A 69,334-nucleotide genomic window follows, 5' to 3' on the forward strand; every position below is an offset into this window, starting at 1 on the left:
TCTTGGCCTTGGAATGGGCCATCACTGAGCAGTTTTGTGACTGCTTTGTATGGTGCTAGGTTTCGAGTGTGGACAGACAACACTCCCCTGACTTACCTGTTGACAAGTGCTAAGCTGGATGCTACACGGCAGAGATGGGTGGCCGCCTTGGCGAGCTATGAATTCAGCATTCAGTACCGATCAGGGAGAAGCAATGTAGGTGCGGATGCGTTGTCCCGGCGTCTGCCGCCATCGGAAATTGCTGAGAGTCCTATAGATGGAGTGAGAGCTATTTGCAATGGAAGTTATCAAGAGTCAGAGGCCCGCGAGAGTCTTCATGGTTGTATTGCAGAAACTCCGGCCTGCCTCCGGAGAGTGTGCCATCTGCCTCAGTGAACTAGTTTGTGTTGGACCAATCTCCGTTGCCCATGCTTAGTGCCGCTGACTGGCAAAAAGCCCAACTGCAAGATACTGACATTCGTGACTCACGACTTGCAGAAAGAGAGGGGCGAAACCCTGCTGCAATTATTCCATCTACCCCCGAGGGTAGATTACTGTTGAGGGAATGAAGCAAACTAAAACTGATACAGGGAGTGCTGCACCGGATCACAGTAGATCCTTTATAAAATCAACGAACACAACAAAAGAGGACAGAGCCCTGGCCATGAGGGCCCTGCATGATGACTTTGGATATTTGGGAATGGAGAGAACCCTAGAACTTATTCGTAGTAGGTTCTACTGGCCCCAGATGGACAACGATGTAGGCGAGACATGCGCTCTGTGTGTTCAGAGGAAAACTCTGCCCACTAGAGCTGCAGATCTGCAGAGTATCACCAGCAGCAAACCTTTGGAGCTGCTGTGCATTGATTTCTTGTCTTTAGAAGTGGACAGGAGGAAGGTTGGGAACATTTTAGTCGTGACTGACCATTTTACACGGTATGCACAGGCATATCCCACACGTGACAAGAGGGCCGCCGCTGGCACTCCAGTGTTGTGGGAGAAAGACTATTGGGGCGAATACCACGACTGCCTCCCAGCTGGCCCGGCAAGAGCAGACAGTTCAACCCGTGGAAAGGGTGCCTCAGGGAGCAATGCAGTGGAGGTATCTGCCTGTCAGTCTGCATTGGAGCGGGTCTGAAATCAAATCTAAAACCACTAATTAAACTCTGCTCTGCTTACCAGTGGCTGGACACGCCTCAGCAGCCCCGGAAAGGAATCGGCCAGGAAGAGGATTGGGTTTAGCACTGAAGCAGCGCAGATCTGCCCATGGCCAGTACAGCGATGGATTGCACTGAGCTTTCAGCCTAGGCTAGAGACTGTAACATGCAACACGCAAAAGAAAAGGGAAAGTCCATGTGAGCTGAGGAGGAGCACGTGAGGGTCATCACCTTGCACCAGTACGTGTGAGCAGCACAGCCGGAGCTGTCAGTGACACCCGCTTTCAGGACACACAAGTCCCGCACCACCCCGCTGCTCCTGGGATAGGGGGACAAAGCCGGCTCCGCAGAGCCACTCCCCAGTATCCACTGGTAAGTGGGGGGTGCAGACCACAGTTCTCCCCTTGGCTGCTCCGGAGACGGCTCAGCTGTGCACGGCTCCTTAGCCGGCTAGAAATACGGCTTCGATCTAGCCCCACATGAATAAATCGCAGCTTGCTGTAAAAGCAGCTAACTGTCCTGACCCACAAAGGCTTGAGTTAAAGTGACAAAACCAGAGGGAGCTAGAATTTCTTTTAGACCTTTGTTTATTCAGGTTTATCCCTAGCCTCTGTTTGCCAGAAGCTGGGAATGGGCGATGGGATGGATCACTTGATGATTCCCTGTTCTGTTCATCTGGGGCACCTGGCATTGGCCACTGTCTGAAGACAGGATACTGGGCTAGATGGACCTTTGGTCTGACCTAGTATGGCCGTTCTTATGTTAACTAGATTTGAATGGAGATTTTCTTTCTCCCCTTTTCTGCAAGAGCTGGATTTTCCCAACTCTCCACAAGCTTCCCCATCTGGGCACTGGGGACAGCTGCTACGTCCCGCTGCCCTTGGTGCATCTCATGCCCCGGTGGCATGATCATTCATTAGGCTGCTATTAATGTGTGGGGTGTTCACGATCCTTTGGGATAAAAAGGGCTAGGGACAAATGCAGACTGTTTTATTCCTAGCGATGGAGGTGGAGCTGCTCTGTGATAACCGAGGAACACTCCAGCGGTGACCTGGTTATTGGGATGTTTGCTGTATGATTATGCAGGGTTAGTTGACCAGGGGGAGTTGTCCAGAAAAACAAGCCGGAAGTGAAATAATAGCCCACACCCCAGTAAATGTTGCAGGATTGTTCTGAGACAATACGTGAACGGTTAGCTTTGAAGACTCTGCCTGCCGGCTCCAGCCAGTTCCAGAACTAGTTTGGACAAGCAGGTCTCTCACTCTCAGGCTTGTCTACGCAGGGGGGTTAGCGCGCACTAACTAGCGTGCAATACGCAATAATAGCACGCACAGGAGACACTTGAACCCTTTTCACTGTGTACACGTGGGCAGGGCTCGGTGTGCACTGAGCACATGGCATTTTGGGTGGGTATCCCATAGTCCTTTGCTTTGCTGCTGAGCTGTGTGCATGCTGGGATTTCCCTGGCTCTGCATTGTGGGATGCCTAGCAGAAGCCAGTGGAATTCTAGGGTTTGGGGTCAAACTCCCCAAATCCCAGGATTCTGCTGTCTCCATCCCATGCTTCCTCTCTTGGTGGGCTAGCACCTCTTTGGAACTGCTGTCAGCCAGCCAGGGCGTCAGAGAGCTCTACACCGTTGTGCCGGCAGCTGCCGATGCGCAGAAGCTGTTTGTACTTTATATGGGCACTTGGCACCGGGTGGCTTCAGTTTTGGACTTCACCACAGAGCCAATGATGTGGCTACAACGGTGGCTTCTCCAGCTGCAGCAGCAGGCAGCGGAGGAGGAGGAGGACAACAGGATGTTGCGTCCATAGTTACACATTCCTTGTCTGGGTGAGGACATGCCAGGGTATGGGTCAGTGGTTCTCAGCCCGCAGGCCGCTTGCAACCCAATCAGCACACAGCTGTGGTCCATATGACGTCCTCAGGGCCATACAGGTAGTATATATATTGTGTGGATGCGGCCATGTAACACGTAGCGAGCTGCATATGCACCCACAATGGTAAATAGGTAGGCTGAGACCCACCAGACTCTAGGAATATGAGGGAGGCTCATTCAGTGGCATGCCCAGGCGGAGGGGCTGGACGGTGGTGTGAGCTGTACTGGAGAGGAAGCGTGGACTGAAGGTAAAGGCACTGGCCTGGCCCTCAGGAGAGCTGGGTTTTATTGCCAGGCTTTCTGCACGATGCTGGGTAACTCACCCTGTGATTCAGCAACCTGGCTGTAAGATGGGGGTGATTCCATCTTGTCCATTAGCTACAGACACTGGACTGGGACTCAGCCACCCTGGCTCTAGGCCCAGCTCTGTGACTTACCCACTAGGTGACCGTGGGCAAATCACTCCCTCTCTCTGTGCCTCAGTTTCCCATCTGTAAAGTGGGGATAATGATACCTCCTTTGTAAAATGTGTGGAGATCTCTGGAGGGAAAGGTGCTAGATCTGAGGGAGGGGTGGGACTCCGGGTCTGGGGATCACAGAGCAAGCCATGCCTCGGAATGGAAACCTACTGGGCAGCTCTGTTGAAGGGCTAATTTACCAAAGGGCTCCAATACAGTGTTTCAGAGGGGAAGCCAGAGGGGGGCCAGCTCCAGGGTGCAAAGCAGAGAGTGGGGTGCTCGGATGCCGGGGCCATCCACAGGGCTGGCTGGTGGCTATTTTAGGTCCTGGACGAGGCCTGGTGTGGCTGCAGGGAGGTCAGCACGGCAGCTTCCCAGGGCGGCGCGGGGAACCCACAAATCCGGAGCGGCTTGCTTGCTCTCATTCGGTTTGTTGCAGGGGTGGTGTGATGGGAATGGCCCTTTGCTGGCATCTGGCCAGGATTTACCAGATTCATCCAAACGCTAAATAGAAAAGCCCAGCCTGGCGGGCAGGAAGAGCGGGATTGGCTGAATGGGAATCCGGCTCCTAGCACTCTATCCACATGATTCCTTCCTTGACGTGTGGCTTGCATCAGCTCCTATGTTGTCTCAGCACTAACTCCATAGTGTCAGTGTTTGGGGGCAGGAGGAACTGCTTAGTTCGGTGCTGTATTGAGCGAGAGCCCCAGTGATTGCAGGAGGCTGCGCTTTTATTACTAGTGCCAGGCACCCTGCCTGGAGGGCTGGAGAACCGAGTGCTATGCCCTAGATGATGCCTTTGGGGTTTCCTTTGATATTGCAGTAAATCTCCTGGGCTGTTGCTGATCAGTGTCGCTCCTTTGACGGGATCTGGTGGCAGGTTCTGGCCTTAAGCTCTGGGACTTCAGCTCACCCCAGGGGCAGATACGGCCCCAGATGTAATTACGCTGGGGGGAAAAATCAGTCCTGGAGCGTTTCAAAGGGAGAATGTCCAGGCGTGCAACGATTGTAACAATTCTTATAAACTCCTCGAGGTATTTCTTAGCCATGGTGGGGGCAGGGGATGCCAATCTCAGGCACTAACTAGGGCTGGACCTAGCCAGTAAACGGGTGAGAGGCTCTAAAAGTGACCCCGTGGCTGCGGTGAGCTGCGGCGAGGGCTGTCCCAGGCAAAGTCCAGTTTGAGCAATGAGTGGAGTGTTGCTGGCATTTTTAGAAACCCGCCGTCTGCCACTTCATCCCACTCCAAGCTCACACCCCCCGCTCCTGCAAATAGATGGTAAAAACCCGCTCCCCGCCAGGCTACTGTTCAGCACAGAGAGCATTCTTAGCCTGGTCTCTTGGGCTGTCACGCAGCCGGAGGTGGCAGCAGAATACAGCTGCGCTCTTTGACGTGCTGTCAGCAGCTGCAGTGGCTCCGGGGAGCCGCACCAGCAGTGCATTCTGCAGCCTGCACCGGCACTGAAGTAGTTAAATCTACCTCTGCGTCAGGGCTCAGACAAAGAGCTTGTCACAGGCTCAGGACAAGTAGAGAAAACTTATACGTGCAACATCCCCTTAAGACTGGCTCTGCCAGCCACATCCTTCTGCCCCTTCCCTAGAAGTGAGTTCTGCTGGAGGGTGGGGACTTTCCCCGTTCTGTTGCTGAGGGGACCCTACCACCTGGCAGCTCCAGCCCATGGAGGCTCACAAAGGTTTGGGTTAGTGGGAGCAGGAGTCCACCAGCTAACCCGCCCTGACATTAGCTTTGGAGCTGGGTGCACACCAGGAAATAAACAGGGGAGCACAAGGCCCCCTTGTCTGTCAAAATCATCCGTCCCGCCAGGTGACGATGTGCCCAGCGCTGAGCCGGGGCAGTGCTCACACAGCTGCTGCCCCAGAGAGCCCAGCCAAACCCACTGTTCTCCTGACAGAACAAGGAGCAATGGTCTCAAGTTGCAGTGGGGGAGGTCTAGGGTGGATATTAGGAAATACTATTTCACTAGGAGGGTGGTGAAGCACTGGAATGGGTTCCCTAGGGAGGTGGTGGAGTCTCCTTCCTTGGAGGTTTTTAAGGCCCGGCTTGACAAAGCCCTGGCTGGGATGATTTAGTTGGGAATTGGTCCTGCTTTGAGCAGGGGGTTGGAGTTGGACTAGATGACCTCTTGAGGTCCCTTCTAACCCTGATATTCTATGATTCTATGACGATGGGGTGTCGGGGTGCATAAGAGATGCAAACATGGTGAGACAAAGGTCCTGCTCCCATTGAAACACAGAGCGCTTTGGCCAGTACCCCCCCCCCATCCCCCCAAGGAGGACAGGGCAGGGCGGGTGCACTGAGCACAAACAGCCATTCAGGCTCGGAGCGAGCTAGCAGCTATGGGCAGAGGAGGCTGGAGCAGGCCATGGGGCAGCTGCTCCCCAGGTCCTTTGGGGGGAAGGGAGGATGGCAGTGAGAAGCAGGTGGGGTGTGTTAGGGCAGAGGTGGGCTGGGAGGGGAGAGAGAGACACTGCATGTCCCAGTGAAAGCAGAAGAGGGAGGCAGAGTGCAAGGCAGAAGAAGGCTGGAAAACTGGGAATGAGGGATAAAAGCAAGCACCTTTCCTCAGGGCCGGCTCTAGGATTTTTGCCGCCCCAAGCAAAAACAATTTTGGCTGCCCCCCCCTTTTTTTAATTACCCCACCCCCGACCCCGCCTCAACTCCGCCCCTTCCCCAAATCCCCAGCCCTGCCTCCTCCCCCCAGGCTCTCAAGCCTGGGAGGGAGGGGGAGCAGCGGCGCGCGAGCAGCAGCAGCGGACATGAGCTAGGGCGGCCGGGGTACATTTTTAGGGGCGGCATTCTGGCGCCGGCCATGCCACCCCTAAAAATGTGCTGCCCCAAGCACCAGCTTGTTTTGCTGGTGCCTAGAGCCGGCCCTGCCTTTCCTACTCACAGAGAGCCAGCACCGTGCTCCGCATTCCTCCCAGGGGCTTTGACTGAATGCCATTGTACCATGGAGCTGACATTATTTGCAAGTGATGTCCCGTGCCTTGTCGTCAGCCCCCAGCTCTGCACACAGCAGGACAGGAATGACGCAGCGATTCACGGACTTGAATTCATGCTGGTTTTTGCTATAAACTATCCTGCCTCAGCAACAGACAGGTACAATCCCAGGATTTTACAGGCGCCATATGAATGGTTTAGAGAGAGTAGAATGGGCATTTCTGTTTGCCCTCTGGCACACTATGCATGCAAGGGGACATTCAGTGACATGGCTGGGCAGCTGATAGACAACTGATACCAGGCAATACTTTCCCATGCAACTCACAAGCGACCAGTGGAACTCATTGTCACATGAGGTCATTGAGGCCAAGACCTGAGCAAGCTTCAGGGCATGAGCTGACCTGCGCAGGGTTCGGAAGAGGCTGGCCCTGTGACAGACTAGCCCAGAACTGCCTGCTGCAGGGTTTTCTGCACCTTACTTTGAAGCGGCTGGTGCTAGCCACTGTCAGAGCAAGAGGGCCGGCGCGGTTAAGTCCAACTGGCAGTTCCTCTGTTCCTAAGTGTGATTTTAGCCCTTCAAACTCTAAATTCCTGCAGGTCCGTATCAGGCCGAGCCCCTCCCCCCTCCCCATCCTTGTTCTGCTCTCCCTCTGTCTCTCTCACACACAGTGTTTGCTGTCAAAGACCTCGTGGCTGGTGACAGTGCTTTTCTCTTTATTAACTGTGTACACAGCGATCATTGGGTGCAGTGACCCGTGTGAGTGCCGGCCTGCCCACACTCTGCTTTTCCCCCATAAACTAGCCGCACTGGTCATTATTTTTCCAGAGGCTGTCAGCCATGTGATGATCACATTGCCCAAATACACCGTGATGGGGGGGTAATGAGGCGTGGGGCAATCCCTGCGTCCCGAATGATAAACAGCCGCCGCTTTGCGCCCTTCATTGTTATGTTGCTTCTGGATTTTGTGTCTGAATCTCTGTTTCGCTCCGCCCACCCCATTCACTCCCTTGCTGTTGACTTACTTCTCTCCCTGGGTGTCCTCTTGCCCCCATATGCTTTTCCATTTCTTTGTCTGTCCCTTGCCCAGCCTGTCTGTCTCTTTTCCCTGCCGTTTGATCACACTGATTTTGTGGTCCCTGCAGAGGGAGCTGTGGGTTTGCACTGAGATTGATAAGGCATGATACCAATCTCAGTGTAAAATCCTAATGGCGACAAGCCCCTGTAGGTTTTAACCTTTATGTGTTGGTCAAGGTTAACCCAGTGTTGCTATAGCTATAAATGTTCATCCTGAGTCCCGTGGAAGTGTGAGCTGGACCCATACTCAGCTGGGGGAAATGATGGTCTAATTGTTTACTGAAAACATCACCAGTTTGTTTTGTTTTTGTTTCCCAATACAGCTGGCTCGCTCTGGAATAGGATGAGTTTGTGCCATACACATTTATCATATTATTATTTGTAGCACCGAGGAGCCCTAGTTGTGCCCTCCATTGTGCTAGGAGCTGTACAAACAGAACAGAAAGACGGGCCCTGCCCTGTTCAATAGGGCAGGGTGCCCAGGCATCAGCTCGTGACTTGGGCAGCTGGCTGAGAGTAGCGATTTCTGCACTGCGTTCTCTTTTAGCCGGGAGTCTGAGGTTGACAATACTTCTTGGTCCCTTTCTCTTCATGGTGATGTGAGACGGAATAGAAGCTACTGCTGCTCTGTGTCCCAGCTGCTGGGCCAGATGCTGCTCTGAGTTCCAACGGACCAGTATCACCCTGTTGTAACAATAACACAATGATTCCTGTGGTGCTTTTTAGCCAGTCATGAGCCAAGATTTTCCTGTAACGACTGTGGCCAGATGGCTGTCAGTCAAACCAAATAAAGCTAAGGGCGTCTTTCTTAAAACTGCAAGGCCCAGTTCCTCAAAGGTGTTTCAGCACTAGAGGGAGGCCTCCAAGTACCGTTGAGGCTTTGGGGCTAAGCCCTTTGGCCTGTCATCTACTATAAGGCACCACCTGGGTTGAGAGCTTTCAAGGCTTCCGCACCATAGATGGTAAATAATGTTTTCCCAGCGGTCGTCTGCATGCCAAATGTGTGTGTGCAAATATTCTGTATGTGCAGCCGTCAGATTAGTTTCACACACCCATAGCTAGGGAGGTATAATTGCTGAACTGGCAAGGATGCAGCTTTGAAAACCAAACAACTGAGTTGTCCTTCCGAGCATGTTGGGCATGATTCAGCATCTTCTGCTGAAGACACAAAAGCTCATCTCTATAGTCTACCAGGCATTTTATTCCAAGGCCGTCAAATTAGAATTGATGAACTAATCCTCCTGCAAGCAGTTCCATGAGCCCCTTGTCACTCAGGGATGTAGATGTCCTCCCCTGGAAAGAAAATGACAAAATCATTTGGAATGCGACAGCTGTAACAGGAAGCGCTGATTAGTCTGAGAGGGCACCAGCCTTGGCACACGCCGCCGCTGAGCTTGGAGCACGCAGAGTGATGGCTGAACCAGCTGTGGTGGACAGAGACTGGAGAGAAGGTAAAAGTGGTTGGTGGCTGGGTGGTAGGGACAAGCAGGGATGCTGTAAAGTCTCTGCTACAGATGGGAGACTGGTTGGCCCTGGGCCCGGGAGCATGTTGCTGACGGACGTAAGCATGAGGCAAAGTGGGGATGGTATCTGAGCAGAGAGAGTGAGTGGCACTGGGAGGATTTGTGACCGGTGTTTAGCTTAGCCTTTGCTCACTGGCAGGTTGGTCTGGTCGGGGCAGCATCTCTATTCCAATCACTTTGCCAGTTGCTGATCCTTTGCTATGGCGATGGTGCTGCTAAGTGCATCTTTGGTGGCTGGGGTGGTGGCAGACATGAGCTACGTGAGGCCAGAAACCACCCACAGGAAGAGGTTGGGGCTGGTTCTTTGACATCAACTCCAAAGCTACAAGGTGGTGTGACGTGACAAGGTAACGAGTGGCTGTGGGGTGGGAGAGAAGGGGGAGTATCATTTCAGCAGGACAAGCATAGTGCTAGCACCAGCTACCAGCCAGGAGACCACCCCATAGGGCAGCTCTTCCTAGACAGCATCAGGTGTTTTCCCTTGTGCAAGACTCATATCTCCTGCCTTGCTGCTTTCAATTGGCATGAGAAACATTGGTCCTGCTCAGCTCAGTTAAAACAGCCACTCTCTTTTGTGGCTGGAAAACTCCGCTTGCTCAAAATGACAGTCACTTTCAAAAATGGGGCATAAGAACTCTAGGTCAGGGAAGCGTTGCTCAGCCTCTGCTGATGTCAGGGCAGGCCACCCCAGACAGAGTCGCTCTCCTGTCTGGCCAGTAAGAGGGGGGTGAGTGGAGAAGAGGGCCAGGGCCCCTGGACAGTCACAGCGTCAGAATACAAATAGCTCCCACTCTGTGACGCCCAGGCAGAGAGCACTGAACTCCGCCCACCGAGAGCTACTGGGGAAAAGAAACAGACAGACCAGCCCTGATAATAGACACGGGGATGGTGGGGCGGGGAGTGAGTCAGCCCAGGTCACCCAGCTGGCAACAGCAGAGCTGGGGCTAGAGCCCAGGTCCCCTGAGTCCCAGTCCCTGGCCAGTAGGTGACACTTCCTTGGGGCTCCCATTGGGTTTGGGTTGTTTACAGGACCCACCAGGGCGGCAGGAGCAGCACGGCTGTGAGCACACAGGAAAGGTTGAGTTTGGGAAGTTCCATAGGGGCAGCTGGAGGGGGAAAAAAACACCCACCCCCCAACCCCACATGCTTGTGGCGTCCCATTCTTGCCAAGCCTGGTCCTATGCCAGCAAAGGGCTCCCCCAAGCATGCCTGGCTGCCCCCAGCGGGCCATGGGTGACCAGAGGTGTGGCTCACCCCTCCAAGGTGCCAATGAGCCTCATGGGGGAAGCTCCAAACAGCACTGGGCCAAGCCCCCGCGTTTGCTAGGGCAGGGCTAACTGCATGGTTTTGTGTCACTGCCCAGGCAGGGCCAGGCCCAGCAGTTTCCAGCGGCCTTGTTGGGGCTCGGTTAACCTGTGCATTGCTGCTCACTTCCTTGCTTGAAACCTCACCCACCCCGAAGCAGCCGGCAAGTGAGCGTGTGTGACAGACTCACTGGGCTGCTGGGTGCATGCACGTGACTGAGACTCATCCCTGGGGGGGAGGTGACCAGCCCCCTGCCTAGGCTGCTGGACACACCGTGAGTGGACCCCAGGGTTTCCCCACTCAGGCCACTCTTCCACTCGCTCTCTGCACAGCTTGTCCCCTCGCCACTAATTATGGGCTCAGCTGGATGCAAACTTCCCTGACCACTTTGCTAGCAGGATCCCTGTGTCCTGGGAGTGAGCCGGCGCTGCCTCCCAGCAATGCTCCCGCCCTACCCCAGCTCTGGCCCTAGGGGCTCACAGGGAATATTTGTAAGGAAAGAGGTGCTGGGGCTCAGGCAATTTTTTGACGTTTGTAACGGATGTGGCAAATCCAGAGGTGCGGGGGCTCTGAGCTGCCAAGCCCAGAGGTGCGATAGCTCAGCCCTGGCATGAATTAAGCCCTGTACTCAGCTCATCATTTGCTCAGCACAGCCCACGGGCCTCACCCCCCTATAAAAAACACAGACACTAGCCCTGCCCCACAATGCTCACAGGCCAGAGGTGAGGCCCAAACAGACTGAGCCTGAGTGGTGCTGGGCGTGGCCAGCCAAAGGGCACTTCCTCCAGACACAAGCTGCTCTTTGTTTCTATGTTGCATAGCCCCAAGCACGATAGGCCCAATCCTGCTCACAAGCTGGAGGTGCTGCCAGGAAGCAAACACCAGCCCCTAAAAGTGACTGGTCTTGAAGTTTGCCAGAAATGGAGGGAAGGGGCCTTTGAGAGGCTGTGCTTTTTGCTGGAGGGGGGGTCCCCCCCCATTCCTATTCCAGGGCACGAAGGGCTGGGAGTGGGCACTAAGGAAGGGGCTATGATGGTGGACATACTTAGATCCGCCACACTTTAGAGCAAGGTCCCACTTTCTTCTATGCGCACAGCTCCTGGCATGGTCAAGCGTTGCTCCAGGAGGGGGCCTGTAGGCCCTGCCTTGTCACTACAAAGTGCAACAGCAGAGCGTTACCTCCTTGGCAAAGCTGCCCAGTAGGCTTGTAGAGCCTCCAGGGTTACCGTGTCAGAGAACACTTTTCCCTCGGTGCTTTCCCTGCTAACAACCAATGGGAGAGCTGTGTGACATGTACTAGTTCTTCCTGCAGGGCCAGTGCAGCTGCTGCCCTCTACCCGGAAGCAGTGAGGAGACAGGTGGTTTGAAGGGAGAGATGCCTCACGCGATTTGTTTTTTAACTATCAGCGCCCATTGGGCAGGGCTACCTTGGGAAACAAACATTGCTCACCTGCAGTCACCTCTTAGTGACGCTAGGGACCCATGTATTTGAACCTCTAACATGGTGCTCCTCCTTGGCATGTTAATTAACATCTGCTGTAATTTCATCTTTCCTTTTATTGACCCAACTTCTGTTAGAGGCAGGCATTTTAGCTCTTCTGGGGAAATTACTCAGTGACCATTCAGGTCTTTCCCACACCTAAACCAAGCTTTGGAGCTCTAGTGAGCACACGCTGTATCTCCCCCCCCAGCAGTTGGTGCAATAAGAGATGTTACTTCACCCCCCTTGGCTCTCTACGCCCCTGGGAGCGACACTGCTACAGCCGCACTGCAAACTTGAATTGCCTTGGCAGCCTAGACCCTGACTTCTGTCTGACTCCAGCCCAGCAGACAAGCTCCAACTGCAGGGGTAGGAAAGCGATCAGCAAGCTTGCGAGAGGCCTGCACGTACAGGGTAACTAACCCATCTCCTGAGCGGAGAACTGCCACCATTTCTCCTGACAGCACAAGGGCTCAGCCAGACCCCGTTAAGGGCAGGAGTCTGCCAGTGATGGGCACTTTGCACTGAAGTATTAACAGCTGATAGATCAGAGGAAGAGGGTTAGCGTACTGTAAGTCTTGCTGGGCTGAGAGCAGATGGAGGGCTGGCCCCTTCCCCTGGGTCCTCTGCATGGCCCTTCTCCCCAGGGAATGGCTGTAGCAAGAGTTTGTTGGGAAGAGACTCAGTGCATCAGGCCCTGCTCAGACAGGCCACATGTGTCCGCTCAGTTAAGCTGCATCAGAATCTTTCCCCCTCTACCAGCACCTTCTGCAATCAAGCCTTAAATCTATGCAAGATGACCATACAGACAGCAACCTAGCCCCCACTCATGGCTTAGCATCAGGAACTCCAGCCCCTGCAAACCCACTCTCCCCACCACACCTCCCTCCAGCTTGTGTGGTTCTTGGGGCCCTTGCCAGCAGTTTGGTGAGCTGTGCCTTTTAGAAACACCCTCAGCTTGCGTAGGAAGTGTATCCCAAGGTAGGAGTGCTTGCAGTGTAGAGTTTTAAGTTCAGCTGAATGATTCCTGTAACATCCCATCTATGGACAAGCTTCATCATTGCAATTCAGCCTCTAGCCCAGTACTGCCTATTAATTGCCCCAGGGCAGTGGCTAGATGCAGGTTGTATTTGACTTTGCATGCTCTGGCTAAGTCAGCTCCTCCCTTTAAGGGGCAAAAGGGCACAAGCTATGGAAGTTGGGGGGGGGGGGGGGAAGATTGGAGGGAAGAGATTCTTGCCACCCAACAAGCAAGGAAGGCTATTGTGACCATCTGCTTCCCCCAGCTCACTTGAGTAGAGGTGTTCTCCCATCAGTGCTGCAGCAGAAATGAAGTCTGCAAGCAGCTGAGAGGAGTTAGGTTTGAAAGAGCCTGGTGTTTCTGCCTGCATCTCTGCTAGGAGCATGCCCTGCTGAGCAGACGGGTAGGGGAGAAGCCATAAGCCCCTTACTCCAGAACTTGACACTTGGAAGTTCCACTTCCTGCTTCAGTCAATCAATCCATACTTCTCCAGCAGGAGAGACCTGCCTGCTGCTCACTCAGTTTCATTAAGAACCAAACATGAGTCCAGGACCCTTATCTATGCAGTTAGAATGTTTATTTTAGTACAGCCAGTAGTTTTACAAGTAGAACAAAATGTAAGTCAGTCACAGGGAAGGGTGGAGGTCTTTCTAGGGGCAGAGACTATGGACTGTCTCAGGGAAGCAGTATGAGACCAGCCTCTGTACCCCAACAATGCAATGCTATTAAGAGGACAAAGCTAGCAACCCTCACAATAAGGGCATGGTGCTGCGGAGCAGGAGATGCTACGTGCAGAACAGGCAGTGAGCTTCCATGCTTAAGGAAGTACTTCAAGGGGAAGTGGAGTTTAAGGGAAACCAGGGTGAGGGTCTGCGATATCCTGTCAGGTGTTTGCACAGTAGGGGCAAGACCAGAAAGCAGACCAGGTCCCACCCTCACTCTTTTTATACCCCTAACAGACAGTCCCGAGGAAGTCCTACCAGGACTTTGAAAGATCAGAGATAGGAGTCTCCCAAATAAAGGGATTGGAGGTCTGTTCCCATTCCCTTGGAGGAGACATTAAGGCCATAAAGCTTAGGGCCTGCATCAGAGAGTGGTATTCCCACTCAAACCTCACCAGGAAGAGCATCAGAGGTGCTCTAGCAAGTAGGGACTTGAATACAAGATAGACAGCCTTAAATACATTGGAGAGTCATGTGCATATAGCTGGACATACAGTGTGCAAAGTAACAGACTCCGATCCCAAAGCCAACTATGACTAGACTATTCTGACTGTAAACATTAAGCTCTATTTGAGCAGTAGTGAGATGTATTGCATTAGATCACCATACAGCCTCTACTTCAGGCCTCTGCCTCCACCTTCTCAGCCTCCGCCGGTACCTCCACCTTCTCAGTAGAGTCTCCAGCAGGAGCAAAGGGTCCCACAATCCACGTGAGGGGAGCGTTCTGCACCACATATTCCAGCAGCTCATCCAGGGACTCCTGGGCTTTGGTCACCTTCTCCCGGGTCTGGGTCAGGATACCCTCAGACAGCTCCTGGAAGGACTGGACATTGGAGAAGGAAGTCTGGAGCTCTCCCATGTTCTCATAGGCTTGCTGAACCTTCTCCTGGAGAGCGGCAGGGAGACCCTGGATGTTGGGCAGGAGGCTATGGCAGGCAGTCTGCACCTGCAGGATGAGGTTATGGGAAGTGGCTAGAGCCTGGGACGCCATCTCCTGGAGAGAGAGAGGAGGGAGTGATTAGGTGCACGTGAAGCTCACTCCTGTCAGGATGTGCTATACAGCATTGTCACACTGCATCTTAGCAAGAGGACAAGGATACTGTGACACTCTGCACCCCACATTCACCATAGTAATATGATTATTAGAGTATGAGACCAGCCTCTGTACCCCAACAAATCACCATAGTAATTAGATTATTATCCTGTAGAGGGAGAGGAGGGAGCAATTAGGTGCACGTGAACCTCACTCCTGTCATGACATGCTGTAGACACAAGGTGCAGTGCAACACTGCAAGAGAACAAGGATACCTCTGGCTGTGGTGAGCCATTGTCCTCACTGCCTCCTGACTGGCCCTTGCGCCACTCCAGCCACATCTTCTGCAGTTCCTCCTGCCCATCATGGGCCTTCTGATCCACGGCCTGCTTGGCATGTTCCATCTAGGAGAGGGAACATACGATTCCACAGCCACAAGTCACTTACAGAGCTAATAGTAGTGAGGGGAGGAACTGCTTGTGCACAGGACTCAATTCACCGTCCACTACTACAGTGGGGCTGCTCAGGCCAGGCAGACACTGTTGGTATATAGGCCTGTTAGCCTGGGATAGAATTTTGGGTTTGACTTTGATAGTCTGTTCTATACTAATGTGTGAACAAAGGACAAAGACACTGTGTTGCTTTTGCCTGGCCAGATGGGTTTGTTAGTATAATGGGAACAAGAACAGTTAGAGTGTTCCACTCCCACCATACCCTGTAATATGAGCATGCACTGAAAGGTTACCTGGCTCCTATTTTAAGGAAAGGTCAAGCAACCAGTTAGGTGGGGCAAAGGGAGGGGGGGGGGGGGAAGAAGGGAGAAAACGTGGTAGGGGCATATAAAAACTCTAAAAGCCAAAGAAAAGCCTGGCCTTGGGTAAGGAGCGAGGTTGTGCTCTGGCCATGGGATACAAAAGAAGTCTGGGGTCTTCATCCCACCTATGACCAAAATGGAATGTGACCATAACGTGCAAGAGGTGTGACTAGAGGTGTCCACTACAGGTCTATTTAGGCCTGCTAAGAAGGAGGGAATGGGGACAAAAAAGGCTCTGCAGCATCAAAGCTGGGAAGGGAACATGGGGTAAGGCTGTGGTATGAGAGCTGGGAATGGGACACTGGGGAACAGACTGCCAGTGTGTAGCACTATAAATACGCTTGCTTGGAAGTAATCCCAATAAACATTGCATTGCCCGCACTTAGACCAAAAGCAGAAGTCCAATGTGACAAGAACCAGGGGTGAAGGAAAAGCCTTCTCAGACACACAGCAAGCTATGTAGCTAGCAAGACCGAGGGCTTTACCCAAAGCAGACTGGGGGGGGAGGGGAGGGGGAGAAGGTGTTTAAGTGTTCCTACCAGGTCAATGGTTTGCTGGAGCTGGGAGACGGCCTCCAGGGTGCGCTGCCTGGCTTGTCTCATCTTGCCCAGGGCGTGCTGGTAGGCTCGCTGGCGCAGCGTGCTCGAAAGGGAACCCAGACGCACGTAGTAACTCTGCTGCTCTGCAGGAGCCTCTCCTGGCCCCTCCAGGGATACTGCAAGTTTAGCTGGAAAGGAACAGAAGGACCAGGATCTAGTCAGCAGGGAGCAGACATGCATAGGATGCTTTCAGCCCTGGTGCCAGCCAGCCACTCCTGTACTATTTTAGTTTGGGCTGTACTAGAGCAGAGAGCTGGAGAAAGCTCGGCCTTCAGACTTTATTGGAGTCCAAACACCTGCCATAGGGGAAGTTAACTGAAGGTAACTAGAACTCCTACAATTGATGGAGTCAGTCCAGTCTAGAAGTGTTCCCAATTCAGGTTTACACTGAGCTCTCGCATAGCACTATCTACAGCAATCTCCTATCCAGGGCCAGCTCCAGGCATCAGCACAGGAAGTAGGTTCCATTGGCCGCCCCAAGCAAGGGGCGTCACTCCGGGTCTTCGGCAGCAGGTCCCTCAATCCCTCTTGGAGGGAAGGACCCACTGCCGAATTGCCGCCAAAGAATGAAGCAGGGCAGCAGAGCTGCCGCCAATCACAGCTCACCCCCTCCCTCCTTCACTGCTTGGGGTGGCAAAAAAAGCTGGAGCTGGCCCTGCTCCTATCCAACATCTCATCTGGACACAGTGACCTGGCCTGCATTGCCTCTCAACTGAGAAGCTGTACTGTCTATATGAGCAAGAGGCAAGCCTCACCAAGCTACAAAACACAACCATGCGTAATTTCAGCAACAGCCTACCACAAGCAGAAGTCCCTACAGTGCCATCAAGCAGGAGATCTCACAAGCACCACATGAACTGATCTGGGATATCTGCAGGAATGCCTAAGACTCCAGAATGGGCAGGGAGGGGTGTCACAGTTGACCACTCTGCTCTCTGGCTTGATGGACCCACCTACAGCAAGATTAAAGCTAGTTTGTGCAGGAGCTCACTCAAGGCTGGCCCTAGGCAGAATCTGAAAGCCACCACTTGGGTTTTGAGCAGATGATACACCTCCAGCCTTACTTTTAAGGGAGAGAGCTATGCTTAGCATTAGTATTACTAATCTACATCAGGGGGACCACAAAAGCAGCCCCCCCATGTTACAAGTGCAAGTTATGTTATTTAATGCACTGAACTCTTGTATCACAGCAATGGGTACAGTATGAGCACCGCCATTGATCTGTGGAATGGGGAGATGAAGCTTCTTGTTATCCAAATTACCCTTAGGACTAGATCAAAAACCTATGTAGGGGTATCTGAGCCAGGGGTCACATTTCTTTAAGTTTATGAAGAGTATAGGAGCATTCTAACCAAGTTCCTCATCTGTCATTGGGAGGTAGTGATCCACCAACGACTCCGACGTCTCAAGTACCAAGTCAACACCGCTCAGAATAGTCTGCCCCATGCTGGAGCCCACCACTGTGCTCACGCTGCTGGTCACGGCGGATTTGGTCACCTCCACGCTCTCCTGGACAGCCCCTTCGGCCACACCCACCATGCTGGTCACTGCATCCTTCACTCCAGTGTCCGTGCTGCAGACAGCATCCTTGGCACCGGTCAGTGTTGATGATACTAGCTCTTCGGCATCAGAGGCCACCTGAAGGCAGAGGAAAAAGGTCAGTTTATGTCTGCTCAAAAAGCTATAGACACTTACACTTGGGCACCAAATTGGGGAGGAGAAATCTCCCCCCCCATCCCCAGAAATAACTCTGGCATTGGCCAGCCTGAAACTCCACTTCTCAGCTCATTTCTTTCTCTGCCTGACAGAGGCATCTGTTGGCTGATGCAATGCTGCTAGTGGAGACAGCTGGGAACAGCTTGCTTCTGCAATCCAGCAGCTGTGGTCCGTCAGAGCCTTCCTCGGCTAGGGCAGTACCAGGTCTCAAACCCCTGCACACCACAGCCCTTCCCCTCCACAGGGAGCCCTGAAACCAAGGTTAGAGTTACCTTGTCATCTGGCTGTTGGAGGACAGGCAGCTTCTCCTCCAGTTTGTCCAGGCTCTCGCAGGCATAGTCACTGGCTGTTGAGATTAACAGTTCTAGGATTAGTTACCAAAAGCCTTTCCATTTCAGTAGGATGTGTACATCCGGGGGAGTTCCCAAGTTCATTGTACCCTCTATACATGCGAGGTCACCGCCTTTTCCTCTTTGAGAGGGCAGAGAGGTGAACTAGTCCGAGGTTAGAGTAAGTTTGTGTCAGAGCCAGACCTCAGGAAGTGGTCCTTGCTCCTATTTGTGAGCAGAGCACTAGACCACGTTGCCCATGTGAAGAGTGATTTACCTCCACTGGGAAAGACCCTCAGGTGGGTGAGACTTTGGGAAAAGGAACCTCTCCTCCAGACAGTTCATTCCAGCACCTCGCTGTTCTAGCTGCCAAGCCAGCACTGCTCCACATGGGGCTGTTTGCACCCCCATGGAGTTATGCTGCTGGCCAGGGGTGGGTTGTTGGAGAAAGCCTTTTTGCTGGCAATGCTCAGCCTTACCCCACAGGAAGCTTTGTGGGAGTTACATTGTGTGGAATAAAACAGAAGTCAGCCGGTACAGTACCAGAGACAGAGCTGGGATTGTGAGAATGGGGTCAGTGGACTGAGGCAGATATAGGGAGTGGTGTAGGAGGCTCCAGCCAAGCACTGCTTGACACTAAGCTTTGTGGGACACCTCTCTGGTGGCTGGTACCAGAGGATCTAGCAGAGGGGCTGGAACAGTGTTTATAGTGCGGGTGCTGAGAGCCATTGAACTGTAAACCCTGCATATGATGGATGCACTTCAAGCCAGGGGATGCGACAGCACCCCACACACACACACACTTATGGGGCCTGGTGGAGTTGTTTCTGCACAATTAATTAAGGGAGATGCAGACATGTTTGTTTCTTGTGCATTGTGACCAGCACTGAGTAGGAAGGCTACATGGTATGTTTATGTTGGGAGCTCTTCAGGGCAGGGACACCTTGAGCCGGGACAGCAGGATTTCAAGTGAAGCCAGTAACGTGAACGGAGTTCCATCTCCGTGTGGACATGCTGAGCATAAGGGGCATAGGAGGCCATTCCATTGCTGCCTCTGGGTTGTGCCTGAAGGAGGAGCCAATAACAGTATCATAAGGCTGTGTATGAAGCCGATTACAAGCCCAAGACATGGAACTGCTTTGGCCTGGTGGTGTCGGACTGTGCTACCCCCAGCAATCAGGCAGCTTCATTCACGCTTCTTTGTATTTGGCGTATACAACAGCAGATCCCATGTGACTGAATAGTGCCAACTTCCCTCACGGACTACGGTTCAGAGGGGTGTTTGGTACTCATGTGCTGTGCGGATGGGTGCTGCAGAATACCCAAGATGAATTTAGTGGGGGGTACCTGATGAAGCAGGGAGCCCTTCTCCCAGGATGAAGGAGTGTTATGCACTTACGCAGGAGAGGAAGGCCCCATTTCTCACTCTGGGGAGGACAGTTCATTCTTGGGACTCACTTGGCAATTCACTCCCCATCCCCTGCATATGGGAGCATCTCCCCTGCCCCCCCTTCACTCACCCTGAGGCGCCTGCTGGTCCAGGATGGGCTGGGCCCCACTGATTGTGGCAGAGGTGATGGTCCTCACTCCAGTCTCTGCCACGTCACAGATGGATCTGATGACGGGGTGGGTCTCTTTGATGGACGTGTAAGTGGTGGAGACCATGTCGTAAGCCGCACTGACCATGGGCAGGCTGGCCACTCTGCTCACCAAGTTCTAACAGGTGGACGAAAGGAGAGGCATGACCACCATTGCTTGCTGGTTAGCGTGCAGGACTATTGGTACTCAGCTACCTTTCCTCTCCAACACCCCCTTCAGATTTGAAGGTCTGTAGCCTCCTGGGCAAAGGAGGCCAGACACAGTAACACCAGAGCATTAAGTCTCTCAGCCACTGCTTGGAGAGCCCTTTAATGGTGTAGTGACTTCCTAGGATGGGGCAGGCCTCAGTGCAACCAGGCTCAGTCATGTTGAGGGGCAGCACTGTGTTCCCATCACAGACAGAGTGATGGTTAGCTACTACTGTGGGTCACATTAGCTATCTGGATTTACCAGCCAAGTTGGAACCTGGACTTCTCAGGAGGGCTGATGGTGCTTCTTGTTCTGCTACATAGGTCTAGGCATAGGCTGGTTTGCCACCACCATATGCCTGGGGCTAGAGCCACTACAGCAGTCACTATAGGATTACAACTGGCTAAAAGAGCAGATAGAACCATGCTCTCACTGGCCAGATTTCCAGCACTCACCTGTTGCTCCTGCTCCCCACTTTTTGAGGGAGCATCCTTAATGTCATTCTCGTTAGAAGACATGGTGAAGCCAAATGCTGCGGGGGGGGGGGGGGGGAGAAGAATGAGAGGTTAGCCTACCAACAAGAGAGAGGCAAGCAGTGCTCAGACTAACAGCTTAAATGCAGACAGTGCTTCTGATCATTCCTAGATTGCCCAAGGCAGAGTCCTCCTGCAAGAGCTATTGGAGAGATCTTACCAGTTGCCTTTTCAGCCACTCTAGTTTACTCCAAGAGACTAGAGCCAGCCAACCAAGGCAGCAGCTCAGTCATGCCACTTTCCTGCTATAGCAGGGTGGCCAAACCCACAGGTAGTGGCACAGGCAGGTCTGTGAAGGCTGTGTAGGTTAGAGTGACAACAGCAGGGTCACTCACTGCAGTTGCTGGATCAGATTCCTGCAGCACACAATCAGCAAGAAACCCACAATTCCTTCCCCCAGCAGGTGCTAATAAACTGTCCAGCATCATTAAAAAAAGGTTGAAATGAGATTATATGGCCAACCAAGCTCACCTACCAACCATCAGGCAGCTAGGAGAGCAAGTGATAGGATTTCATTCTTACACTGCATACAGAAATATGGTCAAAATGGGGACCAAAAGCAGTTTGTCTTGTTTATAGCATTTCCCCTCATGTGGGGTTCACAGAGAAAGACAGGTTTAGCGCTGGAAGACAAGCTTGAAGGGAGGAGTTCCCCCAAGTACAGGAGATACCAGCTACTAAACTTGAAAACAAGCCTAATGGAAGGTAAACATTCACCTGCAGACAGGCCACAACCCTGTGACCATCACCACAGGACCATTTCTAAGGGGTTAAGGTAGGGTTACCATACGTCCGGATTTTCCTGGACATGTCCGGCTTTTGGGGGCTCAAATCCCCGTCCGGGAGGAAATCCCCAAAAGCCGGGCATGTCCGGGAAAATCGGGAGGGCTGGGTGGTGCTCGGCCGGGGCCGGCGGTGCGGGGCCGGGGGCATGGTGCCGGGCCGGGAACCAGGGGCGCAGTGCAGGGCCAGGCGCGGGGAGCTGGGGGCGCGGTGCCGGGCCGGGGTCCGGGCTGGGAGCCGGGTCGGCCGGGCCCGCGGGGAGCCGGGCCGGCGGGGAGCCGGGTCGGCCGGGCCCACGGGGAGCCGGGTCGGCCGGGCCCGCGGGGATAGGGTTACCATACGTCCTCTTTTTCCCCGGACATGTCCGGCTTTTCGGCAGTCAAACCCCCGTCCGGGGGGAATTGCCAAAAAGCGGAACATGTCCGGGAAAATGGCGGCTCTGTTTAAGAGCCCGGCTGCCTGAACGCTACCGGCTTCGGGCAGCCCCGTGCCTGGAGACCCTGCGCCGCTGGAGCCCGGGAGGGGAAGTGCCCGGCTGGGGGCGCAGGGTCTGGAGGCACGGGGCTGCCCGAAGCCGGTAGCGCTTGGGCAGCCCAGCTCTTAAACAGAGCGGGGGCGGCTGGAGCCTCCAGCCCCCGGGGCTCTGTGTAACTGACCCAGTGTCAGTTACACAGAGCCAAAGAGGAGAAAAGCCTCCAGCCCCCGGGGCTCTGTGTAACTGACACTATGTCAGTTACACAGAGCCAAAGAGGAGAAAAGCCTCCAGCCCCCGGGGCTGTGTGTAACTGACACAGGGTCAGTTACACAGAGCCCCAGCCGCTGGAGGCTCTGTTTAAGAACCGGGCTGCCCGAGAGCTACCGGCTTCGGGCAGCCCCCTTGCCTCCGGACCCTGCGCCCCCAGCCGGGCACTTCCCCTCCCGGGCTCCGGCGGCGCAGGGTCCGGAGGCACGGGGGCTGCCCAAAGCCGGTAGCGCTGGGGCAGCCCGGCTCTTAAACAGAGCCTAAGAGGAGCAGAGCCTCCAGCTGCGGGGGCTCTGCTCCTCTTCGGCTCTGTGTAACTTATACAGTGTAAGTTACGCAGAGCCGCCGGAGCCCCGGAGGGGAAGTGCCCGGCCGGGGGCACAGGGTTCGGAGGCATGGGGGCTGCCCAAAGCCCGAGCGCTACCGGCTTCACGGTTTGCTGGGCAGCCTCCAGACCCTGCGCCCCCGGCTGGGCGCTTCCCCTCCCGGGCACCAGCTGCGCTGGGGAAGCGCCGGCTGGGGGCGCAGGGTCTGGGGGCTGCCTGGGAAACCGTGATGCTGGTAGCACTGGGGCAGCCCTTTCCCCCTGGCTGGGAGTGGGAGGGAGGAGGGGGCGGAGTTAGGGTGGGGGAAGGGGCGGAGTTGGGGCGGGGCTAGGGGTGGGGAAATGGGCGGGGCCATGGCCCGTGGAGGGTCCTCTTTTTTTATTTATGAGATATGGTAACCCTAGGCGGGGAGCCGGGTCGGCCGGGCCCGCGGGGAGCCGGGCCCGGGGGTGCGCCGGGCCCGGGGGTGCGCCGGGCCGGGGGTGCGCCGGGCCGCCGGGGGCCGGCAGTGCTGGGCCGGGGCGGCACCCCAGGGCCCGAGCCGACCCAGGCTGGAGCCGCCGGGGGGGGCTAGCCTGGGCTGCGCCTCCTCCCCCCCACACTCCCCTTACCTGCTTCAGGCTTCCCGCGAATCAAATGTTCGCAGGAAGCAGGGGAGGGGGCGGAGACTTTGGGGAGGGGGCGGGGTTGGGGAGGGGGTATGGGCGGGGCTGGGGGCGGGGCCGGGGGCCATGGAGTGTCCTCCATTTGGAGGTACAGAATATGGTAACCCTAGTTAAGGACTCCCATCCTCACAGTGTGAGCTCCCCTAGCTAGAGGCACCAGAGTTATTGACCGGAAATTAGAGATTAAGACCACTTGATACAGAGATTTAAAGCCCCATCATAATTTCACCTAAAGAAGCAAGTTTGTCTTTTCTATGATCATATTCCACTTGTTTCTCATTAGCCCTGCCTTACTAAGATCATTGGTTAATTGATTCAGCTTCCCAAGGCAGGTAATTCCCATCTGCAGATGATTAATCAAGATCTCAAAGCCATAAACCTTAAGAGTTTTTGGTTGTTGTTGGAGGAGTTGTTTGGGTTTTTTTTTTTTTTGGGGGGGGGGGGGGGGGGAAGGGGAAGTTTCACCCAGGAAGGGTGACTAGGCAGTATTAGGACTAGCCTGACACTCTGTATTGAAAAGTCTCATGACTTCCACTTCCTTCCTCTTCACTAATCCAGGTTTCACAGATCACAAGACAAACTCAAGAGCCTTCTTCTCTAAGCATCTCCCTTCTAGGCCTGTACTAAAAAGTCTGAAGTTGGTTTCTTAGTAGTGCAGATACCATACACTGAAATAGGTTAAATTAAAACCACACATTTCACAGCTCAAAAAAAAAAAAAAATCTTCACCAAACACTTCAGAACAGGCCAAATGACCCCTCTGCCCAACAGACAGGTAAACAAAGCTATTTCAATAAAAACCACAGCCTACCTCAGCAAGGTTCACCAGTCAGTTCTCAGATCCTGCAATGGTACAGAATACAAGTGCTGCTCAGCCTTTATATACCAGTGCTGATGTCATCAGAGGGCAGGCCTAAACAGACAGCACCAGAAAGAAATCAGAACTCTCCACCCTGACCAATGAGTTGCTTTGTAGGAAATGCCTTTTCCCCTTCAGTCATCTTAACAAAAACAACAGGCATTAATGGAGCCCTGATATTATAGTTTCATAGGTTCCAAGGCAGAAGGGACTGTTGTGATCATCTAGTCTGATCTCCTGTGCAGCACAGGCCAGAGACCTGCCCCACAATAATTCCCAGTGCAGAGCTTTTAGAAACACATCCCACCTTGATTTAAAAATGGTCTGTGATGGAGAATCCACCATGACCCTTTGGTTAATTGTTCCAATGCCTAATTACCGTCAGTATTAAAAATGTATGCCTTATTTCCAATCTGAATTTGTCTAGCCTTTGGATGGTGTTATACCTTTGACTGCTAGATTTGAAGAGCCTATTCTGAAATATTTGTTCCCTGTGTAGGTACGTCCAAACTGGATCAAGTCATCCCTTGGCCTTCTCTTTGTTAAGATAAATAAATTGCCCTCTTTGCGTTTATCACTATAAGGCAGGTTTTCTAATCATTCTCTGGCTCTTCTCAGACCCCTCCTCAATTTATTAACATCCTTCTTGAATTGTGGACACCAGAACTGGACATAGCATTCCAGCAGTGCCAAATAGAGAAAAAATAAGCTCTCTACTCCTACTCGAGATTCCCCTGTTTATGCATCCCAGGATCACATGAGCTCTTTTTGCCATAACATCACACTGGGAGCTCATGTTCAGTTGATTATCCCCCAAATCTTTTTCAGAGTCACTGTTTCACCCAGGATGGCCTACATTCTTTGTTCCTAGGCATATACATTTAGCCATGTTAAAATGCATATTGTTTGCTTGTACCAAGTGACCTGTCCTCTTGATTAGTTACCACTTCCCCAATTTTTTTGTCATGTGCAAATTTTATCAGTGATGATTTTATTTTATTTTTCTTCCAGGTCATTGATAAAAGTGTTAAAATAATATAGGGCCAAGAACTGATCCCCATGGGACCCCACTAGAAATACATCAACTCCATGGTGATTCCCTGTTTACAATTACATTCTGAGACCTATCAGTTAGCCAGTTTTAAATCATATGCCATCAGCTGGCTCATTTGAACAGGGATATTAAAATAAATGAGATTTCTCTGGCGTGCGGGCAGCAGGGCTCTCAGGGGAATAGTGAGAGCCATAATTTTAGATGTTACAATGCCTCTCAGGGAATGCTTAGGGCTCATAATTCCTGCCCAGAAGAGCTGACCACTTCATCACAGCAGGACTTGGCTCCTAGAGGGCAGCGTAGCTAAAAGATGGCACTTGGACAAAGTAATCAGCCCATTTCAGGTCTCCCAAGCTCCCATAGGAGGCCCCAGAATATGCTTCCTAGAGGCTGTAGCCCCATTCCACACTAGGGTGCTGACCCTGTTGTTCAGTGCAATTGGGCATTTTGTGTGGTTGTTTGCTTCACTGTCTATTTTGGGAAAGGCTGGGATGTTTTCCTTGGTCCAGGACCAGCCAAGATGCCTCCTTACTTAATTTCTGGCTATCCTCATGGATTCCATTTATAATTGTAGCCTATATTTTCACTAGCCTCAGCTTGTCTAGGAATACTCTTAAATGTGTTCTACAGGTCTCTCTGCTACTCCTTGGCAGGTTGGCTACATTCTGGTACTGCAGTTGCTGTGACAATTTTCCCTTTGGTTAAAATTGAGAGTTACACAAGTGCCTTGTGTCACAGGGGCCAGGAAGCACCTATGCAGACTTCCTGAGGAGAAACATCTGCATAGCACATAAAAGGGTCTTATTTTCTTGTAGATGTGGTGTCTTTTCCATTTTCTCACAGGTGAGTGGTGGGAACAGGAGAGACATTTTCACAAAATGTTATGTAAGTGTTTCACTAGTTAATTGCATGGGATTTTGCAAGCCACAACTTGGGGTTAATTGAATTTTTTTTTCAGTCAGAACTGAATTTCAATGAAACCCTGGCAATTGAACCAGGGCTGCTTAAGTACAAGGTGCTACATCTTGAGCTAAAGAAGGCCATAGCATATATTCACAAGTGGTTTAGACTAAGAGAGGCCTGACTGATTTGTTGTTGTGTTTTGAAGCCCAGGAAGTTCTAGAAACACTGCAACCTTAATAGCTTTCTTTTTCAGATTACAAGAATTCTTCATGTGGAACCACACTGACCACAGCAAAGACACCAAATATTTGAGCTAGGGAAATACTGTATGTAGCTTTGGTCAGAGTGACAATTGTGTGGGGGTGGGGGGGAAGAGAAGGAAGAAGAGTTCCCTTAAATTCCTTTGGGTCATTTCTCAAGTGTCTTTTCTACCTGTGTTAACATACTGGGCTAAGTTCTGCTTCTTTGAAATCCATGCAGGCAGGTTGAGTGCAGTAGATGGCAGGAGAAACCAAAGGGAGGATCTAGTTATCTGAGCATTGTCTTCAAGCTGGTCTGGTTCCCAAGTAGGTGGTGAGTGTTACGGGTGAGACTACAGTCACCTTTCAGGGGAGCATTTTACACCAGTACTTGTAGCAAGGAGGATGCTTTAGCATCATCCTGCCTGAGACCAAGTTCCCCCAACCCTGCCCGACTAGAAACACTTATCAGTGCCAAACTAGCTTCTCTCATGAAGGCTTTAAGCATCTCCTTTGTTAGAGCATAAAGCCAATGAGAGGGTGAGTGGCAGGACTCAGGGAAGGTAACATAGGACTGGTCAGGCTAAGAAATGGGGAAGGGAAGGCAGAGTGGCAAGCCCCAGAAATCTGAGTGATCCAGGGCAGAGCATCATTCCCATAGCCAGGGTCTGAACAATACTCCAGACCTGCATGGTCTTCAGAGGGGTGGAACGGCAGAACAGCATCCATGGGAGACCTTTTCCTGGCATTATTAGCCCTCAGATCCTGTCCTAGGGAGTTGGGAAGGCCCAGGACAGCAAGTCAGCAAAGGAACTGAAGTCAGGCTGCCCTACTCAGAGAGAGCTGGTCTCCAGAACCTGGCTCAGTCAGAGGGTACATTTGAGGTGGGATAGCAAGACAGGGAGCCACGTAGAGAGATCTGCAGATGAACACAAGGACGAGACCTTTGTTGAAAGCAGCTTGTGTTTATTGTGGAAGAGGCTAGTTGTGTTAACATACAGAAGTGTTTAGTCACCAGCAGAGACCTTTTATATCCACCAGCCCATATGCAGTTCCATTAACAAGGCTTGTTACAGTTACCTTAGAGAAACCCAGCACAGGAATGAGAGGTGGGAGGAACACCCATAATAACTGAACTAGCAGCACTGGTTAAATGCTGTTTGGAGGAAGGCAAGGTGGAGCCCTCATACTGGACAAATGATCCCTTAGAACCTCTAGGTGGACTGGAGTCAGCCCCTGTAGCCAGCATGTGCTCAACACCCCAGGATTCCTATGTAGTGGGGTTCCCATCTCTGACGACCCTTCTCCAGCCTGGAAGTTGGACCTACTGAGCTGGTTCTCCCATCCTGCAAACCCATCAACAGCTGTTAGAAGCCAAGTCACCATGAGTCACAGCTGGAAGCCCTCAGAAGGCATAAGGCCCATTTAATAGGTGGGTGTTCTAGACAGTTGGGTACTCATGAGAAGTTATCCCGTCAGTCACTAACTAGTGAGGAGGTGAGAAAGCCAAGGTATTAGAATAGCAGACCCAGTGCAGCTAGGATCATCAAGGTGATGAGATTTGCCTCCATTCCATGAGAGTTGCTGCAATAACTGAAGAGTGCGACATGCTGTTCACCACAAACATCTGCAGCATGGGGGCGGAGGAGGCATGGGTATGAAACCGTCAGACTGTGACCTTCTCCTCTGCTGGTTCCCCCACTGGCTCTGTGGAGTCTCCAGCAGGAACAAAGGGTCCCACAATCCACGTGAGGGGAGCGTTCTGCACCACATATTCCAGCAGCTCATCCAGGGACTCCTGGGCTTTGGTCACCTTCTCCCGGGTCTGGGTCAGGATACCCTCAGACAGCTCCTGGAAGGACTGGACATTGGAGAAGGAAGTCTGGAGCTCTCCCATGTTCTCATAGGCTTGCTGAACCTTCTCCTGGAGAGCGGCAGGGAGACCCTGGATGTTGGGCAGGAGGCTATGGCAGGCAGTCTGCACCTGCAGGATGAGGTTATGGGAAGTGGCTAGAGCCTGGGACGCCATCTCCTGGAGAGAGAGAGAGGAGGGAGTGATTAGATGCATGTGAAGCTCGCTCCTGTCAGGATGTGACATACAGCATTGTCACACTGCATCTTAGCAAGAAGACAAGGCTACTGTGACACTCTGCACCCCACATTCACCATAGTAATATGATTATGTGGCATTTTGTACAAAGTATGCCTTGTAAGGTATCACTCTGAAAGTCTCAATCTGTTGAACATTAATATCTCAGACTGTATATGCTATGTATGTGTTACTGGAAGAGGTTGTGAAGTTGAAGACCCCCACAAGCAGCCTTTGAGGTACAACAATGAAGAAGCTATAGAGGGCTGATTGTCTTGGCTGATGGCCTATCAGCCAAGACAATGGCCCATGGAAGAGCTTAGCCTTCCTGGGAATGTTTCAGCTAGCCTATGAGTAATGGCTGCTATTACTCAGCAAGGCATGCAAGGGCATGTGACCAGACCACATGACACCGAACTCCATTTTGGTACCTGTATTTTTCCCTACAAACTGGGCTGGCAACTTGGTGGGAACCCTTTGTTCCAAGCTATGTGGAGAGACATCTCTTGGCCTTGCTCCCCACACAAGAGGACTTCTGGAAATCCCTGAGAGGCAGATTGGAGGAAGTGCTGGTCCCAGGCTAAAGGGATTTCTAGCCTACATATGGAAACTTGGTGGACTGCTCATATAAACTAGGGTGAGAAATTACTAATTCAAACCATATCTGGTATATATTAGGCTTAGTTTGTGTTTATTTGCTAAGTAATCTGCTTGCTAGACTTTAAGCAATTATAAGTGATATCTTTCTGTAGTTAAACAAACTTGTTTTATCTTAACAGTGTATCTTAAAGTGAAGTGTTTGGGAATCCTATCTCTAAATAGAGGCTGTTGCACATCTTCCCCACATCAAGGGGGGAAGCAAACAGATCCCTGTGCAGCATAAGATGGTATAATTCTAAGTTTTTGCTCTAGTAGGGGTGCACAGCAGGGGAGCTGGGAAATTGGCTGGGGGGGGGGGGGGGCTCCTGTTTGTCCATGAGTGGCTTAGGTAAAGCACTCAGGTAACTCAGTTGGGTGTGTGGAGCCACCTGCTGTTGTGGTGGGTGATTCACAGCCAGCCTCTCCAAGGACTGTTATCAGCAGAGCAACATGAAAGGCCAACCCAGCTGAGTTGCTGGGGGTGTGTGTGTGTGGGGGGAAATCAGTGGTTCCAACGGCTCCTAGATCACACCCCCAGGAGTACAACCCATCAGATACCTCTGGCTGTGGTGAGCGGTCATCCTCATTGCCTCCCAGCTGGCCCTTGTGCCACTCTAGCCACATCTGCTGCAGCTTCTCCTGCCCATCATGAACCTTCTGACTCACGGCCTGCTTGGCATGTTCCATCTAGAGGACACAAGGGTTCAGTCATTGTGCAGGACAGCAGAGAACAAGAGCTACTCCCAGTATTGCTCCCAGTGTCTTGTGTACAGGGGAGCAGCAGAAGCTGAGTGAAGCAGACAGTGCCACACCTGTGATACTACTAGGCTAGAGACCCTCCACCTGGAAGGGAGCAGTTGACTTCTGCAGCCACTGAAGACCAGTGTCACCTGCATCTATGGGAGTGGGTGTACCATACCATGCACCCAGCACTACATGGCACTCAGCTGGGCTTTGAACTATAGTTGTGTGCAGACACTACATGACCCCCACCTGCTCACAGTGATTCAGGGACATGCAGAGCTTGGCAAGCCCCAATCTGAGCTTCAGTGATTAAGGCAGCTACAGGGGAAAGCACAATAAGACAAAAGGCCCTACCAGATCGATGGTTTGCTGGAGCTGGGAGAGGGCCTCCAGGGTGTGCTGCCTGGCTTGTCTCATCTTGCCCAGGGCGTGCTGGTAGGCTCGCTGGCGGAGTTTGGTAGACAGGGAGCCCAGACGCACAAAGTAACTCTTCTGCTCTCCAGACCCCTCCATAGGGGTTGCCAGCTCAGCTGGAATATAGCAAGGGAGAAATGGCCAGTTGTGATGAGACCTGAACTACAGAGTCAGACCCCAGTGTGTGGAATCCTGTTCCAGGCTATGGAGGCCTAGCTACAGGCACTGATGTGTCAAACAAGGTAAGGATCACTACAATGAGGGATTAGGCAGAGACATGGACACCAGTACATGGACATTCATTCCCAGCCCTCCCTCCCGGATGAGGCTAGAGATTCCCCTCCACCCACCAATACCATATTTTATGTAAAGAAAGGATCTATGGTAAACTGTTTCCAGCTGCCAACATTTGCTGCAGGATGTCCACTAGCTGCCACCTAATGGGCAGAAAATAAGTCAGATTCTCAAGTTGCAAGAGACAGCAGGCCCATGTGATCAAGGTGGGTTGCATGGCCCTTGTTCCCCCACAGAGCGTGAGAGAGCAGAGGAGTAGGATACAGAGGTTAACAAAGCCCCATTCTGCTATTGGGCCATGGAGAGCCAGCACCAGTATTCTCACCGAGCTCCTCCTCTGTCATGGGGAGGTAGTGGTCCATCAATTGCTCAGATTTCCCTAGCACTGTGTTCATGCTGCTGGTCACTGCAGATTTGGTCATCTCCATGCTCTCCTGGACAGCCTCTTTGGCCACACCCACCATGCTGGTCACTGCATCTTTTGCCTCACCAGCCATGCTGCAGACTGTATCCCTGGCCCCTGCCACTGCAGCACGCATGCAGTCTTGGGCATCTGAAGCCACCTAGAGGCAGGTGTCAAAGGAGAGGTCATGGCACTCTTACACTAGAGCTAAGAGATGGGTTTGGGGGGGTGGGAGGGAAGAAGAGGAGGGAAGCATAGCAAGGGAAGCCTGGAAGTGCGGTGGGATCTCTCCCTCCAAGTGGTTAATGCTCATCTGTGGAAGCTTTCTAACATACTAACCAGCATTCACCCCCCCATTGAGCTGACTGTGGCCTCCTTGTGGAGGTGTTACAGCTGTGGGAAGCGCCAGACAGAACCTGGATTTCAAGAAAGTGTTTGTTGCTACTTAGCAGCATCAATGGAGTAGATATGGCAGTAATTGTGATCTGCCCAAAAACCATAATGCGTGTTGTGTTTTTTGTAACCAAGATGAAGGGTTCTTACCTTCTGCACAGTCTGTTGCAGCACTGGCAGCTTCCCCTCCAGGGTGTCTAGTCCCTTACAGGCATATTCATTTGCTGCTGCAACTAGAAGAGGATCAGAGTGGTTTCCCCTCAACTCCTTCCTATGTGCTCAATCACAGCAAGCATTTGGGCAGGGGGACCCCCTGCCCCAATGTCCCTTTGTTGTAAATAGCCTCCCATGTGTCGTGTGGGGCTCAGGAAGAGGTTATGCAACTTGGCCAACAAAGTCACATGAGAACCAGGATTAGAACTCAGGTCCCGGCTGCCAGTTCTGGGTTCAGAGCACTAGCCCCAAGATCCCTCAGGAGAGGAAGACAGCCCCCTGAAGCAACCAGAACCTCTTGGAGATTAATGTTCTGTTGCACTCTAGCTCATCAGGGATTTCAATAGGCTCCTGCAAGCATCACTCCAGCATTTTGTAGACTGGTTAGTGCCCCATTGGCTTTATGGCCATGGAGAGATCAGGGTTGGAAGCCTGACACTGCTCGCTCTCAGCTGGCTTCTCAGTCCTAGGACAGGGGGAAACCATGCCCTGCCCCACAGCAATCCCTGCAGAGCAGTGCTAGTCCCCATGGAGAGCTACCTGCCCAGTGTCTTGTCCCAGGACCTGTGTCCAGCTTCAAGGATACCAGGAAAGGGGCACTGTCTACAAACACTCATTTGCCAGGACATTAGAGTGAACTGAGACAGAATCTGTCAGGTACCCACCCCAGGCTGTTCATACAGGAGTGTTCCTGTCTCCCCTCCCTTACTCACTCTGTGACTCCAGCTGGTCCAGGATGGGCTGTGCCCCGGTGATGGCAGCAGAGGTGATGGCCCTCACCCCAGTCTCTGCCACATCACAGACAGCTTTCATGGCTGGGTGGGTCTCTTTGGTGGCCGCGTAGCTGTCAGAGGCCATCTCACAGGCAGATCTGACCAAGGGAAGGTCAGCCACCCTGCCCACTACAGTCTGAGGGAGGAAACGGAGTCAGTTGGGGAACATCCACTGTCTGGACCGAATGACGCCTCAGTCGGTTACCCTCTTGGGATTGTTAACTCTGTACCCAGCTAGCCACAGAGCTGGGTGCTGAAGGGTTCAGTGCTCCCCCATCCCAGGCCATTTCTGCTCCCCCACACCATAACCCCAGCTGGCTCAACAAGAATAGCTAGCAACATCAACAGAATGATCCTTGCTTTCTTTGGCACACGTACAGCATGGCAGAGCTCTGCTTCCAGCAGCATAGGGGGCTATATTTATCTATTATATCCTGGCTGGGATGCCACAGCTAAGCGCTAACCCCATCACTGCTGCTGCCAGGATTAATACAGCTAGTTCTGGGCTTCCTTTCACAAGAACTAGTTGATGGAAAGAGTCCTGCCTGAGAAGGGCCCCTGCACGAATCCCATTGTGCTCCAGGGTGATCATCTGCAATCAGTGCAGCAGTGAGTAGTGCTGGGTTGCTCTAGAACTGTTCTAGGTAGCACTTGCCAGAGCCAGTTTGGAAGAAAAGCAAACAAAAACCTTCTCTGCAAAGCAGAGAGTGCCACACAGTTAAAATCAGAAACTCCAAGATGTTTTGAAACAAAATTTGGGAAATTGACCTTTTCAGTTATAGCAACTGCAAGAGCGACAAGAACATCGATTTCACTTAGCTGCTCTGTGGAGTGGGAGCCTCCAAGACCTCAGAGACCCTGCTCCAGACAGGCTGCCCAGGACTCGGCCAGGCTCCCCCTCAGAGACTGGCAGGTTTCCATGGGAAGCCTGCCTGCATTTCATCAAAAGTTTTGTTGACTCCGCAATAGATTTGCTAAAACATTTCACTCCAGCAAAATCAGCATTTTCTGCCACAATGAAGTTCGGACACCAGCTCCCCAGCATGGACCTACCTGTTGCTCCTGTCCCTGGGGCTCAGGGCAGACAGCCTGGATTTCAGTCGTGTTACCAGACATGTGGAAGGGAGTTGTCACTGCAAGAACCAGGAGGAACCGTTAAGGGATCAGCAGGCCTCAGGCTTCCAGCTGCACCAGATTGCAGCCTCACACTCATGTCTAACAGCTGCTGCAGTCCCTTGGCCAGTCAGTGCCTACCATAGTAGGGCACCCATGTGCTTCCCCAGGAAGGGAAACCACACTGCAGGACCAGGTAATGCAGGAGTGCCAGAAAGCCGTGGCCCTTTGCAGCTCTCTTTTCTGGCTTGTCCTAGCTACACTGATTGCTGGGACCAAGGAAACCTGTCCCAGGCCCTGGAGACCTCAGTGAGTAGGATACAGGGCCAGGCAGAGGCAGGGGAAATTCCTCCTGCCAGCAGGAGTCGGAGCCATGACAAGGAGCTGCAGCCAGGCTGCAGGGTCAGGGCAGTAACTGCACTAAGGGAAGAGTCAGCTTCTCCCTCTCCCCCATGCACTCCACCCCGCCAGGAGCCAAGCCCCAGCAGAGCTGTAGGAAGGGGCTGGCAGTGCCCCTGCAGCAACACAGGCTAGACTGAGAGGAGGGGAGAACAGAACAGCCCTAGGTGTTTCTAATGTCTGGCCCCACTCCCTTCCCACAAGCAGACAGAGCTCCTCTGGGCACCACCTCCTTGGATATGGGGGTGGGGCAGGAGAGGAGATGTCTACCACACCCCAACCATGGACATGCCCCAGGTCAGGCTGGATTCTCTTTGACAAGCATGGTGCCCCGGATGGATGGAGAGTTAGCATCAGGGTGTGCAAGGAGACGAGCTCCAGCAGCCCCCAGAACAGCAGCACTGTGTGGCCGTGGCCAGCCAGGGCCAAGCTGCACAGGAGGCCTAGCTGGACAGACCGGCTCCTAAGAGAAGACATTTCCCCTGGAGGGAGCAGAGCTCTTCCTTCCTGAGACAGGCTCTTGGCTGTTCCTTATCATGAGTTCAGTGGGAGCTTAGAACAGCAGCCATGGCCAGGAGTGATTTTGTTCTCTTTAACAGACAGTCTCTGTGCCCCATCCCCCTTCCCTTTCTGCCAATAGTAATCCAGGTCAGAGCTAGACACACATGCAAGTGCTGCCTATTGAAGTGGAGAGTGGGCCAGTCATCTAACATCACGACTTCCCACACTAACAGTGCTCAAGAACTGAAAGGGGTTCAAACTCTCCAGCTCTCGCAATTGAAAGCCAAACACAGCAAGGCAAGCACAGCTTTAAGGTCCATTCCAATGACAGACAAGCTCAAACAAAACAATCCCCCCAGAACTCAACACTTCAGACCCTGGAGCCCCAAAAACCACAGTGTAACTCCAGCTCTCAGCCCATCTCTCACCAAGCCTGCACTCTGAAGCTCCCTGGGCAGTACACAAACCAGCCCCTGCACAGCTTTTATAGCCCAGTGATGATGTCAGCAGAGGGCAGGGGCCACTTGACAGACAGCTCAGCAAAGCAATCAGGAAGGTGCGCTCTCTACCCTGACCACTGAGGTCTGGAAAGGGGTGGAGCCTGGAAAATAGCAGTGTTACGATTGACATAGGGGGTTGTTTGCCTAGATAGAGTCCCAGCTGTTCCAGATGGGAGCCTTGACCACTGCAATGATATATGAGACCGGGGAAACCGTTTCCACGGCTCTGAGTTCTCCTTGGTTCATGTAGAGGGTGGTGGGATGCCCGTGGAGTGTTGAGGGGACATTTCCTAGGGTAGGCCACATCCAGCACCTGACTGCCTGTGGGCCGGCCCTGCCAGTGTGCAGCTCTGCTGACCTTAGGAAAGGAGCGCGGGCTTCAGGGCAACTCCACCACATGGGCTCCAGGTCACAGCAGCACAGAGCTAGTGTAGGATTGGGACCACAGGGTTTTCCCCTGGGACGGTATGTATATATCACTAGGGACCTCCTTACACATTGCATGTGGACACTTCTCCTCAGGCAGCCCTCCAGCTTCCGGTGCCTGCCGAGCAGCGCAATACACCTGTGCATTCAGCCGAGACAGGACTCAGGCTGCTCCTGGAGTGGGCAGGGGGGCTAAAATCTTTAGCATCCCCCCGGCATAGACACGGTGATATGCCTGCATCAGGCCCACCAAGCTGCCAATGAATATAGCCCTCACTTTGGAAGTGCCCATCAGCCAGGGAATTCCACACCGGCTCATTGGCATGTTTCGATCCAGGCGTTCAGGTCAGCGGGCAGCAGGGTGGTTGCTGCAGCTGTTTGCTTCCCCATCCACTTTGGCAGAGGCTGGGTGCGTTCTCTGTCCCAGGGCTGGCTCATGCTGTGTGGTATTTCTCCAGGGCAGACCACCTCTTTGTGTAGCGTTCAGCAAACTGGGGCTCCGGTCCCGGGGGAGGCCTTTGGCCCTTACCCCAGTACCATTCATGCACAATAAATCAGACTAACAACTCCATCAGGTATCATTACCTGAGTTTTGCTTTCTCCTGGGAGCCTGTTAAATGTTTGACAATCTCTCTGCCATGGTTTGGTGGCTGGCTCGTGTGTGAGTTGATGCCGTCATGAGCACTGTCCCAGCAACAGGCATTTCCTCAGCAGACTCTCCTGGGTGCCTTTTACCTTTGCTGTTGATAGCATTTCCCATCTCCACTAACTGCACTCAGTCTAATATAGGTGTCAGTTCAATACATGGAACCCACAGGCTCAGGGGGTATCAGGGTAGCATTTGGGGAGATGCTGGGGGTGACAGCCACAGGGCAGGACTAAGTGTGGAGACAAGCTCTGGGAACAGTTTGGGTGGGGAGGCGGGTCATGCTCGGCTCTGCCCTCTTCCTGTTATAGGATTACCATACGTCCTCTTTTTCCCGGACATGTCCGGCTTTTCGGCACTCAAACCCCCGTCCGGGGGGAATTGCCAAAAAGCCGAACATGTCCGGGAAAATGGCGGCTCTGCTCCTCCCCCGACTCTTCGGCTCTGTTTAAGAGCCGAGCTGCCCGAGCGCTACGAGCTTCGGGCAGCCCCCATACCTCCGGACCCTGCGCCGCCAGAGCCCGGGAGGGGAAGTGCCCGGCCGGGGGCGCAGGGTCTGGGGGCTGCCTGGCAAACCGTGAAGCCAGTAGTGCTCGGGCAGCCCTTTCCGCGTGGCTGGGAGTAGGACGGAGGAGGGGGCGGAGTTAGGGCGGGGAAGGGGTGGAGTTGAGGGCGGGGCTGGGTGGGGAAATGGGCGGAGCCAGGGCCCATAGAGGGTCCTCTTTTTTTATTTATTAGATATGGTAACCCTACCTGTTATCATTCCTGGCCTAGTTACTTCAGTGCCAGGGCCCTTCCCAGCCGGAGTGACAGCAGATCACACCATGAATAACTTCTTCCCATAACCTCCCCACTGCCCTTCACACATGGAGTAAAATCAAAGCAGGGAGTGCAAATGCCTGGAGCAGCTGGGGAGGGTGACAGAGGCCTGGGGCTGAGGCTGGTGCTCACGTCACTCCTTTAAAGCAAGCCTAGATCATACCCATGTTTCTTTTCCACAGAGGGATGTGAGCAGGCCTCTATCCAGAGGCACGATCCTCCGCTTCAGTGGCTGCAAGTGCCAGAGTGGGGCAGTATTAGGCCCTGATCCTACAGTGAGCCCTGCACAAACCAGCCCCTGCATTTACTCAGACCCCCATTAGCTTCACCAGGCAGTTGGGAGAAGTAGTTGAGTTCCAGAGGGCTCTGCACAGGTGCAAGGATCCCCAGCACACAGAGACCACTGCGTACTCAGGGCATAGAAACCACCTTTCCAACCATAGCCCCCCAGCACATGTACATGCAGGCAGCAGAACAAGCCCAAACATGTTCAGAGCACAGTGCAAGTCTTCCTTTGGGGTATCTGCAGCTACAATCGCTAGTTATCCAGGGGGTACCACCCAGGAAAGAGAGCCAGCTGGAAGCATCTCTTTCCTTTTCCCATTCAGACCATTGGGGCGTAGCTAGTGTGATCTCTATGCTCATACCTTGGATCTTCTAACAGGCCATTGGATTAAACACTTGAGCCCGTTGGTGTATCATGCTGGGGCCTGTTGAAATAACTCACTGCTCCTTGTGCCATAAACACTGCATCTGTTGGCTTGGTCAATTACTGCATTTGCTTTGTATAACTTAAGACTGGTCCAGCAACAGTTTCTATGGGGTATCTTAGGTCTGACCCTGGCTCGGGGATGTGTTAGAACCACTCCTCTATGCAAGGATTAGCTGTAGGGGCTGTGCTGGGGAAATGCAGGCTACGATGTTCTTCATGGTGTAAAGAAAATCCACAGTTGAAGCTAATATCTGCTGATGTGAAATCCACTCATTGACCTCACACATTTTATTAGACTTGGACTAAATAGCAAAGGGCTTGAACCCAGAAGACAGATTAGCTGAACAGAACAGCTAAAGTCTGTAGTTAGTTACTCTTCCATAGCCTTAAAAGGAGCAGGTTAGGACCTCTACTCACCCAAGCAGGGCTCCACCTGGCTAGTGCTTTTACTTACTTTTCCCCCCTGAGTGTTGGAGGGGCCTTTGTTAATCCAGAGCACAGCAGGATTTGTAACACACCTCTAGTTACCCAGGCAGATTAGCCTCAGTGATTGCTCCCTGGCAGTTAGACTTTGAAGGGCTTGATATCCCCAGCCCATTGGAGTAGAAGGCAGGCCCTGTCCAATGAGATCAGGAGTAAGCAGCTCACATGGCTGGCTACATCACTACTTTGGTTACTCTTCTCCATCATTGAGAGCAATGGTCATGGTACTGCTGAACCTGAGAGACATTTCCTTGCCTGAAGCTTTTTAATAGCTCAAGCTCTAGCTAGATAAGCAACAGTGATGGAGCTGCCTAGATGACACTCCACAAGTGACTTCAAGTATAGACACAAGCTCTCAGGGAAATGCATTAAAAGCCCAGCACTGGTCATATTATGTATCTCCCACAACCCTGAGCCATGTGCCTGTACTGTTATTGGCCTGGCTAGGTTTACACCAGGCAGTAGGAAAGGTTAGACAGGTTCTTGGCTAATGGCATGGAGAAAGGAGGCAGTCTTGCTGAAGCCTGGACATCAGCGATCCTATCTGCTGCTCTATTTTTTGCAACTTATCTCCCTGTGTGTGTTTTGTTAAATCCCAGTTGTCTGGAGTTGTCAAATCACCAACTCTTTTTCTAGACACTCCCAACCTGGTCAGCTGTCATGAGATGGTCCTGGCCATTGTGATGCTTCTGATCTAGGTTGAAGTAGCTGCTGTACTTGGTCTTATTGCACTGGACTAGAGGCAAGGCCTGGCAGTCTCACACCACTGTAGGTTATCCTTTTAACTTCGCTTATTATCAATAGTAGGTTCTCTGTTCTCCACACACCCCATTTCCTCTCAAGGCCATAGTGCCCCAACACCCTGGGTCTTTCCCTCTGTTAGTTGGTCTCAGAGGCTGTAATGTTGCCTTGCTACCCACTGGAAGCCAGACGAGTGTTCCCAATGGGCTGTTGCCTCAGACTTTAAGGTCAGAAGGACCATTATGATCATCTAGTCTGACCTCCTACACACCACAGAATCTCACCCACCCACTCCTATTTGAGAAAAGTCTCAATGGAAGAGTGTCAAATGGAGGCAACTGAAGAGATGCCTTCACCCAGGAGATGTGCTCAGACATTCTGGAGCCCTGCCAGAGAAAAGGTGTGTGTGTGTGGGGGTGGGGGAGTGGGGCGCATGCATGGCAGATGGGGTCACCTGTACTGTACATGTTTGTATAGCACATGAGCTGGGGAGGGATCACATTAAGCAGACAGCAATTTGAATGCAGTTGAGGTTTATTGTGAAGTTAAACCCTAATTTTATACAATACAAAGAGCTAGGAAAAAAAACCCAAGCTCAGCAGCACTTCATATGTACAGAGGAAGACAGCTGTATGTCAGTTACAATCCATGTCCTCAGAGAAGCAGACTAACCCTGTAAGGGGTGCAGTCCTGCATGATTAGCGATGCCACCCTATAACTGGTAATAAACTGTTCCGGGGAAGTGTGCCTGGGAAAATGACATTCAGGTTCTTTAATTCTGCAGAAGGAAGAGTTGAAATCAGTCCACCATCTGCCAAAGGAGGACCACGGCCTCAGCGAGGAGACCCCACACTAGCTATGCAGGGAATTCAGCTAGATTCCTTCCAGCAACAGGGGGAATGGAACCCTTCAGGCCTCCACCTTCTTTCCTTCCTTCACCATCTCATCAGGACATACTCCCACTGGAGACTCCGCAGCGAAGGGTCCCACAATCCAGTCCAGGGGAATGTTCTGCATCACATATTCCAGCAGCTCATCCAGGGACTCCTGGGCCTTGGTCACCTTCTCCTGACTCTGGGCAAGGGCACTGCTGGACAGATCCTGGAAACAGCTGGTACTGGAGAAGGAAGCCTGGAGCGCTTCTATACTGCTCGAGACCTGCTGGGCCTTGTCCTGGATAGTGCTGGGAAGGCCCTGAATGCTGCCCAGGAGAGTAAGGCAGGTGGTTTTCAGTTGCTCAGTGAGGCTCTGGGACATGGAAAGAGCCTGAGCTTCAACCTGCTGGAGGGAGAAAGCAAGACAGACTGGAGTATCTGCAAGTCACCCTTACAGATGGGGTGAGTTTGCTGGAGCAAGGCTGTCAGGGCAAGAAGAAGAAGGAGGAGGAGAATACCTCTGCTGAGTCTGGGTTCTCCTGCCCTTCAAACTTCCCCCTGCAGCACTGGAGCCACATTTGGTACAGACGGTCCTGGCCATTGTGAAGCTTCTGATTTACAGCCTGCTTGGCATGGTTGATCTGCAGGAGGAGAGTGCAGTTAGCTGGGAACAGCAGGAGGCGGCTGGCCATGGAACCTCCCCCACAGCGAGCTCTGGGTAGCAGGCAGGCAGCACTACTGCAGCAACACTGCTGGGCCTAGGAACAAACAGTGCCAACGGCACTGAGCACAGGAGGCTGCAGAGACCGTAACCCATAGCAGCTACAGGGAAGGGGAGAGAGATCATGTTCCTACCAGGTCAATGGTTTGCTGGAGCTGGGAGAGGGCCTCCAGGGTGCGCTGCCTGGCTTGTCTCATCTTGCCCAGGGCGTGCTGGTAGGCTCGCTGGCGCAGCGTGCTCGAAAGGGAACCCAGACGCACAAAGTAACTCTGCTGCTCTGCAGGAGTCTCTCCCGGCCCCTCCACGGGAGGTGTTGCAAGCTCAGCTGGAAGGGGGAAAAGAGGGTCAGCTGGCAGCAGTGGTGCAAGTAAGCCAGTACAGTCAGGTACGCCGTACCATTAAGACATTTATTGCTGGTATGCCATACCAGAAAGACATTTAGCATCTGCTGAACACCGCAGGGCTCTCCCGGGAATCACAGCAGCAAAAGGAGCAGAACGCCAGCAGCTCCTCCGGTGTGGCTGTACCGCCCCCAGCTGCCCCACCATCCCTTCCATGCAGCTGCATCTCCTGTCTAGGGTCTGTACAGCCCCCCCACAGGGCAGGGTGGGGTTGTGTGTGTGTGTGTGGGGGGGGGTGTCACATGTCCCCACCTTTGGGTCCCTCCCGTGAGTCACCATACTGGTAAGAGTTAAAAATCTACTTGCACCACTGGTTGGCAGAGCCAGGATACCAAGGCAGCTGCATTCAGACCTCCCAAAGCTTGTGGCCTACAGAATCTTTCCCAGGGCATGTTTGGATGTCCTGCAGCACTGACCAGCCAGGGAGCGGGTAACTGCACAGGGAGCAGCAAAGCCATTAGTCCAGCCTCCTTCCATCAGGCAGGGCTAGCAGAGGGCCCCAACATGAAGGAACAAGGGGAGGCCTAGAAGCCAAGCTATGTTGCAAGGGAACCCCAAGGAGAGGTGGCTCGTTTGGCAGCTCAGCTGTGAACGCTGGGAGTCTAAGCCATGCCCCAAGACACCAGGGTCACATTGCTGAATACAAACCAAAGGGGTTCTTACCAAGCTCCTCCTCTGTCATGGGGAGGTAGTGGTCCACCAACTGCTCAGATTTTGCCAATGCCATGTCTATGCCACTCGCAGCCATCTGCCCCATGCTGGAGCCTATCACTGTGCTCATGCTACTGGTCACTGCAGATTTGGTCACTTCCACGCTCTCCTGAACAGCCCCCTTGGCCACGCCCACCATGCTGGTCACTGCATCCTTCGCCTCAGTGACTGTGCTGCAGACTGTATCCTTGGCACCCACCATTGTGGCATGCACTAGGTCTTGGGCATCCAAAGCCACCTAGAGGAAAAGGTGTAGGGAGAGGTCACTGAACACCTAGTGGAAGTGAAGGGCCCATAGCCTCAGCCTGCTCCAGAACCAGCCTGGACACTAGTGTAGTTACCTTCTCAATCGGCTGCTGCAGGATGGGCAGCTGCTCTTCCAGTCTGTCCAGACCCCGACAGGTGTATTCATTGGCTGCTGCAACTGTAACACAACCAGTTCCCTTTATTCCTTCATGTGCACCGATCTTGTGGGGCTGCTAATCTGTGTACATCGAGGGACTGGTGTTCCTAAGCACTGATGGGGACGCCAAGGAAGAGGGGTTGGGCAAGTTGCCCAAGGCTACGGAGCCAGTCTGTCAGAGCCAGGTTTAGCACTCAGGAGATCCCAGCTTCCAGTTGTCTGTTCAACCACCCCCAGCTTCTCCTAGAGGGTTTCAGGAGTCTCCAGTGCCTGTAATGGGCTCAGATCCCTTTAGCACTGGAGCTGCTTCCAGTGCCTTCTAGCAAGTATTGCTCCATGGCATTAGGTGCCATACACAGTGCATGTGGCTATGTGGCACTGGGCCAGCCATGCACACCAAGGATTGTGCCTGGGCACTGCCTCCCTCTAGACTGGCCCAGCTCAGCACAATGCCTTGGCCAGATCACTTCTAGGAGCTAGCAGAGTTCAGTGGAGCAGGAGAAGGGAGTCGGTGGATTCTGTTTGCCGCCAGTTGGAGGTAGAGTTCAGTAGTGGGCCTAGAGCCACCGTAGGTGGAGCCTGCACCCAGACCCACCTCCCCTGCCACACACACAGGAGTGTTCCTGCTCCCTTCCCTTACTCACGCTGTGGCTCCAGCTGGTCCAGGATGGGCCATGCCCCGACGATGGCAGCAGAGGTGATGGCCCTCACCCCAGTCTCTGCCACCTCACAGACAGCTTTGATGGCTGGGTAGGTCTCTTTGGTGGCCACATAGTTGGCAGAGGCCATCTCATAGGCAGAGCTGACCAAGGGCAGGCCAGCCACCCTGCCCACTGCAGTCTGAGGGAGGGAAAGGGGAGTCAGCTGGGGAAGAGCTCCTGGCTTGTCAAGGTGCCCCCCGTCTCTTTCCTTCTGCAGCTACTGATTCTATAGGACATGTAGGAGACGGTCCTCAGAAGCCTGGTTCCATTGGAACAGCTACCTATATTCAGCAAGATCTCAGGAATGCTGTTTGCGTCCTGGCACGCCCACCAACAAAACAGAACGGTGTTACAATCTCGTTCCGTCAGTGAGAGCAGGAACGGAGCGACCTTTTGTCTTACCAAGTGCAGTGTCTCCCGCTCAGGAGCCATGTCTGTCCCGCACTCGGTACAATGCCCCCCTCCTTTTTGGGGCCCTTGGGCACTACTGTCAAAGGGATTTGCCAGTGTTACAGCGCAGACAGCCTTCACAGGGTCACCAGTGCCAGTGCTCACCCTGGCTTCAGGAGGCACTTCTGGGCAGTGACTCTGACAATTAGAACTTGAAGCATCAGCTACTATTGTGGTTATGAGTCCCCATCTCCAGGAATGGACACATTCAAGCTAGAACAGCAATTCCAGCTGCCAAGCACACCTGCCTCCCCAGGAGGGACCCACCTGTTGCTCCTGTGCCTTGATCTCTACCCGTGTTTCGTTTTCGTTAGCAGACATGGTGGAGTGATGTCCCCGCAAGACCCAAAAAGGAATATTGAGAGGCTACAGCAGGAAAGAATAGAATCACTATTGGGTAAGAACACCAGGAGAGCTGCTCCAGTTCTGTTTTCTCTAAGAGCCAGACCAGGTTGTGCCCCTGTAGTGAATCTCTCTCTCTAGAGAGAGAGAACAGGCCAGTGCGTTAAACCTTTGATCCAAGGCAGGCCCAGAGTGCATCCTCAAGTCCAGGGATGCACTTGTAACCCACGCCTTCTGGGTGTGGTGTTCTGTCCCATCTAGTGGCACCAAGACCAGTTAGAGAGAGATTAATGTGTCTGCTCTACAGCCTTAGCTAAGAGTCAGATGGTTTTTAGCTCATGCAGTAGAGGCTCATGCATTTAGCTCCAGAGGTCCCAGGTTCAATCCCGCCCGCCAACAACCAGCGTCTGTCGGTGTTACACACTCCTAAAGCTTCTATTCAGACTTACAGACCCAGCAATGCCTCCCGAGGAGAGCACCAGGACAGCTGCACAGTGCATCACAGGCATCCTCCTAGTTCAGTATTTTCCCAGATAGCGCCAGGGGTTAATTCCATTTGTCCCAGAGTACAATCACTGAGAGACGTTATCCTGCTGAAGGTAGCAGTCATTGACTACACACAGAACACTGAATTGAGAAGGTACCATCGGTGAGTGTTCAGGGACCTCTAGAATGAGTAGCATTTGATTTCCCTGGATATTTAATTACATAGGAGATCTCCACTATGTCAGACTGGTTATTTTAAAGCTAATTTAGCTGGTAAAATACAAGTATTTTCTATTATCAGTTAAAGACTGATCTGGTTTAAAAAAAAAACACCCACAAACACCCCACAGATTCCAGTTGGGGTAAATTGACACCATCACCCCTAGAGGTGAGAGTGAGGCCAGAAAGCATTTCCCTTATGGGAAGGCACCAGGCCGGTTTTCCTTTAATGTTTCCCGCATTATCTGTTTGAGATACAGATTAGTTACCCAGCACCCCAGTCCCAGCTGAATCAGCCACGTGTTTCCACCTGCAGATCATTATGACACACCAGAACTCAGACCACAGCCAGAAGTCCCAATCCCCATCCATGAATGGGAACAGCACAGCTTTACTCAGGTAGAGAGGTAAGTGGACAGTTTTCCCACAGTCTAGACTCTAGTTTAGTTCTCCTTGTTAGATATTCCATTCTCTAGGGAAGCCTCCATCTTCTAGAACATACCATTAATCCAGGCAACCTGGTCTGGAAGACAGATTGTTTCTTTCCCTGGACTGGTTGCTCAGGAGACTCAGCTATCACCTAGAGATGCTTTACACAAGTACAGCTACCAAGCACTGAAAGGGACTAAGAGGTTCTGATCATTCAATCCTAACTACTACCATCAATCAGGCAAGACATCAGGTCACACTCTGTGTAAGAAAAGAGCCCCCATCTAAACACCCCCAAAACCTAGGAACCAGAGACATTTCACAGAGTTTAGTCACACATCTTACCAAGTATCAACACTACTAATCCTTCACCAATACTAGGACCACGCCCTCTCTCAGCCATTATATTCCTGTGATGATGTCGTCATGGGACTGGACACACTTGACAGACAGCTCAGGAGACCAATCGCACAGCTGCATTCTCTACTTTGCCCAGTGAGGGCTGTGAGCCAATTTCAGAATTGCCAATTTTGGTTGGATGTATTCCTGGAGGTCTCATCACATGACAATCTTTAATTAAAGATTAATTTTTAATTCCTGGGGACTCCAGGACAATCCTGGAGGGCTGGCAAACCTAGTTTCAGATTATGAGCTGTTTGGGGCAGGCCTTTTACTCTGTGTTAAGACAGTACCTAGCACGATGGGATTCCAGTTCTGATTTTGGCTTCTAAATTCTCTTGTAATACAAATAATAATAAAGCTTCATATTCTTATAGTGGTCCAGTTGCTCTCTCTGGAGAACACCTTTACATTCCAGCTCCCTAGTAACATTTTCAGTGTAGAAGGTTTTTGTCAGTAAAACAATCTAAGAGGGGAGAGAGCCGATGCATTATTTTGCTTTCCTGCCTACTCCAGAAGAGGCTGGGGCAGTTTCTCTGGCCCAGTTGGCACAAGCTGCTTCCTGAGTTCATTTATAGCTTTCCTGTTAGTGGAAATGTCCACAGAAGAGAACATGGCACCGATTTTTAAAGGTATTTAGCTATTGCTCCACTCAGCATTGCAAGGCCTAAGTGATTTGGGCCCAGAATCTCAAAGGTAGTTAGGTTGCCCCACACTGGGCAACAAGGGGTTAAAGAACTGCTCTGAGCTCAGCCAGCCCTGCCCTGCCACATCTGTAGGAAATGCACCAACTGGAGGAGGAGTTAAAAGGCAGGAGAGCCACTTGTTTGGGGGCAAACTAGGGAAGAGAGTAGATCTATATCCCCAGCAGAGAAGAGGCTAAAAGAAGGCTGAGGGGAGATATAATTGCTCTTTATAAATATATCAGAGGGATAAATATCAGGGAGGGAGAGGAATTATTTAAGCTTAGTACCAATGTGGACACAAGAACAAATGGATATAAACTGGACATTAGGAAGTTTAGATGTGAAATTAGACAAAGGTTTTTAACCATTAGAGGAGTGAAGTTCTGGAACAGACTTCCTAGAGGGGCAGTAGGGGCAAAAGACATATCTGGCTTCAAGACTAAGCTTGATAAGTTTATGGAGAGAATGGTATGATGGGATAGCCTAATTTTGGCAATTAATTGATCTTTGATTATTAGTGATAAATATGCCCAATGGCCTGGGATGGGATCTGAGTTACTACAGAGAATTCTTTCCTGGGTGCTGGCTGGTGAGTCTTGTCCACATGCTCAGGGTTTAGCTTATCACCATATTTGGGGTCAGGAAGGAATTTTCCTCCAGGACAGATGGGCAGAGGCCCTGGAGGTTTTTCACCTTCCTCAACAGCGTGGGGCACGGGTCACTTGCTGGAGGATTCTCTGCACCTTGAGGTCTTTAAACCACGATTTGAGGACTTCAGTAACTCAGGCATAGGTCAGGGGTTTGTTACAGGAGTGAGTGGGTGAGATTTTGTGGCCTGCGTTGTGCAGGAGGTCCGACTAGATGATCATAATGGTCCCTTCTGACCTTAAAGTCTATGAGGCAAGGCCACTCCTCTCCCTAAATAACTGTCCATAGGTCCCTCCTTGAGGGAAGGAAGGGCCTGCTGCAGACACAGCCTGTGCGGGAAGCATTCCTCTTGCCTATGAACGTGTGTGGAGTCCCCCCTTTGAGGAGGCTAGTCCCTGGTTCTGCCCCTTCTGTATGCTGCCCCCTCACCGTGGCTGGAACAATGAGCCCTACTCCTGGAGGAGCCCTGAACCGGATCCCCCTTGGCTGGAGGAGCCCCAGGCTGGTTGAAGCCTGGAGGCCCCCTGGGCTCGTACCTTCCCCAAGCTGCCCAGGAAAAACCACAGCATCTCTTCTGAAGAGGAACCTGAGCTTTTGATATACCCCATGCAGGTTCTGGGGTGGCTATAGAAGTGGTGTTTGCTACTCGGCTTCCTGGGTTCATCAGTAATTTCTCTGGAGTCCAGGGAGATTACTGATGAACCCAGGAAGTTGAATAGCACATATCTCTGCCTCAGCTGCCCGGGAACCTGCATGGGGTATAATAAAAGAAAAACTCCCCCCACCAAACCCCCAACCGGCCATCTGGCAGCACCGGGGGAGTCAGAGTCTCTCCTGGCCTACTCTACCTGCATCCATGCCTATGAACTCTGGACTGGATTGATCCCCTTTATTTTTGTTTGGACTACCGCAGTAGGGGAAAGCCTTGGACTGAGCTGAACCATACCACCGGAGGAGCAGTTGCCCTTATGCTGCATTACCCAGATGGCAACCTTGGGACAATTGCAGGGATGTGGTAGGAAGTGGGGTGAGATCACCCCAGCTTCCCTACCATCAACCCCACTTCAGGTCACTGGCCTAAGCCCTGACCACTAGGTGATGCCACCCTCCCAACCAACCCTGGATGAGGGCTATGTCAGTGTCAGATACCTTTTAGGATCTAGGCTGTAGAGCCTGTGTTTTAGTGCAGTCAATGGGATGTAGGCTACCAAGTGCATACATCGCTTTTGAAAATGAGACCTGTCATGCAGTGCTGAGTGGAGCAATGCCTAAATACCCTGGGAAATCTTAGCGGGTGTCTTCCACTGCATGTACAAGACCAAGCATGAGGCCCACGCCTGAGAGAGGCTTCTGGTGCTACTTGAAATCACTCCCTTTGTCCTTGAATGTAGTGCTCCCCGAATGCACTCTCTGAGCACCGTTACAAGTATCTGACAGTCTCTCGGCCACTGTTTGGTGGTCTGGGTGCTTTTGGTGCTGAGATGAATTTTCCATTTTAAGTTAGAGCCATTATTATGCTGCCCAACAAGAGCATTGTCTCAGTCATGGAGATTTTGCAGGGAGAATCTTCCACATACAGTGTGTTAGGTTCCTCCTTTGCTTGTCAGAGCATTTCCCAGCTGCACTTGTTACAGCCCCAATCCTGCAACTAGGCATGGGTTTAACTTCAGGTTCAAGTAGTTCAATGGAAATCAATGGGACTGCTCATATGCTTATAAAGTTAAGCACATGCATAAGTGCTTTCAGGATTGGGGGACTACATTATACATTTGTAGCTCGGCAGCCTGCAAATTAGAAGAATCACTTTGGATTAAATTAGGGTGATCGGATGTCCCATTTTTATAGGGACAGTCTGGTTTTTTGGACTTTTTCTTATATAGACGCCTATTACCCCCCCACCCCCAGTCCTGATTTTTTACAGTTGCTGTCTGATCACCCCAGATTAAATGATCCATGGAACACTGGGCACTCATTAAACTTTGCTAGCTATTCTTCGTTTCCCCTGGAAAGCGTGCTTGTTTCTAGGCAGCATGATCTTGAATCAGGCTGTTGTTAAGGTCTTTGCAAGCAGGATCTGTAAGGTTTTTTCTACTCTACGAACTGTGAAGCTAGTTCACAGTAGTGAGACAAGACTTTCCCTCCATCTGGCAGATGGTCTAATTGAGGACAGATGGGTTAGTCAGGAACACATCCACCGAGGTCAGTGACAGAAGCAGGTAACAGCAGTGGGAAGCTCGGCTGGCTGTAGCAGTGAGGTGGGTCCCCAAAAAGAAGGCCACGAGGAAGGCATGGAGATTTCTGGGTGGCCTAGGTGTGTTTCATTGGGAGCCAGATCCGTTCTGATAATGGAAGTGGGAAGGCTCAGATGCTAAGGAAGAGTAATGGCTGGTATCATGGTGGATAAAATATGATCTTATAAAAGTGACCTCAGCAATGTTAAAGCATATTAAGTTTCCAGATACCTGCTAATCCAGTGATACAAGAGCCCATGAAGTCACTGTTAAGGTTGGGCATTACATTGCAAGTTTGAAAATGAGATCTAGGGGTGTCTAGTAGAAACAAGTGAACGCCTTATGGAGTGTTCTCACCAGCATTCTAAATAATGTGAACACTGGGGAATGCCAGCCCCACTCCAGAAAAAACAGGCTTTCCCCTTCTTTATTTGCTGCTTAGGTTAGAGGTAGATCAGCTGTGTCCTGCTGCAGCCCTAGCACTACATGAATAGTTTCTGTTGCTCAGAGATTACACTGCTTATGGCATGGGAGGGAGATACTATAACACCTTTGGCTGCTTTTTGCTGGCCCTGGAAGGAAAAGAATTGGTTCCCAATAGGAACAGGCTTGTGGAAAGCTACCTAAGTTGCACAGCAAACAAACAACAAAAAAAGAGGAAAATAAGATACAGCTGCAGTTGGTTTGGTCATATTATGGGAATTGAGGGTGTCTGGGTACTAGGCTCCCCCACTGTGTAATGTGCTTCCATTTTATAGATAAACTCCTTAGTTTTAATTGCTAGGTATAAAATCTAAGATCTTCTCATGCAGTGCTTTTAGTGTTTGAGGCCTACCGCTATTTTGTTGTGAAACAGTACCATGGAAGATCCCAAATGCCTTTTATTAGATCAAATCTCACTTGAGAAGCCACTGAGATCTTGTAAACTCTCTGCTAAATTGCTAGTGTTAGATCGTTTCACATGCCAGAGCTCGTTCTGTACCTATCCCACTTATCTGAACAATAGTCATGGACTCTCATTAAAAGATCAACCACTGCACGTATTTATAGGTCACCACTATCCCACACCACCTACTAGGGATTTTTTTTAAAGCTTTCTTGCTTTAGAAAGTTATCAGAAGAACTGTCTGTGATCTAGTGCAGCATAGGACTGGCGATGATAGCTACGTGCTGAGAGGCACCTGGAGCGTCAATGCTTGGAGTATCAGGAAAAGGCTGGGATTGGTAAGGGAGAGGACACAGGGAGACCCCCATTTTAGAATTCTGGCGTGGGAAGGTTCCGTGCCAGTTGGGAGTGACAGTTGGGTGGCTCAGGCCAGCATGGGGGAGGGAGCAGCTTTTGTGCGGCCATTTCCCTCGCCCATCCTGGCCCACGGCACTCGGCGCTATGGCTGACAGAAGGGCTCGGCATCTCAGGGCTTGGCATCTCTAGGAGACCCAAGACAAGCAGCCTCCCTCAGGTGCAGGCACACTCCCGGCTGCTATCCATCAGGACACCAGTGGATTTTCCTGCCCCGACAATATCTGCCACCTCCCAGTCACAGTGCTGGAGCTGAACCAGCCATCACTGCTGCCTGGCATGGAAGTGCCAGACCAGAGCCTGCCAAGGGGTGACGGAGGGTGTGGGGGTGTGGAAGTGTCCTGCCCATGACCCAGTAGTCCACAGGGATCCAGGCTTAGTCAGGGTACTTATTTAGCTTCATACCCTACACAGAAAAGCACCAAGCTAGGGCTCTTGGTGCCTTTAACGTAGGTTAAACAGGGTGTGGATAAAAGTCAGATCCTGCCAGAAAATGAAGGATCCTCTTGGATCCATGGAGACTGACTGGACTCCGGATTTGTTGGCACCATACCAATGGTTGGAGAAGTGCTTTAGGTGGTGCAACTTGGGAGTTCAGGTGCATAAATGGACAGGATGTGTTATTTTCTGGCAGGATCTGACTTTTACTCACACATGATCTGGTGCTTAGCAACTGCGGTGTAACATGCTGCATCCTGTAGCCCAGGGCAGCAGGGCAAACGGGAAAGGGAAAGTCCTACATCCCATGGTGAGAAAAGAGACAGTCCTAAGCATAGGCATACGTTGACTTCTGTATTTGGGGGAGCAGCTCCAGTCAGACCAATGGGGCCGTGCATGGGCGGGGGGCTAATTCTACACCTGTCTGAGGCTTGCAGTTTGCCCTCCCCAAAAGTACGCCCATGGTCCTAAGGTCCATGAGGGAGAGGGGAAATAGGAGATACTTGGGGACAGGTTCTTCTACGTGGTGAGGTCAGTGAGCATCCTTAACAGCTTTCTCTCCTTTCCTAGCTTCCTGGCTTGAGAGCTCAGACTGTGGAGGTGGGCATCTGCAGAGACAATACATTGGCAGAGCTCCAGCTACAGGTATGTCATCTTCCTTTCCCGATTCAGAATATTGTCTACAGTATTAGCTGTTCTTGTGGAGCCGAAGGCTGTCCTTATGACTCACTGGGACTCAGAAGTTCTGGGGCCTATTCCAGCTCTGCTACAGGCTCCCCATGTGACCGTGGGCAACTCACTTAATCTCTCTGTGCCTCAGTTCCTCATCAATAAAATGGGGATTGAAACAGGGTGGCTTGCCCCATGGGCTGGGAAGCCTGAGGCTAAGTCAATCATAATGACAGGATGAGCCCCACCTGAGAGGAATCAGGTGATTCCAGTATAAAAGGAGCAGGAAGGTGCAGTTAAGAGGGGAGTGGGAACTCAGGAAGTTGTGGCACAGAGTGAGACAAGCTCAGTGGGCAGTGAGGCCTGGGAGAGAGAGCGAGCAAAGGCCCCAGGAAAGAAGGCCTGGGAGGAGGAAGAGAAAAATTGGGTTGTGTATGGACTTCATTTTGGGGAGACGTTGGACTTTGTTTTGGGAAGATGTTGAGTTTTATTTGCACTCTTTTATATTAATAAACCCAGATCCCAAAGAGAGGTGTTTTTGACCAAGAAAAAGCCCGAAGTGAAGTTTATTTGAATAGTCCAGGAGGGGAAGCTGAGACAAGTTGTCTATAGTGTGACCATAAGCCATGAGGGGATGCATGGGAGACAGCTGTCCCACCCTCTGCCTGTTTAGATTGTAGGCTCTTCAAGGACTGCAGCTCCCTCTCACTACGTATATGTACAGCATTTACCACAACGGTGCCCATGTTTGATTGGAGCCCTCATGTACTACTGTGATATGAATAAATATCAATTTTTAATAAGAACTGTAATGTCATGATGATATGAAAAGCAACATGTTATGTTAGGACTATAAAGGTAGCTGTGGAAAAGACTTTAACTTTTAGGCATGGAATTAATCATTGTCCTTGGATACATGTTTGTATGTCATTAAAGACTTGTTGAAGATCCTCAGTGGTATTGAGGAGCTGGGAACTGCTCAGATATGTGTATGTGGAGAGAGGACATTGAATACCATAAAGGGGCATGAACAGGACCAGAAGTAAGTGAAGAATTTAGATGGTCATTTGCAGATAGAAGTAGAATGGCTTGGAGAAAAAGTGTGATAGGCTTGTCAGAAGAAGGGGACCTTCTTCCCACCACCCGCAACAGCTTGACTAGAGGAAAGTGATAGATAATTTCCCATCTTGACCATCTCAGGGTGAGGCAGCATGATAAGAAAACATAAGAGTCCCTGTGCTGATCAGAGCTCAGTGGTTTGGTAGAATGAGAGAGGCTGATCCACTCCTCTGACCAGATCAATCTTAGAAGTACATAAAGAAGAAGAGCTCTGTGTAAACTTGCAAGCTTGTCTCTCTCACTAACAGAAGTTGGTCCAATAAAAGACATTACCTCACCCATCTTGTCTCTCATCGGTAACTAAAAGCTATTAGGAAATAAGAGGCATCAGTTGTCAGCTACTTATAACTGGATTGTAACTTTTTCAAACTCACTGCTGGTGTTTCAAAGTTCATTGCACATTCATTAGTCACTGCACAGGCTCTGGCACAGTTGGAAATTAGGACGAACAAAAGTTGTGCTTGCTGTGAGAGGAAAGGCAGTACAAAACCAAACTCACATTGGAGCCTTGTATTCAATGGGGAAATTCGGTTCTGTCCCCTTGAACTTGCATACTTGGCAAAATGAGAGAAGAATGGTCCTTGGCCCCACACAGTCAAGGAAATATTGGGCAAAACCAATGTGCCTCGATTTGGTTTAAAACAATTAAAATATTGCTGGGGTTTATAGTGATGTAACACAATTTACAGCTGTCTATTGGAAACACATGTAATGCACAACAACCAATGACAGCAAGTGCTCCTGGACATCCATTCCCACAGCTCTCCTGTCACACCAGGGCTGAGAGCCCTAACTGCTCATAGTGTATAGCTCTGAAATAGAGCTCCATCTTCTGAAAGTCCCGAGAGGCAAGTCACCAGCTGTTCAAGAGTCTTCCAGTTTCCACCTGCAGAGTAACCTAGACACAGGGGTTCTGTGGCACAGCACTGGCACCAGACTGCACATTAGGCTTCCTGAGTTCAGTGAGCCTGGGGTTGTTAAGAAGAGTGTAGAGCAGCAACCACCGTGTCCTGGCTCTGGTTGACACTCTGGGTTCTAAAATGAAATAAATACAGAACTCAACACACTCCACTTCTTTTTAAATCAACACATTCCACTTCTTTTTCTCTTGTAGCTCAAAAACTAATGACCAGCTCCTCAGTTGGTATTAGTGGAGTTATATCAATAGACACCCACTGAAGATTCATAAATTCCAAAGCCAGAAGGGACCATGGTGATCATCTAGTCTGATCTCCTGTATAGCACAGGCCAGAGACCTGCCCCACAATAATTCCCACAGCAGATCTCTTAGAAAAATATCCCATGTTGATTTAAAAATGGTCAGTGATGACCCTTGATAAATTGTTCCAATGATTAATTGCTCTCACCATTAAGAATGTACACTTTATTTCCAGCCAGAATTATCTAGCTTCAACTTCCAGCCATTGGATTGTTAGACCTTTCTCTGCTAGACTGAAGAGCCCATTACTAAATATTTGTTCCCCATGTAGATACTTATAGACTGAGATCACGTCACCCCTTCACCTTCTATCTGACCCAAAAGACACGTGAAGCCAAATTCTCCTCTTATTTACACTGGGGTAACTCCACTGACTTGAGTGGAATAGCACTGGTGTAAGTGAGAAGAGAATTTAGCTCAGAACACTGTCAGCACCACTTGATAAACAGCATGACTAATATCCTCCCTCCACCCGAGGGCCAACAGCTCCACCTTTGCTGCATGCATTAACTTGAAGACACCGGCTCCCAAATATGACCCTTTGTATAAAACAAAGAGCATAGCAAGATTCAATAAAGGGTTATGGTCATAAGATTACAGGCCATTTTTGTGGACCTTAGGGCTAATCTTTCAGACCCACATGTGCAGCCTGATTGACTTCAACTCAGTTGCACCCATATAACTTTGAGCAGAAATGTCTCCTTTCTGCATATGAATAAGAATAGCCTCTGCACTTACGTGTGCTGAGATAATATGACAGGGTCTATCAGTTCTCATGCCTTGCATCTGATCATCAGCATGGGAAGCAGAGGGAGGTCAGAATTCATACCAGAGATAAAGGATTCCCAAAGAGTAATATAATTTTAGAGTTAAATAGCTCACAGTACTCAGTGAAGTGGCATATATGTTAAATACTTCAGTCAAAGTGCTTACCTGATATATTGTTGAAGAAACTGTATTTGGTGGATTTCTGCAGTTTTTTCTCAGTGGTTCCAGCCAGAAGAATGTGACAAAAGCTGAGGAGGGTGGGATTAGTGTGGTAGTGGTCCATAAATATCATACCAATCCATGTGTTGAAGCCTGCATTAAAAAAGGGATACATCTACAGAGATGTGCAGCTTAACTCCCTTCTCTATATACTGCGGGCCCAGTACTGCATTCTTTGTGCACCTGAGACTCCTATTCAAGTCAGTAGGCATTTGTGAGAACAAAGAATGCAGGCTCAGGCTCTTCATTCATATACAGCCACACACTTTTCAACCCAAGTCCTCCCTGGACACGGTGTGGGTGTAGGGAGCCATTGACAGATTGGGTGGTGCTTGATCCACCACTCATCTTGAGGGGTGGGGGCACTGGAAGAGTTAGGATTCTTTCATTCAAAAAAGAAATAAAGAAAGAAACAATATTTGTTTAACAGAGCAGTAGTTCATAAAAGTTAGGCCATCCAATCAGGAAAGAGAAACCATACCATGTGACTTAAGTGGCCAGTCACAACATTCAAACAAACAATTCTGAATATTAAGGACAGTCTGAATACTAACGACAAAGAGTTTGTAAAGAACCCTCAGCTCAAATGTGTTTGTGAACACACCAGGCCTTTGGACTAATTAATTGTGATCTGGTCTCAGCAAATTAATAAGCAAAGAGCAATAAATATATCGACCATGTGTACCCTAAACTCACAAGTCTAATCCACAATTAAATTACTGATTCTACATTTTAAAAGAAAACTCCCCTGTTGGAGCTTTATTCTTCGGAAGCTTCCCCTTTTTGAAAATGTCAGTGGGGGAAAAATAGTCATCTAATATACACCTCCAGCTTCAAACCAATACATGGCAATAATTCCCTCAAACCCATCACTGCAGAGGGGCAGAATCTATGCTTCTGGGTTTACATCTTTGTGTAGTTTTTAATGTTAAAAAGAGCCAAGGCCAAGGACAAAATCCTGGGAGAAGTGGAGTGGCAGCATCTGAGTAGAGTAACTGAGCTATTCTGGCTGCGCTGTTTTCTATAGCACCCATCACCATAATATCTACGATGGAACCAGAGCTTGCTGTACAGTGCTCCAAGAAGGAGCATGTGCTCGCCGTAGTGGCTGCTAATGTAAACCACCCTAGGAGATGAGGGGTCTTTGTCCCCCTCTAGTGTCTGACCAATGAAAAAGATTAAAGAGTGCAGCATCTCCCAGTTACAACAACCAGGTGCTAGAGGCTTGTGCTTTTAGCATGGAAGATCTTGGATTCAAACAAGCAGGATTAGTTACACTATTAGCTCTCAGATCCATGTAGGGAGGCCAAAGCCCTGGCCACGTCCAGCCTGAGCACGGCTTGTACTATATTCTGCCTTCTCCTTTGCAGGTGTGTTAGGCATGAAGAGGTTCCCTGTAGATACATCAGATGTTTGCTTGAAAAGTTCCAATATTTTTTATGAGAGAGCCACCAAATGGCAAATCCCCACATATGCTAGCCATGCAATGCTCTGACGTTTCGTACACTTACCCATGTCAGCAGCTTCATACCCTTTCTGCATTATAGTCCTGTCTATCCGTGCAATCAGCCAAGTTCCTAACAGGACACTGCAAAGCAGTCTGAACAAACAAGCCCCCAGGCCCAGGAGCACATTATAGAAGAATAAAAAGTAATTGAAGTTGTGGAAAGCTTTCCTGCAAAAGAGGGGAAAATCCACTTTCACACTCAGTCCCCAATCATGGCTTTGGTTTGGGGCTTCAGTGTGCCACAACAGCTCACAGAGAACTAACAGAGATGGACCAAAGACACAAAGGTTTTAGATCTTGATCCACCCCTAAACCCCTCATCCCCAGCCCCACACCAGATCCCACACCCCCAGCCAGAGCCCTACTCCTCACCCCAGCCCAGAGCCCCCTCCTGCACCCCAAACCTCTCATCCCTGGCTGGGAACCTCTTCCTGCACCCCAAGCCCTTCATCCCCAGTCCCACCCCAGAGCCTTCACCCCCAGCCGGAGCCCTCACTCCCTCCCGCACCCCAACTCCCTGTCCCCGCCCAATGAAAATGAACGAGAGTGGGGAAGAGTGAGCGACGAAGTGGGGATGGAGTGAAAGGACGGTGAGACCTCGGAGAAGGGGCTGGGCAAGGGTATTTGCTTTTCTGCAATCAGAAAGATGGCAACCCTAAGATTCTTGGTGCTGAACTTGCAAAGTCCTTGCACTCACCAAAGTATAAGGACTGCAATTTTTCGATGAGGGGAGACTTTTAGGGCCCACTCCCCCTCTTCCCTTTTTCTGGCCTGAGCACAATAGATCCTGTAGCCTCACTTACAGTCCTCACTCCCCACTGCATACCTTACTCCACCTTACTACTTTGGGATTTGGCCCAAATATCCACACACTCCCAGTCGCATGGTGTTTGAAATTCAGATCCTTTGTATGAATAGCCCCCTGCAGTGGGAGATCCTGGTCTGGAGGATGCAAGACCATAAGGGCTGTTTCTTTCCTACCACTCACCTGTTATTGAGAGCTAATGGCTTCTGCTTATCATCTGGCAAGATCTTTGGCTGAAGGAAAAATCTCGCGGCGATCTTGATTTGTAATATCATGAGCCCTGTGGCAATCCCAACTGTAAGACTGTAATAGAAAAAGAAAAGAGAAATTACCCTTTTAATATGGATGTTGTGGTGAAAGGGGCTGGGAATATAGCCTGTTAGAGCCCCTGGGCAATGGGAGGAGAGACCTGCATTTGATTGCCAGCCCCTGGGACTGATTCCCCACTGCCCTGTGCAAAGGAAGAGCAAAGCAGGCGTGAAATGCCACCATTCTGCTTTGTAGGGTTTTACGCCCACTTCGCACAGGTGTAGAGGAAGATGCTGCACCGCTATCATGCACGTACCTGTGCTGTATCTCAGTGGTTCTCAACGTGTGGTCTACAGCCCCCCTCTCCCCGCCCCCCCCCCCCGGGGTCTGCGGACTATGTCTAAGAGGGCTGAAAACTGACTGACAAAAAGGTTGAGAACCACTGTGGAGAATTTCTTCCTCACCCTCTGCATGGCCCAGACTGTGATACCCTTACACCTGGGGTAGTATCTCACCGCAAATAGCTCCACTGGTTGCAGAAGGGCTGCTCAAGGTGTACGATGCCATTCAATGGGGCAGATTCTCCAGTTGAATGGGGGAGGCTGCAGGGAACCAGTTGATGCTCCCTGATCCTCAGCCACTTGGTTTTGGCACAAGAAAAGCTGCACAGGACCAGCGGTAACTTATGCAACCACCATACGGTTCCTCAGGGACCACAGGCCAGTGGAGAATCACGTGTAGCAAAGCTCCACTCTGCCATACCTCCCTCCAATCCCAAGAGCTCCACTAAGACACTGTCTTCCTCATGTTATGCTGAGGGTGGGGGTGAGCAGCTGGCACAATTGGTATCAGAACTGCTGCCCGCCACCTTTAACCCCACTGGAGAGCTCACCTGCGCAGGAGGAATTCTCTTCCTGCTTATCTCTGGTAGCTTTAAGGCCACGAGCCCAGAAGTGGCCTTAGTAAACCAGAAAATCTGTCCCAATGAGAATAAGGGTGTCGGAATCTAGCTGTCCTTCTCAGAGCACAAAATGAGCACAGAGGAGATGTGCCCTATGTAATATCCATCCGATCTAGTATCAGTGCCCATATTGTCTAGTAGTTCTTTTTAATTCTTACTAAGATATAAAATCTTCCTCCTGCTTTACAATGCTCACAGAATAAGCCTTTTTATGATTTTTTTTAATAACTGCTCATTCTAATTCTGTGGCTACTGGTCTTATTGTCTGTAGTCACCAACTGGCTGAAGATAATAAACCAAAAGAGGACCGCCCTCTGCACAGATTTCTGGGATTTTAGGAAGCAAGTGGCTTCAGGAGACTAATAGCGTTCTGTAGGGAGTTCCTGACAGAGACTTCATTTGCTGGGGGGCAAGAAGGGCTGTTGCCCCCACCCCCAGACCTTGGTTTATCCCTCCCAGATTCTTCATAGGTCTATAAGCTCCATTATGTCTTCCACTCCCACCTCCTGCCTCGCCTGACGTTGCAGGATATAATATAATCATATTTAATTTTTCCTGTGCTGACACAATTTTGCCCCCCTCCACGCTCAATTTTTTCTGACATGACACCCTGATTCCTGAGATCATGTGGAAAAGAGTGCAGTTGGCCAGGACAGATTACAAAAAGGCAGACCCTAGACCCATATAGGTGGGCTGGTGGCTCTGCCTTCAGGAAGTGGAATCAGCTGTTATATCTTATGAAGCCTTGAAACAGTGATAACCAATCTTTGCCAACCTGAGGACAGTGCCGGCAACTTGCCAGGAGGCTGAGAGACACAGTTAAGAGAAGAGTGTGGCTGCCTGATCTTCAATGCAGAGCTGTGGGCCATGGAGATTGCAGGTCCCAGCATGGAATGCTTCCTTTAGATTGAGCAGTCAGGAGATTAGATCAAAATGGAGCAATGCTTGCTGGGACCTCCTTGTCTGCATTAAAGATGAAGGCGGAACATTGTGGACAATGGATTGCATTTTGGCTCAGCTTGTATTCTTATGCGCTTTCACCCTTTGATTATCCATTGTTAGCCGGTCCCCTCATAATCAGCATTTTCCTTAAGATGGGAAAACAAACAATGTGCTTAGATTGCAAACCTCTCAAAAATTCCCCATGGGGAAAACAAGTTTAAAGATCTGCTGACCTTTGGAAAGGTTGCATGGCACATCTTCAGAGGAGGGCTGCTGGGGCTATGTTTAAGGCAAATGCAGAATTTATGTTATGTGGCAGGGTTATTCAACAGCGGCATGAAAAAACCTCCCCCTGACCAACATAAGTTTCACCAGCAAAAATGCTGGTGTGAACAGCCCTACGTCAGCAGGAGAAGCTCTTCTGCCAACATAGCTAACACCACTTGTTGGGGGTGGTTTAATTATGCTGGCAGAAGCAGCTACACGGGCAGTACAGCATCACAACTGTGGCAGTACCGCTGTGCCGTTGTAAGATCCATAGTGTAGACATAGCCTATATCTGTCACAGGAACCTACCGTTTTCAGATAGGCATCTCTTGTTATTTTATAGACCTATAAATCTAAATCAGTGCAAAGAAAGTGAGATAACACCAGAAATGTGTGAAAACAATGCACTTACATCCCAATTCCCAAACCTTTTGCCATTTCCAGCCCTTGGCCATGCTGTATTGGCAAAACAAAACTGTACATGATCATTACACCAAACAGACACTGCACCACATGAAGGATCAGGTAGCCTGGAAAAGAGAAAACACATTTCTTACTGCAGAGGAAAAGGGCAACCGCTCTAATTTTGGTTGAATGCATGCTTATGCTGAAGGCTTGGCACGTACCCCATAATATGTATGCAATTTGCCAACCAGAGTATCTTGCTATTGCTGCCTGAGTTTAAAAAAAGGAGAAGGACATAAGTTTATGAAGTTGGAATTGCTGCATGTTTGATCAGAGAAACAAAATACATCCTGATTCTGGTTTTCATCCTGCTGGCTCCTTTGTGCCACCTTTCAATCACAGGGCCTGATTCTCATTGTCCTGGACCTTGTTCAGCATTTACACCAGTGCAGAGTGAGTGGAAAGTGGGTGTGAATTAATCCCATTCTCACTGGTGACAGTTTACCCCCATTCTGCACTGGGTAAGTCACTGGACAAGGTGCAGGGCAATCAGGAATCAGGTCCAACCCCTTCATCGCGGACCCCAGGGCTGGATTGAAGCATACAGGAAAGGTGGAAAAGTGAAGTGAAGTATGTGCTGAAAGTGGAAGGAGATCAGAGGAGCTTGACTTGGACTCCTGCACGGCTCACATAAGGGACCTGAACACAACTACATATACCCATAATTCTACCTGCAGAGCTGCCTTTATAACTGTTAGAACATGGCTGAAGAACATAGGGACAAGAATTGTTTTCCCATTCACTTCTATGCAGGGTAAGGCTCCAGTCCTGCAAACATACAATATGCTTAACGGTAAGCACACAAATAGCCCTATTTGGGTCCTAGTCAATGGAACATTTGCTTACTTAACTGTGTGATTAAGTGATGGGGTGTTAGTCACCCCAAGTTCTGGTACCTTCACTTTCCCGGAGGGCAATCTCCATAGAGTAAGGATTGTCATTTGTTATGTTTAGTGCTATGTGGATTTGAAAAGATGCCATTTCTGCTGTTCTTTGGGAGACAGCTTCATCATTCTGAATGACAAACCAAACCACTGACATTGTCTGTACCAGATAATAAACTGCTACTGCACGGGGGGCCGCTTTGAGGTGTGGAGTGCAAAGTTGAGGGGTGAGTGGCTCTCCTCCTCTGCTCCATCCCTCCCTGAAAAGCTGACAATGCCCTTCTCAGCATGTCAGCTCTGGAGGTGTGAATGCAGCATGAGGAGATCACTGAATAGCCAGCAGCGATTATCTCCAGGTCTGGCGGTAATAAACAAATGTACAGCACTTGGTGGTGATCAGGGTCAAGTTCCTGTGACAGCTTGTTATGAGAGATATCAATGTTAGACTGACGGCTGGTCTGCACTGAAAATTTACTTCAACATAGCAATGACTTTCTGGAGTGTGAAAAATCCACACGCCGAGAGACATAGCTACGCTGACCTAACCCGCAACTGCATTCTTCCATTGACCCAGTTACTGCCTCTCAGGGCTTGTCTACACTACAGGTTATGTTGGTATAACTTATGTCGCTCAGCTACCCCTTGAGGGCTGTCTACGTTACCCGCTGGATCGAGGGGCAGTGATCGATCCAGCGGGGGTCGATTTATCACGTCTAGTTTAGATGCGATAAATTGACCGCCGAGCGCGCTCCCGTCGACTTTGGTACTCCACCAGGGCAAGAGGCACAGGCAGAGTCGACGGGAGAGCGTCAGCTGTTGACTTACCGCAGTGAAGACATCGCGGTGAGTAGATCTAAGTACGTCGACTTCAGCGACGCTATTCACATAGCTGAAGTTGCACAAGTTAGATCGATCCCCCCCAAGTGTAGACCACGCCTGAGTGAGGTAAGTTACACCGACTTAGGTGCTGCTGTGGACAGCACTATTTTAGCAGGAGAGCTGCTCCTGCCGACATAGCTCCCGCCTCTCGCGGAGGTGGTTTTATTATGTGGACAGGAGAGCTCTCTCCCGTCGGCACGGGTTGTCTTCACCAGACACTGCATCGGTGCAGCTGCACTAATGCAGCACTTCTAGTGCAGACTAGCCCTCCGGGAGGGGGATTAGCTAGCGTGATGGGAGAACCTCTTCTGTCACTGCAGTGAGTATCCACACTGACGCACCCCAGTGGTGCAGCTGTACCACGGCAGTATTTTAAGTGTAGTCATAGCCTAAGAATGCGAAAAGCAAGTAGCAATAGTCTCAGGCCTGGTCTACACTAAAAAGATAAGTCGACCCAGCCATGCTGCTCAGAGGTGTGAAAAGTCCTCACCCCTGAGCGACGGAGTTAAGCTGACCCACCCCTGGTGTAGATAGAGCTAGGTTGCCAGAAGAATTCTTCCATCAACCTAACTACTGCTTTTGGGGAGCTGGATTACCTACCCCTCCTGTCAGCACAGGTAGGGTCTACACTGAAGCGCTAGAGCGGCACAGCTGCAGGAACATTTCAAGTGTAGCCAAGCCTGCCTGGGCGTGCCTCCTCCAGAGCAAAGGCTTGTGGCTGCAGCCAGGCACGCCTCCCCTGCCAGACTTTTCAAATAGTCTGTTCCAGCCTGATGCTGCCTTCCCTTTCACTCCCTCCCACCCTGGCAAACGTTTGTGTTCCCTCCTCACAGTCATTCCACACGAATCAAACCCAAAGGCCAGGAAACGCAGCACGTCTCTGTGTGACTGAACTTCGGTTCAGTTAGGAACCACTTCTTTACCCCACCTACCTACCGGTGCTGTGTGCGAGGAGTAGCCCAGCCTCGCTAGTGAGGCAGCAAGGAGAGCTGGACTGGGTGTGTGCCCCAGCCACAGGGTTGAGGTGCTGGTAACAGTAGAACAGTGAGGCTGGGAATCTGCACCATTTCTTTGCTGCCGGAGGAGTTCAGCAAACTGTCATCTAGTGTTAGCATGAATATGCCTTTCTGGTGGAATAAATCCCCTTTACTCTTCCCATGCCCATTTCCTTCCATTTGGTGCAGTGTCCATGTCCCACCCCTAGACTGTAATATAGCAGCTGCCTGATTTGGACCACTCTGAATCAGCACTGCAGGTTAGTTTTGGCATAAACCTGCCTTTTACATTAGTTTTACAGTGTGAAGCCATCATACAATGAGATTAGCACGCTACAGAATCAGGCCCATGGAATATTGCACTGACTCATTAAAACTATGGCCTCTTCTTGCAAAATACTGGAGCGCACGTGTAAACTACATTTAGGGTGACCAGAAAGCAAATGTGAAAAATCGGGATGGGGGTGGGGGGTAATAGGAGCCTATATAAGAAAAAGACCCAAAAATCGGGACTGTCCTTATAAAATCGGGACATCTGGTCACCCTAACTACATTCACGAGTTGTCCCCTTGAATTCCAAGTGTTAGCGGATCAGAGCTACCGGCTGGGAACTTTTGGGGAAAAGCAGTGAGAACTTACCACGCTTTGAGAAGAAGCAGGCTCACGAGATCTTAGCGGAAGGAAATGTTTCTCCCCTGCCCACAGCCGCTTCATGTGTTTTCTGAATAAAGGTGTCAAAATGAGTTTTAAAAAGTTTCACACAAATACATTGGAGATTTTATTCACTCAGTAACTTTATTTGACTGTTTGATCACAGAGAAGCTATATCGGATGATTTGATTGAATATCAAAGGGGGCAGTAACCTAGCGCTAAAGGCATCATGGATTAATGCAATAAACACAGAGCCAAAGGGAGCAATGGTGAAAGAATGGCACACATTGTGTGTTATTGGGCATGCCACCCAAAGCACAAGTTTTGATATACTACAACATAATACAATATACAACACTGAAGGCTTATCCTTTGCTTCAACAGGAGTTTTACCTATCTAAGACTCAGTAGTACATCTGTAAAATAGAATCTGGTCTACATACAGGCTAAGAGCACTGTAATTACGACAGGGGCCTTATATGAAAATTTAATCCAAAATTGTGATTTCAAGAGTAAAAGACAGAGGTAAAATGTAACCTTTCACCAAGACTGTGTGTGTCAAAACTCCTGTTTAAAGTTAAACTGCTGATAGCCACTGAGTACCAAAATACAAAAAGAGAAGTATCTGTCTGTAGACTAAGGACTCTTGCTTAATCTTAGAATAAATAACTTTGTTTTATGTGTATGGCTGAATGAAGATGAATGATTGATTTTCTATTATTTCAGTTGCAACATTTTGCTAGCTCTGTACTTTTTTCAATTTATTTTGGATTCTTGAGTTGGACCTTGTATGGGATGGTTGAGATAATCTCTGTGGACTGACCCATAACCAGGAAGAGTTGATCTTATCTCCTAAAATGTCTCAAAATATTTTCAGGTCTGCTGACTGATTGATTTTCTAAGCCAATGCTTACTGGCAAGGAAAGTCTCTTTATTTGCCCCACTAGGTGATGTTCGTGACTTTAGAGGAGGAATGCCCCATTCTGCTTTGCCAAGAAACTCCAGAGTAGAGTAGGAGTTCCAAGGGGGAGGAATCAGTCAGGACACCATCCTCAACAAATGGAAGGAAAAGAAGAAGCCATTGCTTCTGGCTAATAGCCTCTGGCGTGGTGAGGCCACCAGGCTTGACAAAGGGCTTGTGCTTCCTTCCCTTTCTCAGACAGTCACTGAGGTGCCAGAATCCAGCAACACACACTATCCAAGATTTGGCATCTACAGGCAAGCAACCTCTAGCCCAGCGGTTCTCAAACTGTGGGCCGGGACACCAAAGTGGGTTGCGAACCTGTTTTAATGGGGTTGCAAGGGCTGGTGTTAGACTTGCTGGAGTACGGGCCAAAACCGAAGCCCGAACACAACTGCCCGAGGCCAAAGCCCAAGCCCCACCACCTGGGGCCAAAGCTCAAGGGCTTCAGCCCTGGGCAGCAGGGCTCGGGTGGGCTCATGCTTTGGTCCCCCTCCTGGGGTCGTGTAGTAATTTTTGTTGTCAGAAGGGGTCACGGTGCAATCACGTTTGAGAACCCCAGCTTTAGCCACTCCACAAGTCTGTTGAGTTAGTCAGCAGGTCCAAGAAAACCACAACCACCAGCTAATCTTTCCAACCACATACTAATTTCCTGAAACTGAATGAAACCTCAAGAGTCACAGCAAAGATCATGCATAAGTATCAATCTGATAAGGATTTTGTTTTGTGGGTTTTTTTTTTCAATTTTTATTAGTAGAGGGACACCTCTACCTTGTCCTTCTCACCCTTGTCCTTTTAACTCTAGCAGCTGACAGTGTGCATGTGGATAGAACACTCAGAACGTAGCTGAGTATGGTTTCTCAAACAGCCTGCAATAAGATTCACTAGGCTTATGGCACACTCATATTTTATGGGTTGAGTGGTTTGCGTTTAAATCCTGAGAAACTTAGTTTCACACAACTTTTTGTTTGCTAGTTAAATTTAACAAGCTGTTTTATCCTGAATTGTATTGGAATGTCTGGTACAACCCTATATTGTGTAGGGAGACATTGGCTATTATCTAACACCTCTATTTTGTGCAGTCTGTCTTACGTAGCATCAGAGCTGCCGGCTGATATTCATTTCAACCTGGGAGAGATTTCTTCCTGCCTATATCAGCTGTTTGTCTGGAATATCAGTAACTTTCAATTAGCATTGAAATAAATAATGCCCTATTTTTCCAAGGCTTATAGCTAGACAAGGTCTGCTGCCTTCCCACATGATTCGATAAAGTTTGCAAGGAATTGTTGTGCAGTTTGGATTAATTAACCTGATAATTAGAGTAAGCTGATGATTTGATATTAACCTGCTTTATTCTAATTTGATTAGTTTGTGTTTTATTTTGAGTTATTTAACTTAGTTAATAAATTATATAAAATTGGAGGATTGTGTGGACCGATGTGTCTTCGCCACCCATCAGGGCCTAGAACTGTGGGGAGCCCAGGGTAGGTAATAGAGACACCTCCCACTGAGTGCCGATGGAATGGAGAATAGAGTTCTAGGGCAAACAGAGGTCCAGGGCCCCCTGGGGGCCACGAGCAGATTTTAGGGGATCCGCCAAAATAAACCAGAGAGCAGGGCCGGTGTTAGACTCGCTGGGGCCCAGGGCAGAACATAAAGAACATAAGAACGGCCATATTGGGTCAGACCAAAGGTCCATCTAGCCCAGTATCCTGTCTTCTGACAGTGGCCAATGCCAGGTGCCCAGAAAGTTGAAGCCCGAGCCCTGCTGCCCAGGGCTGAAGTCAAAGCCCAAGCAACTTAGCTTCGTGGGCCCCCTGGTGTGGGGCCCCAGGCAGTTGCCCTCCTTGCTACTCCCTAATGCCAGCCCTGGCTTTTAATCTACTGGATATGCAGAAAAACAGTTGTTGTGGCACAGGTAGGGTGTGGAGTTTTTATAGCATGGAGGGGGGCCTCAGAAAGAAAAAGGTTGAGAACCCTTGAGGAGGGGACAATCCTGGGAGCTGTCAAGTGCCTGTGCTGAGTTGACTAGTGTCCGAAACTCCCAATAAACTCCATGGTACTTGAGGACTCTCAGCACCTCTGAGAATTGAGCACTATCTGCTACATGTCCATACCTGTAGCAGGCTAAGATGTGAAATACGTAGCTTACACAAGTCAGGGAGGCAGCAAAGGTGGTGAAAATCCAAACACCTGAAGAAAAAGAAAAGCAACCATCTGTTCAGAATGTTTTCTCCGCAGCTCACATGACATGATTATAAAAGTATTTTAACTCAGCACAAAGTTCGCAGCTATTTTGTACACATAGAATCATAGAACCATACAGTTAGAAGGGACCACAAGGGTCATCTAGTCTCACCCCCTGCCAAGATGCAGGATTTGTTGCGTCTAAACCATCCAGGAAAGATGGCTATCCAGCCTCCTTTTGAAAACTTCCAGTGTCTCTGCTTGGACACATTTCTATTTGGAACACTTTTTGCCTAGTCACTCAGAAATGCTTTGATTATTTGTTAATCATTTAATTATAGAGTTGAGCCCAAACCAAAGCTCTGGATCAGAATTATGTATTCAAATCCAAATTTATACTGAGCAGAACAAAGATCCTGGATTCTCACATGTCAAAACTTGGAAGTGCAAGTTTTCCTACATTACTCTCCTAACATGCAGCTCAGTCTCCGTGTCCATTCAGTCCTTGGTTTCTCTGCTGAGACAGCAAACTGATAAAGGTAATAGTTGCAATTCATGTTAGCTGTGATGAAGCTTTTTGCAATATGGAAAATTGTCCACTAGAAACTAGACTGTGATCTCCAATTCATCTTAAATAACCATAGACATCTTTCAGGTTCTTAGCTGCTTTCCACTTGGGCCCGAGTCAGATTTATATTTAGAGGGAACCCCTTTTGTTGTGTCCTCCTAACCATTTGCCCTCTCTTGGAGTCTTTACATCAAAGCTGAATGTCTTACTAAAAACGTACTCTCGTTTAGCCACACATGTACCTATTGGGCTTAATATATGAATCACCAGGTGAAATCTCTGGCCTATGCAGAGAGGTCAGACTCAATGGTCTGAATTGTCCCCTTTGACCTTTAAAGCTATGAAATTCAAACCAATTATTTTAGACTCCTTTACTTAATAAAAATAAAGCTTTCCTCAGACACCAGCCATAACTCAATGAAGCCATCCCACCCAAACCTCTTTTCACGGCCAGCTGAGCAAAGATGTTTAAAAGAATACACATAACCATTGTTCTCCTGTTCTTTGGTCTGCCGTCCCTCTATTGTCAAACTCCAAGTTACTCAGTGTTCAACTCCCAACGCACTAGGCAGCAGGTAAAGTGACAATTCATCCTTCATCATATCGTTTTGCTTCAGTATTAGGGACTAAGCATCTAGCTAGAGCTCGTCAAAATTTTCCAGTCGAAAGTTTTTCTATCAGAAAATGATGTTTTGTTGAACCAAAACTTTTGTGGGAATGAGCCAATGTTCATGAAATTTTGATTTGGGGGGAAAACTAGAAAAAAACAAACATTTTGACAGTGTTGAAATATTCCATTTCAACACTTTCAGAGTCGACTGTTCAATTCTTCATTTTGAAATGACTTTTCATTTTGAATTTTTTATTTTTTTAAATTTTCTTTACATTTAAAATGTCAGTTTTGAAATGACATTTTCCATCTCAATGGACCCCAAATGATTTTTGTTTGAATTTCATTTTATGGGAAATGTTTTTTAGTTTTCATTCCCATTTGGAACTAATGTGTCAAAATCCTGGAAGGAGTCCCATTGACTAGGATGGGCTTTGGGTCAGCCTTAAGAACTATGCGTTCAGTCGGCTTTTTTAAAATGTATCGCACTCATTCCACCTTTCAAAAATGGCATGTCTGTACCTTGTGTGACATTAATAAACTCTTTCAGCTGCAGGACAGCTGGTACAAGTACTTCTGAGCCATTGCTAGATTCAACAAACTCTTCAAATCTCTGATCCAATATCTTCAGCTCTTGGGAGAATTCCTTGTAAATGTAAAACTCAATAACAATAAACTGCGGAAAAATAGATAAAAAACAGCAGTTTAGCAATCTTGTCATTGGCCACTTCTACAGAATAACACTACATGCCATATAATCACACAGGGCCACATTCATCCCTGGTGTGACTCTATGGGAATCCGACCTGTTGCATTTCATTTTAAACACACATTGCCTTTCATATATGGGGATTCATCTTAACCTTTAAATGACAGCAAGTGGATGCAGACAAATTTTGTCCCTCAAAGAATGTTGTTGGAGTTAATCTCCACTGATTTTGAACCAGACACTAAGGAAGACCAGGATGCTTAGAATTAAGCAAACTTGTAAGTATTCACAGGGAACAACATAATATAAATACACTCACACATGAAGAACGAGGAGTACTTGTGGCACCTTAGAGACTAACAAATTTATTTGAGCATAAGCTTTCATAGGCTAAAACCCACGAAAGCTTATGCTCAAATAAATTTGTTAGTCCCTAAGGTGCCACAAGTACTCCTCGTTCTTTTTGCTGATACAGACTAACACGGCTACCACTCTGAAACCATTCGCACATGAGTATCATGTATTTTATGTGACACATACATACTTGGCAGCCTTTTCTCTCTGGCTTGCATCTCAAGCAACCTATCATGAACAAGATAAACTCCCACCGAACACTCATTGGCCTAGTTGGAAGGTACTCTGGTCAGGGAGCCAGTAGACTATGGATTCTGGAGCCAGTGGCTCTGTTAGATGCGTAGACAGTCCTTGTTTTAGTTTAATGGCAGAGATTAACGGGAGAGCTGTTTTTTCAACAACCTGGATCGAAATCCTTACAAAGCACACAAGGGCTGTGTGACATTGTTCTCCATTTGGGGCGATTCTTCTCAGGAAACAAGTGTGCAATTTACTTACAATGTACAGGCAGATTAAGGCTAGCGCAGATGTGCCAATCATTCTGCCTGGGAACTGAAAGCATGGGTCCCATTCATACACCTTGTGCTGGAACCAAGATTTCTGAGCCTGCCTGTTGATGGATGAAGATGGACAAACAGACTTGAAATGTTCGGCGATGACACAGGGACACTAGAGGCATTTCAAGGCCCCAAACCCATTCCAGCATAGTCCCCTCCCTCTCCATAAAAACAACCCAGCACACCTTCCTACTCCAAACTTCCCTCCCACTTGGCATGTCTGCAGAGACCCCACCTGGCCTAAACAGGTGTCAGCCTTTCTCCTTCACACCCATTCTCAGCAGCCTACCTGCTCTCCAGCACAAAGCCACTGGGGGCTCACCTCAGGAACCTCCACACTCCCACAGCCTCTGAGTCTGAGGTGAAGGAGATGGGAGACAGAGTGCTCTAGTACAGAGGGGAGATGGGGCAGGCCCGTCATGGATGATCAGGGATCCTCCCAGTGGCCAGAGAACATGCCTTGTCCCTGGCTCACCTCAGGTGAGCAGGTAGGGCCCCAGTGTGCATGTCAGTCAACAAGTATCAGCAGATTTAGAAGCTTATCAGAACCAAATCTGAACTCTCTGTGGCTTGGTGTTCCGGATCTGAAATGAAGGTGCTATGCTCACCGCTCTGGGGGCTTCCTGACCAGACGCTTGACATGCTGAGCCTGATGCACCTCTAGGAAATGATTTTCCTGCTGTTTTAAAGGAACAGGGATTGTCAGCATATCAAAGAATGTTCTTCATTCCACTAGGAAAAAGACAGCAGATTCAAACATATAGATACAGTGCTGCCTTGTGGGTGCTGTATTAGGCTGGTCTAACATGTGGAACTCATTGCCAGGGGACGTTGTAAAGCCTAAAACTATAACAGGGTTCAAAAAAGAACTAGATAAATTCATGGAGAATAGGTCCATCAATGGCTATTAGCCAGGATGGGAAGGGATGCAACCCCATGCTCTGGGTGCCCCTAAACCTCTGCTGCCAGACGCTGGGAATGGGCAACAGGGGATAGATCACTTAATGATTGTCTGTTCTGTTTATTCCCTCTGAAGCACCTGGCATTAGCCACTGTCAGAAGACAGGATCCTGGGCTAGATGGACCTTTGGTCTGACCCAG

At 50.2% G+C, this 69,334-nt stretch overlaps 4 protein-coding genes across 6 annotated transcripts in view; all 4 read right to left on the bottom strand.

Annotated features, from left to right (window-relative positions):
• Positions 1–13,393: 13,393 nt before the first annotated feature.
• Positions 13,394–19,530, bottom strand: LOC128839289 (perilipin-3-like). The gene is made up of 6 exons (XM_054032157.1): positions 19,512–19,530; positions 17,997–18,070; positions 17,361–17,646; positions 15,949–16,136; positions 14,871–14,999; positions 13,394–14,556 (listed from the first exon to the last, which is right to left on the bottom strand). Exons 1-6 carry the CDS (start codon positions 19,528–19,530, stop codon positions 14,182–14,184), a joined length of 1,071 nt encoding a protein of 356 aa, XP_053888132.1. The 3' UTR covers positions 13,394–14,181.
• Positions 19,531–26,966: 7,436 nt separating this feature from the next.
• Positions 26,967–35,606, bottom strand: LOC128839294 (perilipin-3-like). The gene is made up of 8 exons (XM_054032163.1): positions 35,582–35,606; positions 32,961–33,040; positions 31,848–32,043; positions 31,072–31,154; positions 30,451–30,688; positions 29,772–29,947; positions 29,232–29,360; positions 26,967–27,977 (listed from the first exon to the last, which is right to left on the bottom strand). Exons 1-8 carry the CDS (start codon positions 35,604–35,606, stop codon positions 27,612–27,614), a joined length of 1,293 nt encoding a protein of 430 aa, XP_053888138.1. The 3' UTR covers positions 26,967–27,611.
• Positions 35,607–38,856: 3,250 nt separating this feature from the next.
• LOC128839295 (perilipin-3-like) lies at positions 38,857–42,830 on the bottom strand. Its single transcript, XM_054032164.1, has 7 exons — positions 42,777–42,830; positions 42,003–42,198; positions 41,297–41,379; positions 40,908–41,193; positions 39,978–40,168; positions 39,641–39,763; positions 38,857–39,525 (listed from the first exon to the last, which is right to left on the bottom strand). The coding sequence occupies exons 1-7, from the start codon at positions 42,828–42,830 to the stop codon at positions 39,157–39,159; spliced, it is 1,302 nt and encodes a 433-aa protein (XP_053888139.1). The 3' UTR covers positions 38,857–39,156.
• Positions 42,831–50,904: 8,074 nt separating this feature from the next.
• The window catches only part of LOC128839834 (stimulated by retinoic acid gene 6 protein-like), a 37,953-nt gene continuing 19,523 nt past the window's right edge, over positions 50,905–69,334 (bottom strand). For all 3 annotated transcript variants that reach the window (XM_054033151.1, XM_054033150.1, XM_054033152.1), the window contains 11 exons: positions 68,842–68,912; positions 68,175–68,286; positions 67,136–67,289; positions 65,366–65,441; positions 62,275–62,356; positions 59,039–59,087; positions 58,825–58,942; positions 56,177–56,296; positions 55,193–55,356; positions 53,628–53,774; positions 50,905–52,510 (listed from right to left, as the gene is read on the bottom strand). In XM_054033151.1, coding sequence (XP_053889126.1) covers positions 52,374–52,510; positions 53,628–53,774; positions 55,193–55,356; positions 56,177–56,296; positions 58,825–58,942; positions 59,039–59,087; positions 62,275–62,356; positions 65,366–65,441; positions 67,136–67,289; positions 68,175–68,286; positions 68,842–68,912 — 1,230 coding nt within the window. In that variant the 3' untranslated portion in view covers positions 50,905–52,373. The remainder of the gene's footprint in view (positions 52,511–53,627; positions 53,775–55,192; positions 55,357–56,176; positions 56,297–58,824; positions 58,943–59,038; positions 59,088–62,274; positions 62,357–65,365; positions 65,442–67,135; positions 67,290–68,174; positions 68,287–68,841; positions 68,913–69,334) is intronic.

Source organism: Malaclemys terrapin, chromosome 6 (genome assembly GCF_027887155.1).
Source record: "Malaclemys terrapin pileata isolate rMalTer1 chromosome 6, rMalTer1.hap1, whole genome shotgun sequence".
Taxonomy (NCBI): domain Eukaryota; kingdom Metazoa; phylum Chordata; order Testudines; family Emydidae; genus Malaclemys; species Malaclemys terrapin.

Bases quoted from the DNA above. Each gene is read 5' to 3' on its own strand.
- LOC128839289 (XM_054032157.1), bottom strand. The intron at 17,647-17,996 runs GTAACTCTAACC...CTCTGCCTTCAG, and splicing joins TCCAACAGCCAGATGACAAG to GTGGCCTCTGATGCCGAAGA. The intron at 16,137-17,360 runs GTTAGAATGCTC...GTTCCTTTCCAG, and splicing joins AATGACAGATGAGGAACTTG to CTAAACTTGCAGTATCCCTG.
- LOC128839294 (XM_054032163.1), bottom strand. From the start codon at position 35,606: ATGGGAAATGCTATCAACAGCAAAG. The intron at 33,041-35,581 runs GTAAAAGGCACC...TGGTTCTTGCAG, and splicing joins AAATGCTATCAACAGCAAAG to TGACAACTCCCTTCCACATG. The intron at 32,044-32,960 runs GTAGGTCCATGC...TTCCTCCCTCAG, and splicing joins CCCAGGGACAGGAGCAACAG to ACTGTAGTGGGCAGGGTGGC.
- LOC128839295 (XM_054032164.1), bottom strand. From the start codon at position 42,830: ATGTCTGCTAACGAAAACGAAACACGGGTAGAGATCAAGGCACAGGAG. The intron at 41,380-42,002 runs GTGAGTAAGGGA...GTTGTGTTACAG, and splicing joins GGACCAGCTGGAGCCACAGC to TTGCAGCAGCCAATGAATAC. The intron at 40,169-40,907 runs GTAAGAACCCCT...TCCCCCTTCCAG, and splicing joins CATGACAGAGGAGGAGCTTG to CTGAGCTTGCAACACCTCCC.